At 35.6% G+C, this 72,089-nt stretch overlaps 2 long non-coding RNA genes across 2 annotated transcripts; one reads left to right on the forward strand and one right to left on the reverse strand.

Annotated features, from left to right (window-relative positions):
• Positions 1 to 23,240: 23,240 nt before the first annotated feature.
• On the reverse strand, positions 23,241 to 29,916 carry LOC150034835 (uncharacterized). Its single transcript, XR_016530564.1, has 2 exons — positions 24,669 to 29,916; positions 23,241 to 24,451 (listed from the first exon to the last, which is right to left on the reverse strand). It is a non-coding gene; the product is annotated as an uncharacterized LOC150034835 (long non-coding RNA).
• A 1,310-nt stretch (positions 29,917 to 31,226) lies between these two features.
• On the forward strand, positions 31,227 to 35,093 carry LOC150034836 (uncharacterized). Its single transcript, XR_016530563.1, has 3 exons — positions 31,227 to 33,680; positions 33,773 to 33,859; positions 33,945 to 35,093. It is a non-coding gene; the product is annotated as an uncharacterized LOC150034836 (long non-coding RNA).
• Positions 35,094 to 72,089: the final 36,996 nt, after the last annotated feature.

A 72,089-nucleotide genomic window follows, 5' to 3' on the forward strand; every position in this document is an offset into this window, starting at 1 on the left:
AACCCCTTTTCTGAAGAATGCACTTGATATTTATAGAGCATCCATGGTAAAAGGCAGCTTCTCTGTCCGGATTGTACAGATGGGACAGCTTTAATTCCTGATTGATGCGCCGGATAATTGTCACCGATAAAGCTGAATGTATTTTGTGACCGTTATCGGCTTTCAACTTAATTTGGATCTGTCTGTCATTAGCTTTCTGTCCCATCGCTCTTAATTATCCTTTCACTCGGATGCGTTCACCATGTTGCGCTGACCAAGTTGTGGCAATCCTTCTCGGGTGAATGTTTGCGAGCATGATCAACGCAAAGCCTTGCGGTGAAGTTGCGCTCGACCAATGAATTCCTATGATCGCAATCTTTGCATTGCGTTAACACATAATCTGCACAAAAATATAAAGATCAACTGTTCTAATGCGTTGGACGCATGCGACCGCAATATTATAGAATTTATGCTTAATGAACGCAATTTAACATATTTCATTAACGCAATCCAACATTGTTTAAGAACTTAGCACTATGATAACGTGCATTTCTACCCGTTATCACATACTATCTCCATAGTCCCTGTGTTCGACCCTGGGCTATCAGGAAACCTAGTAGGATTTATACTTGGATCTTGCTAGGAAAACTTGCATGCACAATGCATACACCACTAACGCAATATACACCATTATGTCATCATATTAACAACGCATCATTAACACACACCCTTCACTCAATTAGTATGAACTACTTCTCCTATTCATCTTGTTATTGACCCATGCAAACACTCTCCGAAGGGAGGTTGCCGCTAATAGCAACTCAAATACAAGCATGGATCTGGTGGTGTGAACTTTTAGGGACGTGAGAGCTAGAAATAATATATCTCATATACTATTAATATCCCACTGAAGTGTTCTATTTTATAAAAGATTGGGTATTTACTTGGTTATTAACTGGCTAATTTTAAATAACCAAAGTCTAGGTGATTTTTCCTAGTATAACTCTTATAACAGGATTAACTTATGATGTCTAGGTGATAAACAAATTTTATGACCTTACATTACTCATGCATGCTCATAAAACTAAGGTTATTGACATAGACGACAGTTTGATCTCCAGGTAGGAGGTGTTCTGTAAACCGTCAACTTAAGTACCCTTAACATTAGAGAAGATCTCCCTGGGTAAGTAAACAACTCTTATTTTACAAGTAATCAACCTATTCTAAATCTTAAAAAAGGTGATTGAATTGCATCGGTTAACCCTAGGTGAGCATGCATCTTATCTTTGTTATAGATTTTAAAAGCCTAGGTTATTTTATAATAATTATAAAATAAATTATAACATTTATAACCCTAGAATATTCATCTATAACATGGTTCCTCAAACAAACATGTTTTAATATAATGCTTATATTAAAACTAAGCATACATACTATATACATTATAACACTTATAATATATATCAAATGCATGCCACATGCTTATCCTATGGTGAGGTTGTAAAAAAAAAAACTATATGGCATAATTTATGCACACATAATAAAGTAATATCATACATCACATGTATAATAAATAAATAACACTAAAGTGGACTAGTTTTGGCATTAAAAACAAACAAACAACTAATTTATTACAAAAATCAACAAGAAGCTCCCTTGATCCAGCTTCAAACTCTTTAAACCAACAAGAATCGGTCAAAAGCCATTCGAATCGGCTCAGAAACTCCAAAAACTAGGTTGATTCGATCAAACTTGCTCAACCAAGTCAACTAGACTGGTCCAAACCATCTGAATCGACTGAGTCAATGCGTGTAGGCGGGGTCAACAGGCGGAGCAGCCAGGCATGCTTGTGAGAAGGTGGGTCGGACGCGCGTATGAAGCGATATCGAACCAGGTCGGACGCGAGTCGGGTTGAAGGATCCGAACCGGGTCTAGAGTTGCTACACGCGTCACGCCACGTCTCGCAGGTCTGGCGCCACTCCAAGTCGGGTCTTCGAGTCTGGGAGTAACTTTCGACTCTGTGAGCTTTTCTCCATAAAAAATGAAGTTGTCCTCTTTCCCAAAAACGAGCAACTATAGCCTAAGAACAACTCTAATGACTCTAGAAAATTTACAGACCCTTTCCACATATTAAAGCTCATATACATGTGAGCAATTACAAATTTCAACAAGAAATTAAAAGAAAACTAATGCCAAAACCGTAATTTATCCACTTTAACTCACAATTCAATCAATAAATGAAAAAACACCCACCAATATGCAATAGAACGTTATAAGCATGCTCTAATACCAATTATTGGAATATAAAAAACATAGGCAATAGCAAAAATGAAGATCGATAACGTTCTAGTTAAATTAAAACAAGAATAAGCAGGCATAAAGGGTTAGAAATTACAACTTTTATGGAATCTACCGCAATCTTCCTCTCCCGAGCTCGATCAACACCACCAATGGTAAATCCTCAATATTCTCCAATTGAAGAACACGATGGTTGGACCTTTTTGTTAGTGAACTATAGGAAAATTCATTTTTAGAAAGATGGAGAGTATTAGGAGATTTTGTGGAAAAATTTAGGTCAAAGGTCAGATAAGCATTAGTTCTTACAAAATTAAAAAACCAAACTATTTATAGACAAATTACATGTAGAATCCTATCTTGCATGTCTTCCACCTCAAACTCTACTAGCATGTAATCTTTAGGTGTCAAGTTTTGGAAGTGCCACCTCAAAGTCCACCTAGTTAGTGGGAAAATCCAACAATTGTATTTTTTCACTAACTAATTTAAAAAGAATAAATAAATCAATTTTATGAAAAAAAACTTTTTTATAATTTAGAAAATATTAAAACAAATTTAATATCACATATTAAATTATTTTTGACACCTAATTTTGATTAATCATATTAATCAAGTTGAAAAAAAAAACTTTCATGCTAATGTTCAAGAATACTCTAAAAAAATAAATAGTTAAGAAATTAATTATTTAATTGTAAATTATATCTCATATAAAATACAATTTTTCCTAAAGCCCGAATTTGAACATTTCAAATTCTTACTTCATCTAGTTCTTCAATTTTGTCAGTAGTGTGCTAGAAAGGAGACCCGATGAACCTACAGATCATGGGCTCCAACGATAGGAGACTAATCGGTCAAACTCTTTAATCTAGTTAATCAACATTTGTTAGCCTGCAGTTGCAGTTCCCTCACTATAGATATATTATGTGTCCATTTAATATAACTGTCATCAACCTCAGCTTGGTAAATTACCGTTTTACCCCTAAGTTACATCTTTTCTCCTTAAGTACCACTATCCCTCTAATGAACAATTGATTTAGGATCTTAATCACTAAATCCATTCCCTCTCAGACGAACGTGAGGATGGGGCCTCTTGTTCAAGACCTGGGATCCATCCTTAAGGGAACAACCTTTCTACTATCCATAAAATGGGTAAGTGTAAATTCCATCTTGCAAATTCTATGTCCTCAGCTATCTACCCGTTTTTATCCTTGAAATGGGAGGCATATTGAGCAGTGTTGTTGAGCTTACCCTCGCCTATGCAAATCAAGGGACAATCGCAAATAAACAGGAGTTCATAAACAACTTAGGATTTAAATCAAATTATCTAGGTCATCAAAAAGTGAAAAGAATCAATGTTAATAGTAAACGATGTTAATATGTAACAGTGTTTATTTCGTGGTCTGTTACACAATCTCATCGTATAGAACACCCCCGCTCACATGTCTTTACATGAACAAACTAACCACATCGTTTATGACACTTTACAACATTCAATCATAAAGTGGGCCATATTCAATAGTATCTCCAGAAATAGGTACCCAACCTAATCCAAGTACTATAGACTGTTTAGGCTATTTTACTCGAACTTGATCTATTTTATGTCTCCACATAAAGTCCAAGTATTCATGACAATAGCCAAGGGTTTATAGTTTATTGGATTTAGAGTTATTAAACAATCAACAACACTTGTCTGAATAAACTTCATATATTTTTACTATTTATATAACTACGAGTTTTAGGACATACAACCCAACAAACTCGTACTTAGACTAAAATTCCTAATGGGTTACAACAAAGTTAAGTACTATGAGAGAAAACTAAATACAATAAACTAGGGCATCCCATACCCACACTCCGATTTTTGCCCCATCTTTTCCAGAATTCGTCCGGAACAACCATGACCAACTCAATTTAGATCAAATACAGACTCTAAAATGATAATTATGCCGAAAAAACGGGACCTTTACAAATCAAATTTGCAATTTTAGGGCTATAAAGACCAGATACCAATCCCAAAAACATCAAATAATCACAATCAGTACCATTCGTAAACATTCATCATATGAACATACAAAATGCTAAAATCCTACCGTTAAACTGTAAAATTAACTCTGAAAATTTGGAAAATTTTGGGTAAAAATCCTGGCTCTGATACCAATTGAAGGAACCATTGAAGGTCCTTGAATGGAAACAGGGATCGGTCCCAAATCCCCATTTTTATAGAATTAAGAATTACATAGAATCCAATAGAACATTATGCATTTAAAATAAAATTACAACATGCTATTTGGGAAATAAAAACGAAAGAAGAAGAATTAGGGTTTCAAGAAAACCCTTACCCTTGAAAAACCCTTTTTCAAAAAATCCTTCTCCAAAAATGTCACGAACAGAATGATCTCCAAATGACCATAACCACTAAGAACCTCTTGTATTCTCCAGGATGAGAATCCAAGGAGTTTGTGGCCTCTTGATTTTTGGAAGAAAAGGAGAATTGAGATTGGGAAGAGAGATCTCAGAACAGTTCTATGTATATTCTCCTTTGTAAAAATCGAATGAAGAAGATGAAGATCGAAATCTTCCAACCACCCACACAGTACATGAGTTGAGAGAGAATAGGGGAGAGAAGTTATAGCTCTCCCTCAATTTCAAAAAATAAAAAATAAATAAATTTAATTTTAATTAATATTATATATGTGTGTGTGAGTGTGTGTGTGTATATAATAACCAACTTATTATATGTATATATATGTGTGTGTATATATATATATGTATATATGTATATATGTATGTATATAACTATATGTTATATCATATATAACATAGAACCTATGATTTAATATTGTATCACATACAATATAATCTATAGTTTCAATTCTCTCAACAACGATATTTAATATAAATCACATTTATATTAAATTTAATTATTTGAATCGAATTTACATATTTAATATTTGAATCATATTCAAATATTTATTTAATAAACTTTATATTATAATGTATTAAATACATTATAGTAATTATATCATATATAATCAAATTAAATTAATTATATCAAATATAATTAATTCTCTCAATTAATTTGAACAATTCAAATTAATCCAAAATTGATTCTCATTTAATGTTTGTTGAGCTACAGAGGGGACCTCATGGACCTATAGATTGAAGGTCCAATGGTACTTGAATAATTAATTAAACTCCTTTAATTAAATTACACAACATCCATTAACCGCCAGACACATCACTAAAGACCGACAGTTGCACTCTTCGTACTATAGATATATTTTCGTGTCCATTGGATATAATCAGTCAACAGTGCGATGACCCTTTGTAAATGCTCATAAGGACAGTTAGGCCAAAATTACCATTTTGCCTCTATAGTTAGATCTAACTCCTTAACTATCACTGATCCCTTTAATGAATAATAAATCATAGTTCGTCTATGACTAAACCCCTCACGGGCCAAGAGAGGGTGTGGCACCACATAGTTCAAGCCCCGAAATCAGCCATTAAGGGAGCAATTTATCTACTTTCCCCTACCTCAGGGAACAGCTCCCCAATCATACGAATCCATAAAATGGTAAGCTTGTTGAGTAGGAGATCTGGCCACACTCACCCATACAAATCAAAGGATTGCCCTCATAGGCAAGAGTTCACAACTCATTCAAGATTAAAGTTATGTCACCTATGGTCATTCTAGTGAAATGTAAGTCCTATAATGAATGACATTATATAATGGAACTAGTCATTTTGTGGTTCGGTCTAATACAAACTCCTTTGTATAGAATACACCCGCTCACATGTCTCCACATGAATGATCAGGATCGGATCATTTATAGCACTTTACAATAAGTGTAACATCTACAAAGCTTTGTACTCGTAGTGTCACCAGGATAAGGTATCCAGCCTTATCCATCTACTAAAGACTATTTAGGTTACCACTTAAACATGATCCACCTGTATGTCTCTACATACATGTTTAAGCTATAGATGATAACCCTGGATGTTAGTTTATTGGTTTCTGGGTTTAATGATACTAAATTTCAAATAAAACATCTTTTATTTTATTAAATAAATAAAATATTTGTACAATACATTTATAAACTACAGATCCCTACGAGATTTAGGGCATCAATCTCAACAGATAAAATTGGCACGAACATACAAAAGGCGAACCTCTTCCACGTTGTAATGGAAGAGAAACGTCTACGATACTGCCCACGCCTACTTGCTCGGACCCACTAGACTGACCACCTAATATTTCAACCCAAAAACATATATTATGTGAATTTCTTTTTTGGAATGGCCACATGTTTGGTCGTTCGATATAATTTTTGTGATGTTCAGAACAATGTAACTGTACTACATTATCACATTCTCACCATCATTATGAAATGGAAGGTAATTATTCTATGTGCAATTTCAGTTCCACATATACGATCCATATTATATAAATATAAACTGTTAAGTTATCCAATTATTCAACGTTTATGTGTACAATATGTTAAATAATAATGTTATGTTAGCAATATTCAATATGCATACATACAATATACCAATTCATAGGTAATTGAGCAATAATATTATCAAAGGGTATTTTAGATGCCCTAGTTTATTGTATTTTTCTCTCTTTATTTATCAACATTGTAAACATTATATTTTTATATGTTTATCTCACAGGAGTTTTAGTCCAAGTGGAAGATTGTTGGGAATGGCCTAAACTCGCAGTTCGTCAATGTTGTTAACATATTCTATTTATCAATAAAATGTTGTTGAGTTTTTTATTCAATAAATTACTGTTGATATTGCATCCTTCTATGAAAATCTTATAAATGAATCCATGGCTATATCATGAATACTTTAACTATTATGTGGTGACATAAAAATGGATCAAGTTTTAGTATGTAGCCAAAATGGTCTATAAGTATACGGATGAGATTGGGTACCTCATCCTGGTGACACTATCGAATGCAGTCCATTTTGTGTACTAATACATATGATGTGATCCAAAACTCATTCATGTAGAGACATGGGAGTGAGGGCATCTGCAATGAGTTTGCATAAGACTAGACCTCGAAATAGTCACTTTTCTTTATAACAACTGTTACTGTTAAAATCGACTATCTCAAACTCAGTGACCCATGGTAACTCGATCTTAATCCTGAGCTAACTATGAACTCCTGTTTATTCGGGATTATCCTTTGATCTGCATAGGTGAGAGTAGTCCAACAACACTGCTCAATAAGTGTAAAACTCGTACCTTGATTTCTCCTTTTCGATTACGCTCATTGTTTAAGTTAAGCAATATGTTGGGTTAAATATTTAAGTTAGATTGGATTTATGTTTTTTGAAGTAAAGGACGAGTTTAAAGAAGGAAAATGTTTAAGTATGGGAACTTGACTCTCGGTTACTTATTAATCTGGCCTTACAATGAGAATTTTTGGCTAAGTGTGATCGTGCTGAGGAGTAATTGAGCATTGAATGAGCACAAGGCAAGCATCGAGTAAATGTTGTCAAGTGTCAAGTATAAGAGATCGAGGAAGGGTCGAGCATCAAGTAAATGCTGTCGAGCGTCAAGTATAAGTGATTGAGGAAGGGTCGAGCATCAAGTATAAGTGATCCAAGAAGGGTCGAGCGTCGAAGGTAAGCGAGAAAGGGTCGCATGTCGAGTACGAGCAATCAAGTAAGGAGCGTGCATTAAGCGAGCGCCCAACACCGAGTTTTCCATCGAGTATCGAGTCCTTCCATCGAGTATTTAACAGAGAGCTATGGAATCTTTCATCGAGTAAGGACTTTCCTCCATTGAGTTTTCCTAGCGAGGATCGAGTTGCTCGAAACGCTCAATTTTAAACTTCTCTTTTCCTTACCCGGACAGATGGCTTAATCTTGACCCTTAATCTCCACTAATGTGTGAGGTGGCTTAAGGAGATTTCACGCAAAGAGTTGGACGGTAGTATAAAAAAGGGAGGAGACCTTTTAGGGCTCGTTTTGGGACGATTTGATCAAGCAAACCAGTCGAACTTGGTACCATTAGAAAGCTCTATGAGTCTAGTTTCTGAAATCAAGCCTTTGGAAAGGAGTCCTCTTCAGAGAGAAGGCCAGAGTAGGAGTCAAAGGTTCATTTTCCAGGCATTTTCGGGCACTCAATGAAGAAACATAGATCTAGACTAAACCACATTAAGTTTCAAGCTAAAAATTTAAGATAATATTTTTATCACTGTTATGAGTATGTTTGTAGAATAAACTTTTTTAGGATAAGGTCTCGGGTTTGATTAACATATTTTGGAAGCTAAACCTAGAAAATGTTGAACAAGTAGGCAACTTCGCGGTCTAGGGTCACTAGGGAAGATTTAATGCTCCAGATAAAACCACGAAGAGTATTACATTGAAATTTTGAGGTAACATTACTAAGACAATTCTGAGCATGTTTGAAGAAGGAATTTTCTTAAAATGAGTTTTGGATTTCGAGTTATTGACATTAAAAGCTGAATCTGGAATATGTTGGGCGAATAGGCAACTACCTTCTAAACGTGGGCTTGGCAGCCCAAAAACCCTGCTAAGTACTAGGTGTGGGCATAAAAAAGGAGGCGACCAGCTGAAGTTGAAGCCCTTTTAAGTTTGACTTAGTACCCTATTCCCTATGATAAGTTACGAGGAATGGGAAGCGAAAGGAATAATTGTGAGCTTAATTCTGAAAGCGAATCTAAAAAGGGAACCCATGGCTAGTAACTAAAGTATTTTGATATGTTCACAGGGTTGACATTAGTAGGAGAAGCTCATCAATCTTAAAAGGAGTTCCAAGGACTGTGAGTGACTCTAATGTTTACAAATGTTTATGAATGATTTAGCAAGTCATGCTTTAATGAAAGTTACTTATTGATAGCCAGCCTCAAACATAACCTAGCTATTTACTTTGTTGATGTTTATGTATGCTTGATAGATTAATGGCTTACAGAGTATGGATAGGTTTGGTTCAGGCATGATGTTCTTAAGTAATTAGTCTAGTGTTTATGAAATATGTTACACTAGACAAAATCTGAATGGTTAGCATATGGTAGTAGGGAAAACTAGGTCTATATGACAAGCTAAGTGTGAGGTTTATGTGAAGGACTCTTAGTAAAGTATGTTTAGCTCAATACCTCAAAGTGGTAACCGAACTGAGATATGTTTGATGATAGAATCCTAGCTACGTACACGTAGGGTTAGTATGACTGGGATGGTGATGGACAAAGGATCCACATCCCAAGAGATGAATTAAAATTCCAGTAAAACTTGTTAGTTAAGGATGCTATGCATTGAGTTGGTTCCGTATTAGCAAGACATATAAAGAACGGTAAACTATGTTATACCAATGATAATTGTTGGTAAGTTTATATGGTTTTTAAGCAATGAAGCCTCGTGAGATTGCTTAGCATTTTCCTCAAGTATGTACTTGTTTGATCGCATGCCAAGCTAATATAATAGCCTTATTTCATATAAAGCATTCGATGTTGAAGCATGCGTTCTAAAGACTGTAGCTAAGTTTCCACAAATGCTAAGATTAAAGCTACTTCGGAAAGATTCATAATATTTATGATGTAAAGCATGATGTGTTTAGTAGGTCGGATACTGAAAGCATGGAAGGTGTCCAGGAAGGATGATGTGTTGACGGTACTTAGTACCCCATGTGCACGTAGAAAGTTTTGAAGAAAAGGCCGAAGTATGGGCCTCTTAGGCCATATTTGAGAGGCCAAAGTATGGGTCTCTTGGCATAATACAGACGTTGGGAGCTTGAGCGATGAGTGCTCTTTCTCAATTAAGATTCAGGAAGTATTCATAGAACGTTATTATGTTTTATGCTTCAAGTGTTATGAAGTTGTTCATTGAGTTACAGTTAAAGACATAAGTAATGGTCAAAAGTGACACACCTCGACTAAGGTTATAGTGGATGTTGGGTCGAAGAGTCACTCCCCCAACCAAGCATGGTTCAGTAAGGTTATACCAAAGAGTAGACCAGAGGAGTCGCTCTCTTGTAAAGATATTTAATGTGGAAGCTGAGGCATAAGGGCCTCTCAAAGTCGATGTCTATGAGGCCTATGTTATGTTTAAATCCTAATAGAGAAGTTTTATGTCATACTTGCTTGACCAATTTCTCAGTTTTTAGCTATGCTTTTCAGTTCATGATCTCTTGTTAAGCATGATTGATTTGTATGTTTTTTACGTTCAAAGGTTAGTCACTCACTGGGCTTCTAACTCACTCTGTTTAAATGTTTTTTCCACAAGTAGCGGTCACTCCCCAGAAGACGACTATGTTGTTGCTCTACCACTCACAACCAAAATGTTAGAAAGTCTAAGCATGGGTTATGTATAAAGTAGTACACATGCATTATGTCATGTATGGACTAGTTGAGTCTGTTGGACTTATTGCTTATGTAAAGTGTATAAGATGTATTATCGAATAGTAATGTAGAACTCTGTTAATAATTTTCATTTGGTTTAAGTTGATGATTGAGTATTTATATTCATTTTAAGGTTCTAACTCAGGTTAAGCAGGTTAGTAGACAGTAAGTACCAATAAGGGGGTTGGTAATTGCTATGGTCATATCTCCTTTCAGGTTTAATAGGTAACTGGGAGAGGGGGGTGTGACAATAAGCCTCCCATTTTGGGGATAAGATCGGATAGATAGCTGGGGATATAGCTTTACAATATGGAATTGACTTCTACCCAGTTTAGGGTTAACAAATGGATTGTTCTCTTAAGCGATGATGCCTTGTCTTGAACAATGGGACCCCGCCCTCTCATGGAAGAGAGGGTTATGATTTATAAGTTGAACTATAAATCAATTGTTAAATGGAGGATCAATGGGAGCTTAAGAAGAAAGATGTGTTTATAGGGGTAAAACAGTAATTTTTTACCTAGGATTGACTTACCGAGTATGGTTAAATTAGACAGAAATATATACACAGAGAGGATAGTGCAACTATCGAGCTATAGTGGAATGTCTTTGTAGTTAACGAATAATGGTTTAAAGAGTTTAACCAATTAATTACAAGTAATTGGAGCTCATGATCTATAGGTCCATATGGTCCATCAAGTAGCTCATAATTTGGATTAGTAAATTGAGTAATCTTAGATTCAAAATTAGGGTTTAGAATTTGAAATGTTCAAATTCAATTAGGATTTATATTTATTGTATTCGATGCAATTAAAATGTTTGATTTTATCAAAATTAAAAGAAATTGAAGAAATGATTAATGTTTAAAATAGGATTTAATATTAATTGAATAATATTAATTTTATTATTAATTTAATATTTATATATTAAATTAACAAAATTAATTAAAATGTTTAATTAATTAGTTTTGTTTAAAAATTAATTAATAGAATTAATTTTTATAAAACAAATAAATGAAATTAAATAAATTAATATATAATTATTCTTATAAAATAATAAATGAAATCATTTTTTGGAAAAATGTTTGGAAAAACTTTTTTCAAAGTGGAGATTTCCAAAATGTGGGAAATCTCCACTATGTATTGAACTTCCTTGTTCATAACTTCATTTTCTCCATGAAGTATGAGCTACCTTTCATGCAAGCCATGAATTTGCATGGAGAAAGCTCTATCAATTGAAGTGCTGAAATGCATAATGATTCATGCTTACAAGAACTTCAAAAGGAACTTTGCAGAAATCATTGAACGCTCTTGAAATCACATATACTTCCAGCTCAATTTAGTGTTTCCACCACACAATCCTAGCAAGAGAATAGTAGAGAAGATCTTGATGGTTGTCTAGTTAATGATTGAAGCTCTTTCACGTGGAACTTAGCTAGACTTGAAGAGGATACTTCAAAGGTATTGTGTTCAGTAAACCCTCTTCTATAAAAGTTACTTTAAAACATGTTTTAAACTCAAATTAAATATGATTAGAGTACTTATTGATTCTGTTTTTCCTACACTACACGTTAATATACTCTAACAAATCTGACATGTATTTTGGCAGTATGTTTTACAGATTGAATAGAATTAGATTTTTACAGTTTTTGAAAATAATATGTTGAAAAGAATCTGTTATGTTTTACAAATTGAGAAAAAAATTGAGATTTTCCAATTTATGACATAAAAGAGTTGGGAAAATAGGTGTATAGTTGAAAAAAATCAACAACAGCAAAGAAAAAAAAAAGTTAAAAAAAAAAAAAGAAAAAAAGGAACTAATCTCATTTACAAAAACTGCATGAAATATCCAAACTCAACTTAACTCCACCCAAACACAGACTTTCATACTCAATCAACTCAACTTTGCACAACAAACACAGACAATTTAACTCTCTAGATAATAATTACCCACTCAATCCAACTCCATTCTCTACTTTTATCACGCACCAAACATCCCCTTAAAGGTTTGAATAACAAATCTTCAAATATCAACTTTTTCTCTTGTTATACAAAAGTGAAAATAACTTCATTCAATTACAGAATTAGTTACAAATCAAGCTACCTTTAAATACTAGCATAACTAATTTGTACAGTGAGGAAGAGCAATTATAATTGAGTGACTACACTTATCTTGAAGCAATCTTGAATAAAAAACTCTGTCATCTTCTCCGTGGACGTAGGCCTCTCTTGGCTGAACCACGTAACCGATAGTGTTCTTCTTCTTCTTATCGTCTTCCTCTATTGTATGCCCCTGATCCACCGATCATGTAGCTTTAGCAAATGATCATCTAGCTTTTACCCGACGATCGTTTACTTCTGCAAGCCTCATCGTGTAGACGATAATCGTTTAGACGACCTCGTCTAGATGATCTTCAATAAAGTCTTCATCATCTAGACAACTCATGCCTTATCATCTAGATGACCCCAGCTTTACCTTCCATTGCCTAGACGATTGAAGACTCATTGCCTCTACGAATTCTGGCAGCCTCCTAACATTCCTTTCTTTTCTTTTCTCTCGTTCTTTCTCTACAAAAAGAAAAGAAAAGATTAGTCATTCGAAGGGTTTTTCCAACAAAAGTTTGAAGTTCTAATCTCAACCATCAAAGTGTAGGGCCGAGATCATTCATCCCGCGGATTGTACTTTTAGTGTGTGTTTTTGTGTTTGTGTGAAGCAACAATGTGGTATCTGATAGTCGTTTAAGGGCCATCGTTTACTCAAGGCCCAAAGTATAACTATTTTAGTCATCTTTTCGGTTTGTTTTTTTCGCATCTTAAGCCCAACAAGTGGTATCAGAGTCTACAAGAAATCTTCAAGATTAGTCAAGATTCAAAGAAGCAATAATCTTGAAGTCTTTCAGTCGAATTTCAATTCAAAAATGGCAGTTTTAAGGTATGACATCGAGAAATTTGATGGAAAAGGCGACTTTGGTTTGTGGAAGGCCAAAATGAAGGCTATCTTGGGACAGCAGAGGGCACACAAGGCTCTAGATGATCCAACAAAGCTACCAAGTACAGTAACAGAAGAAGAAAAATAAAATATGGAGCTAACTGCTCATGGAACACTCATTTTGAACTTGTCTGATAATGTCCTACGACAAGTAATTGATCAGGAGACAACTTACAAGATGTGGAACAAATTAAATGAGCTATATGAGACAAGGAACATGCCTAATTAACTTTTCCTAAGGGAAAGGTTCTTTACATTTAAAATGAATGCATCAAAGTCATTAACAGATAACCTAGATAATTTCAAGAGAATTACTATTGAGTTTAAGACTCAAGGAGAAGAAATTGGGGCAAACAATGAAGCATTGTGCTTCTTAACTCATTGCCAGAATCCTATAAAGAAGTGAAGACAACCCTAAAATATGGGAGAGATTCCATTATGACTGATATCATTATTTCTGCTCTTAAAATCAGAGAAATGGAGCTCATTACAAGCAAAGAAGACAAGCCTAGTGCAGAAGGCTTGTTTGTTAAAGGGAAGTCAAAACAGAATAACAAAGAGAAAGGCAAACATAGCTCAAATGATGAAGGAGGAAAAGAGAAGTACAAGGTCAGATGCAAATATTGTAAAAAAACTTGGACATTTAATCAAAAATTGCAGAACACTGAAGTGAAAAAATGAGTAGAAAAATAAGCAATCTCAGCCACAACCCAAAGTCCAACCAAATCAGTCAGGTGAAGCCTCAGTTTGTAAGGATTCTTACTTTTATTCTGATGCTTTGGCTACATCTACTTGCAAGGCGGAAGAAGAAGCAAATAAGAACCTAGATTGGGTTCTAGATTCAGGATGTTCATTCCACATGACACCTTACAAGGGCTGGTTTAGTACCTACAGAGAATTAGATGGAGGTTCAGTCTACATGGGAACCAATAACTCATGTCCTGTGGTTGGGATTGGTTCAGTCTCATTGAAACTAGAAGATGGAACAGTCAAGCTCTTATGAAATGTCAGACATGTGCCTAAGCTGAAGAGAAATCTAATTTCACTAGGCATGCTTAATTCTATTGGCTGTGAATATCGAGGAAAGGAAGGTTACTGTGAAGCGTTGAAGAACAGTAAGCCTATCCTTAGAGGGGTGAAGATAAATGGACTGTATATAGTGCAAGGTGTTCATCAAGTACACTCTGCTTTGATTGTGACTCATAATCAACCTACTGAATGAGACCTATGGCACAAGAGACTCTCACACATTAGTGCCAAAGGTCTACAAGCACTAGCCAACCAAGGTTTTCTACCTAAAGGAGTACATCAGAGCCTATCCTTTTGTGAACATTGTGTAATAGGGAAGGCTACTAGGTAGAGCTTTATGGAAGCTCAGCACATAACCAAGTCTATCCTTAAATATGTGCATTCAGACCTATGGGGTCCTTCACCTTTTCAATCATTGAGTGGTGCCAGGTATTTCTTAACTTTTGTTGATGATTACTCAAGAAAGAGCTGGATCTATTTTCTTAAATCTAAGGATTTAGTTTTTGAAAAGTTTAAAGAATGGAAAGTTGTGATTGAAAAAATGTCTAACTGTCAGATTAAGTGTCTTAGAACAGATAATGGGCTTGAATATTGTGTAGAAGAGTTCAATTTTATTGCAGACAGCAAGGCATATTTAGATACAAGACAGTTAGGTATACACCAAAAAAAAAATGGGGTAGCTGAGAGGTTGAACAGAACAATAATGGAGAGGGTGAGAAGCCTACTATCTGATGCAATACTACATGAGAAGTTTTGGGCAAAGGCAGCCTCATATATAGTCTATACACTGAATAGATGCCCTCATGCATCTCTTAACCTTCTAATCCCTGAAGAAAGATGGACCAAACAGCCACCTAACCTGAATAACCTAAGGGTGTTTGGCTGCACTGGCTTTGTTCATCACAGTAAAGGGAAACTAGCTGCTAGAGCTGTAAAATGTATGTTTTTGGGCTTCATAGAAGGTGTTAAGGGGTTTAGAATGTGACACCCTATTGAGAAAAGATTCATAACTAGTAAAGATGTGATTTTCAAGGAAGAAGAGATGTATATGCAGAAAACTAACCCTAATGTTTCAGTACCTCAAGAGAAGAGTGATACAATTGAGGTGAAGCAAGTTCTAGTTCCTACTCCTGATCCTTCAAGCTCTGAATCACACTTTGATCAACTACCTCATCAAGAAGAAGTAGTAGAAAATGCATTATTGATACTGAGCATGAAGAACCAGAATCGAGAAGTTACTGCCTAGCGAGAGATAGGCAGAGAGGAAACATTGTCCCACCATCAAGTTATAAAGACTACTTAGCTTTGAATACTACTGATTTGTCTAATGATGCAGAACCCTCAACCTTTGAGGAAGCAGTGAGTTGTCTAAAGCTAAGATGTAGATAGAAGCTATGAATGAAGAGATTGATTCACTGGTGAGAAATAAAACATGGGAGTTAACATCCTTGCCAAAATGATGAAAACCAATTGCATCCAAATGGGTGTACAAGTTGAAGGAAGGGTTTTTTAATGATCAAGGACCTAGATTTAAAGCTAGGTTGGTTACTAAGGGCTTTACACAGAGGCCATGTGTTGATTTTAATGAGATTTTTTCTCCAGTGGTAAAACAGACTTCTATCAGATTATTATTGTAGATTGTGACTCAAAACAACCTAGAGTTGGAGCAACTAGATGTCAAAACAACTTTTCAACATGGCTTCCTAGAGAAAGTAATCTACATGAGCCAACCGAAGGGGTATGAGGTCAAAGGGAAGGAAGATTATGTGTGCCTACTGAAAAAATCTATCTATGGCCTCAAATAGTCCCCAAGATGCTGGAACAGAAGGTTTATTGACTTTGTTCAGAAGAATGGTTTCTATAGAAGCTCCTATGATAGCTATATTTATATAAATACAGATACTCATCCTGATACTCATCCTATCTACTTGCTATTATATGTGGATGATATGCTTCTAGCAGGAGCGATAATGAAAGAGCTGAATAAAGTAAAAGATCTACTGAAATCAGAGTTCGAAATAAAAGACATGGGAAATTTAACAAGAATACTTGGCATTGACATTATTAGAAATAGAAAAACAAGTATTCTAAGCATTGATCAGTCACAATACTATAGTAAATTGCTAAAGAGGTATCAGATGACAGAGGCAAAAGCAGTGTCTACCCTATTGCCAACCATTTCAAACTTTCAACAGAGAATTCACCTAAAGATTCAGACATTAAGCATCAGCAAATCATGTCAACAGTTCCTTATTCCCAAGTTGTGGGAAGTTTGATGTATTTAATGTCTAAAGACCTGACATTGCCTATGTTATTAGCCTAGTGAGTAGATACATGGCTAATCTAGGTAAGAGGCACTGGGAGGCTACGAAGTGGATTATGAGGTACCTAAAGGGTACTACTAATGCTAAACTGAAGTACCAACAGCTATCAAACAGTGAACTAGAGCTGGTTGGTTATGTAGACTCAGATTATGCAGGAGATCTAGACAAAAGGAGGTCATTATCGGGGTATATCTTCCTATTTGGAAGGTTTGTCCTAAGTTGGAAGGCTACCTTACAATTAGTAATAGCTCTTTCTACTACTGAAGCAGAGTTCATAGCATTACAGAAGCAGTTAAGGAAGGCCTATGGCTAAAGGGTCTGCTATGTGATTTCAGAATTAAACAAGACACAGTGAAGATCTTTAGTGATAATCAGAGTATAATTCATTTGTCAAAGCATCCACAGTACCATAACAGAACAAAACATATCGATGTGAAATATCATTTCATAGACAGCAGATAGAAGCTAAACAGATTGATGTTCTGAAAGTTCATACCTCAGAAAATGCCTCCGACATGTTGACAAAAACAGTCACTCAGCTCAAACTCTAGAAGTGCTTTGATATAATAGGGTTCGAGCTGAGAGACAAAGGTTAAAGCAGAGAGAAAGTCAGATCAGAGGAGCTGAAGAAAGCATGAAGTTCATTTCAAGGTGGAGATTGTTATATAGAAGTGAAAATAACTTTATTCAGTTACAGAATTAGTTACAAATCAAGCTACCTTTAAATACTAGCATAACTAATTTGTACAGTGAGGGAGACCAATTGTAATTGAGTGACTACACTTATCTTGAAGCAATCTTGAATCAAAAACTCCATCAGCTTCTCCATGGACATAGGCCTTCCTTGGTCGAACCACGTAAACAATCGTGTTCTTCTTCTTCTTATCGTCTTCCTCTATCGTATGCCCCTGACCCACCAATCGTGTAGCTTTAGCAAATGATTGTCTAGCTTTTAGCCAACGATCGTTTAGATTTTAGCCAATGATCATTTACTTCTGCAAGCCTCATCATGTAGATAACCATCGTTTAGATGACCTCGTCTAGACGATCTTCAGTAAAGTCTTCATCGTCTAGATGACTCGTTTCTTATCGTCTAGACGACCCCAACTTTACCTTCCATCACTTAGACGATCGAAGAGTCCTCGCCTCTGCGAATTCCGGCAGCCTCCCGACGTTCCTCTCTTTTCTTTTCTCTCGTTCTTTCGCTGCAAAAAGAAAAGAAAAGATTAGTCATTCGAAGGAGTTTTCCAGCAAAAGTTTGAAGTTCTAATCTCAGCCATCAAAGTGTAAAATCGAGATCGTTCATCACACGGATTGTACTTTCAGTACGTGTTTTTGTGTTTGTGTGAAGCAACATGGTGGTATCTGATAGTCGTTTAAGGGTCATCGTTTACTCAAGGCCCAAAGTGTAACCATTTCAATTGGCTTTTCGGTCTGTTTGTTCAGCATCTCAAGCCCAATAGCTCTCTAAAACTCTTGAAGTCAGAAACTCTAGATGCGGTCCAAAGCAAAAGTTAGAGACTTTAGAAGAAATTCTAGAGATAATAGAAAACATCAAAGAATGATTTATTAGAGAGTTTACTCATTATATTATACTAAAATCAATACAAATTCAAAGTTCATTCCAAACAAATTAAAATTTTCTAGAAATCTCATCGAATAGTATGACCTAAAATAACTTGCAAGGCATTAAAAGTCTAAATTAATAGATTGAACCAAAAAGAGTATGTGTAATTTTTAAATAAAAAATATAATTTTCTTGTACATAACAAATATTACTTTGCAAAAAAAGTAAACCGTAGTTTGTATTCGTAGAGAGAGAGAGAAAAAAAGGCCAAAGTAAAGAACTTTCGATTGTATGTCCAAAAAGTAAAACAGAGAGGGGAAAAACAATTTAATTCATTTGGAAGTGAAAACAAAAGCAATAAGAAACCCCAAAGTAGGGAACAATAATATTATGTTATAAAGTGCTTCTTTGAACCATTCCTTACTTGTTTCCCCACTTTCAACTCAATCTTATTCACCTATTCTTTTTTCTCCAACGTTTTAAAATTTTGTATACTAGGAGAAAACGGTTGTATCAATTTCAACTTAATAATTATATTAATTTAAACTATCGACTTTTATAAATATATGTATTTATATCTTCTATTACATTTGATTCGAAAAAAAATTGTTATAAAACTTATAATTGTATCAATTAAATTCCTAAACTTTTATGAATAAATCAATTTAGACTTTTAGTCAAAATATTCTTTAAGAATCTTCTATAAATACACTATGATTGCTATTTTGTAAACTCCAATATTTGAGAACTAATGCTTGGATGATTTTCAGAGATAATCATACTGAAGATTCTAAATTGATTGATTTATGAAACTTCATGAGTGTATTGACTCAAAATTTATGATTCAAGAACCCACAAAGCACTGCTGACGATCAACGTACAACTTCGATGACATACTTCAACGACCATCTTTAGTGGTCAACTTCGCTGATCACCTCTGACGTCCAACTCTAGGAATAACCATCACCATGCGACTACAATCGCGTCACTTCAATGATATCCTCAAATGACCATATTCAGTGCCCAAACTTTTACGACAACTACCTCCCTTGAATATTCTTTCTGACAATCATCTCTAGTGACCAACTCCGAGGTCTAACATTGCACGACTACCGTCTCTGATAGCGAACTTTGACGATCACCTCCAATGACCAACTCCATTATTTGTCTCCAAGAACTAACTCTATCGGCCAACTTAGCTGATTATATATTTAAAAAATAAAATAAATAAAAATTTGGCAGGTAAATGTGTTTAACGAGATAATTAATATTATTAGTTTATAGTGTTTACTAATTGTATTAAATAGTAATTTAACACTAATAGCATCTTTTTAAGCATATAGCCAAAACATACAAACTTGTGTATAAGTAAATTTACGAGAAAATGTAATCTAACACATTTTTATTTTTATTATAAATAGATTTTATAAAAAGTATTTTAATTCAAATAAATTTTTGAAAAACATTTTTCAAGTAATCCAAACAGATTTTTAGTTGTCTTATCCTTGTATATTAATGATTATCCCTTATCTAACTAATGTAAAACTTTGATCGCATTCCCGGCACCAATATATATGCATAATAAACCATAGCATACAATTTGATATAAGATGTCATACAAATAACCCTAAACTCCTTGATAGCCTAATTTTTTATTTTTCTTTTTTTGAATTTTTGCAAATTACACTCATAAAATTTTAATAATGTGAAAGAATATTGTAATTTTGTTATTTGTATGAAACAAAAATATTTTATCTACCTCAAGTATAATGGTTACATGTAAAATATTGTAAAATATATATGAAGGTTTTAAATTGACATCTCAATTAAGTTTTAAAATTTTGAAAAATTTACGTGCAATTGAAGGGTTAAACAAAAAGTTAAAGCAAACAAAAATAACGCAAAAAAATCTTACATTTTAGATGACAAAAACCTACACCATAAACCGCAACTTAGTAACTGAACTCTACACCCTCAAATATAGACTTTCTAACTTCAAACTAAACAACACCCCTTATACAAACTTTTTAACTCCACGAACACATTAATTCTAGATTGCATAACTCAATTCATAACGGTAAACCACACGAAATTTCGGTTTTACCTTTAATCATTTTTTTAACAAATTAAAATTACTTTACCAAGAAGCTTAAACAATTTAATTTGAAATTTTATGGTATTAAAAATTAAACTGAAATAGTTACATATCTGTTTTTTTTTTCAAACAGAAATAACTACATATGTTAGATTTATTTTATAATGTATCCTAAATAATTAATAGTTCATGTTAACTGTTACGCCTAAAATCAGACATCATTATTTAAAAATAAAATTCTAGATGTTGGTCTGTCATTAAGAATAAAACAATTAAATAAAAATCATAATTTTAAATGCTTGGCTTTTGGTAATATTGTGGGGTGCCATAAATATCCTATTTGGATTCTTTCATTTGTCTCCTTTCCTTTCTTCTCATATGCTACAAACTCCAACTTAATTAAGAAAGCGACCACTTTTTTTTCTCCCTTAAAAAAAGGACCACCTACATTATTATTATTATTATTATTATTATTATTATTATTATTATTAGTAATAGTAGTAGAAGGAAAGTTTTTACCGATAAAAAAAATGTCAATCTATTTATAAAAATAATAATAAAAAAATATAGATACCGATAGACTTCTATCCGCGTCTATCATATAGTATCAATGATAGATTTCCATTAGCATCTATTACATATTATTATTAATAGACTTCTATCAGTTTCTATCATTAATAGACACTGATACAATTCTATCAACCTCTATGAGTTTGTATAAAAGAAGATTAAATTTTGCTATTTTGGATAGATAGTCTCCTTATTTTTCTATTTAGAAAATTCTCTTTTTTTGTATTATTATTATTTTAATGTTTAGCAATTAGGACCACCTACTTTGACTCTTTAGATTATTACAGGTTAAACAACACGAGTTGTCAACCAGAAAAATTAAGACAAAAATGCATAATATTTGGATTTTGTTTGGTAATGCTAATAAACTTTTTAATTGTAAAAATATAATTTAGTTTCGTTTTGCCAAATTTAAATTCCAAAACGGATATGCGTTAATTTTTTACCCAATCCTCAAATTTGAATCTCAAAATCCATAGTTTCCTATATATCGAATTTCTTTATCTTTATTTTTTCAAATTTTCATATATTCTTATACCTTTTCTTATTTTTTCAAAATTTCATATATTTTCTCGTATTTAGATCTACTTGTTTAAGAAAATATAACATTTTATCAGTAATTTTTCAATTTAAGTAATATATTTGTTATAATAATATTGATATATACATTTTAAAAAATCACGAGATCTAACCAATAACACTTTTTTGGCTCTTAATAATTTCAGGGTACTATTCTCTTACGACACTTCAACAAGTAAGACTTTTGTTTGATGGTAGATAGGATGAAAATTCTCATTAATTCGTCATTTCAACCATTTGTGGATTCCATTTCAAATAAAGTGTTTTTCCTCCACCAATCACATTCTTTCTTATTTGACCATATACCGATATGCCTCCAATAAATCCAACATCATTAAGATTGTCGAAGACAAATGTATATTATGACTGATGTTGATTATTTCAGATTCTCTGTAATGATTTATATGTTGTAGTTGATCATGTTCCATCCAATCCCTTATTTTATGAGAATAGTATATACAAGGGTGCGAATAATCGTTTTGTATAACAAATACATTCTAATTGTTCACACATACAACTATAGGTAATTGTTAGTCTGTTTGTTCTTTTAGATGATTTTCTTCCAAGCTTCATGAAAAAAGAAAATATGGTTTCTTAAACAAAATTGTATTTTTGGGGATAAATCATTTATCTGTCTTACGAGGGTATTTTGTTATTTGTCAATTTTGAATAGAGTTTTCAATTGATCAAAATCCAACGTTAAATTTGTAATTGCTCTAGTTTGTCCTTTAATTTTCATTTTGTCTCTAAACTTTAAAATATATTATATATTTATCTTTTTAGTTTTCTTCTCGTTTGGTCTTTAAATTTTAATATTTTATATTTTTATCTCGACTTTTTATATATGTTCACTTTTAGTATTTGAAAATAATTTTAAATTGTTTAATTTAAAATAACTATTATATAGAGTTTTTAAATGAATTTTAGTTGGGAAAGTAAATTAGTGAAAATTAATTTAATACATTCTATTTTATTATTTTAAGTTAATTTATGGAAACTAACAAGGAAAATAATTATTTAGTGAAATAAGTTTAAAGGTAAAAGTGTAAATACTAAAATCTAGAAATAGATGGAAATAAAACTTAAAATGGGACCAAATATAAATTAGACCTAAAACCACATTATCATTTACAGGCTAATTGTTATGGATAATTTTGGACATAAGAGAAAGCCTAAGAGAGGAAGTCAAATTAAAGTCAAAGTCATGAAACTAATTTGTCATGAAAGGAGTAAGCCTTCTCTCTTATTAAGATTATGAGATCTCTTGATTTTCCCAATGTGGGATCTTCAACATGTCCCCTCGAGATGGTGTTTCTTTGGGTTCATCATTCTTTGATTGAAACCCAACTTTTGTTTTTTTAGATCAAATGACCGTTTGGTTTCACATGCTTTGATAGAACATAATAAAAGAACAAAGATAATAATGGAAAAAGACAATGAAATAGTAAGAGAACACCCTATATTTTTCATGTATACCAGATTGAAGGTAATACAATATATATTGAAGACTTGAAGATAAAAACTCCTAAGTCCTTATTTCAAAAGAAAGACCAAAGGAGGAAAAGGGCCACCGTTGTGATTGAAGATGACGACTAGCTATCTTGGATAGGAAAGAGAGGCTTGATCGGTAATCACAAATTTAAAGATCTTTCTCTACTATCTTTGAATTTATGAGCGTCTGCCAAACAGTTAGCTTGAAAATTCTGATAGTGATCTTACTCCTGCCAAAGACTTCGCAGTTCAACAAAATAGGCCGACAAACTTCTATTTTCCTGTTTTGTCTCATGCACCTTCTTCCAACTCTAAAAGACACTTAGGCCAACTTACCCATCTTTGAATAGGTATGAGAGGCCACATTCCATGTTGATTAGGGGTTCGTTACCCATATGTCACATGAGTTGGATTGTTTGCTTTTGATTTTGGTTTAATTGACTAGTAATGGTAGAAAAAAACTATAGGACCCGAGGCATCTTCTTACCATCTGAGAGAGTTCCCTAAATCAATGAAAGCCCTTACTCTTTACGTACTTACTTTCCAAAACCAATGAGTCAAGAGAGGCCATGAACCTGGTGGAGTTACCACTATTGCTAGCGGTGATGCCTGGACTTTTATTACACTTGAGGGCCAATCTCTGTTTGGCCCAAGGAAACCTTTTCACGCCTTCATTATCTTTTGGGAGGCCTATGTCCCATAGAAACTATCTACTTGAGATTGTCCCTTAGTTTGTAGGTTCTGACACAAGGTTAGAGTTCTAGATCTTCTAGAGTGGTATTTAACTGATGGCTCGGGCCCCCTCTGGAAGGGGACCTTCTTCACCTTCCACCAAAGTTGTGCAGGAAAGGCCCAAAGCCAATCCCAGGAATAGTGAAGCTTCATAGGGTCTTTCTGTCTAGGTGTAGGTAGTCCACATCTTCACACACATGTCTATTTTAGCGAGCCTCTCTTCGAGACACTGCCCAGATTGTTACACTTTTCGTGCGAGTCGAAACTTACCCGACAAGGAATTTTGCTACCTTAGGACCGTTATAGTTATGGCCGCCGTTCACCGAGGCTTCAGTCGTTTACTCCACTATCATCAAGTCACCAACTTCCTTGAATTTCTAGCACTAGATAGGCATCAGCCCCATACATGGTCTTACGACTTTGCAAAGACCTGTGTTTTTGGTATATAATCACCCAAGCTGGAATTACTGATATTTGACATCCTTAGAAAACCATATTTAATTTCTAAAAATATTCCTATAATACTTGGATAACAATGTTGACGGTATTTATTTTAATTATAAAATGAAAATAAAGAAGAGAATATATATATATATATATATACCTTGCATGTTGATAGAATGGTTAAAAAATTAAAATGGCTATACCTTCAACACAGGAATCCTGAAAACCCATGTTCCAGGAGGACATTCAAAACTCTTGAGATGTCCTCTGTAAGGGCATCTTAGGATACTCGAAAATTTTCAAATGTTTGAAATCTTACATTATCTCAAAACAAAGACATCGAACTAGATGTCCACTCTATTGGAATATTGGATTCCTACGTAAAAAACGACTCTTAATAGGCTATCTTCACAGTTGCCTCATCCCAAAAAAAAATTGAGATGGGTAGGAAATAAGCTCAAAAGAGATGCCATGAAGAATGAGCGAAGCAAAGAATAGAGGGCTATAGCTCAATTGGCCCTCCTCGTCCTTGGAGGTCGAGTTCACGGTCAAGTTGTCTCGTTATTTGGAATTTATGCTTGACAGGCCCCTATTTGGGGTCCTATGTGTCCTCATCCAACCATCGGGAGTCCTATTCTTAAAAGGATAAAATAAATTTAAATCCTTGTACTAAAGAGGTGGAAGAAACCACTTTTGCTCATTGTCGTTACTATATAGTGAACTCCATTGTTTTGGTTTGTTTTGGTTTGTTTTGTTTTCTTTATTTATTATTATTTTTTAATATAAAATCAAATCTAATAAATACTATAAATCTAGAGAATTAGAATATATATTTGAAGCTTATATTGCATTCCTCCCTCCATGGTCTCGTCAACCCTTGATACATATATTCGAAAATTTACTGGTCAATCAATAGATAGATAACGTATAGTAACATTCAATACTAAAATAATTAGTTAAAGTAAATATGAACATAGTTCAACTCACATCAAGTTTATAATATCAATTTTGAAGAATTTTGATCCTTTCATCACCCATTTTATATAAAAGAAAATAAAAAATATTTATATTGTAATATCGAAATTATTGTTTTCAAATATCGAAATGATTGTTTTCATATATAGAAAAATGAGCCAATTTATTTATAAATATAACTAAATGATCATTGTAAACTTTAGATGTCTCTATCAGTATTACTGTCTATCACTAACACTGATAGATGTCTCTATCAGTGTCTATCATTGATAGAGAATGGCATCTTACTATATTTGACATTGATAGATGTTGATCTTTGAATATATAAGTTTTTCTATGTGTCTCTATCAATGTCTATCAGTGATATTTTGTTATATTTGAAAATATTGTCAATAGTTTTGCCATTTAAAACAATTACCCATATCGAAAATCATACCTAAAATAAACTTATATATTGAAATATTTCAATTTAAAACCAAAATCTAACCCAAGCATCACATTTTGCATAAGTCCTAAATGATCATTGTAAACATATTCAAAGTTAGAACAACCTAATGACCGTTCAAATTGTGCATTGTAATTTCTCTAGATTACCTGTCGCATTGTTCCAATCCCTTATTCATTTTTTCCACGACGTTTGACATCATTTATTTATTCTCAAATCTCGAGGTCGATAGTATGAACACTATGTCAGTTGAGCTACGTTTTAGTTAGCTACATTTTGATGTATGCTATTTGAGCATTATTGTTATCTTTCACACACACGTAACTTCTTTAGTTTCTTGTTTTTGGCATTAATATCAACAGTATATCAATTCCTTCCAAAGAAAAAAAGGAAAAAAGGAAAGAAAAAAAAATCTATAGCTGAACATGCATTAAATTATGGCCCAAAGAAAACAGATTTTTCTTTGAATGTAACAGCACATGCTATAAAAAAGTAACCTTGGCCAACAAATTAAAATTAGTCAATGAATGATTGCTTTCTCTCGTCATGTATGTTTCTTTCTTTGTCATTTTCAAATCTCTGTCTCTGTTTGTTTCTTACTATTAGATGGTGTCAGAATGTAAACAAAAGAAAAGATTCAATGAATCTTAGCTCTAATTTAAAGCAAGAGGGTGAATAATTTCTGAGATGTTGATGTATGAGAAAATATATAATAATTTCAACCACTCCTATTAATTTTTGAAAGAGTTTTTTGGCATCACCGAAAGTACTTGTGCCATGAAAGAAGTTACTTTTTCTCATTCAAACTCATTACGTTTGGGAGTAACATAAAAGTGCTTTTAAAAAAAAAACGTGTGCATGTAACGTTTGATCCGACAACACCAAGGAGGAGGGCCGATCTACCAGGGAAATGACCCCTAAGGTTAACCGACCTTGGCTCGCTCAACCGTTGAGTTCAATCTCACGAGTTTGACTTCACCGATGACATATCAGCTTAATCTTTTGAGTCAATCGATGATTTAAGATGGTATTAGATCAGGAGTCGGTCCAAGGAGATCATGTTGTCAAACCTCTACAATGTTATTTCTTCCTCAACCTTTTGGGTCAATTAGTATTTTAAGACCAACAAAATTATTTTTCAGAGTAGGTGATCCAGGTAGGTTATTCTGTATTCAAGCCCTGCATTGTTGTTTGCTCCCTAATTAATATTGATTTCCACTTGTTAAGTCTTCTTCATATTTCAGACCCACAAGAGGTGTTAGTAGATGATATATAATTAAATTTACCTTCACCTACAAGCTTAAGCTTTTGGGTCAATAGATGATTTAAGATGGTATCAGATGTTGGTTCAAGATGTCCTAGGTTCAAATTCCTCCATTATTGTTTCTTCCCCAATTAATATTTATTTCCACTTGTTGGGTCTTCTCCATATTTCAAGTCCACAAGTGAAGAGGAGTGTTAGATGATATATAATTAAATATACATTTACTAACCTTTACCAATTAGCTTAAGCTTTCAAGCCCCTGCATTGTCCACTTGTCGGGTCTTCTTCATAATTCAAGCTCACAAGTGAAGGAGAGTGTTAGATGATATACAATTAAATTTAGCTTTACCCACAAACTTAAACTTTTGGGTCAATCGATGATTTAAGAATTTTGACTATATAAAAAAGACAACCAAACTCCGAGTTTGGATTGAGATCCATACAAATGATATAAAACTATTTTGACAACCCACTACATAACAGTTCAATTTGTCACCAACGTTTCAATTAATGACCTAATAAACTCTTGACACATTTGTTGGGAAAATATTCTCATTCGGAAATAATATTTCTATATAGGGAACATAGTACATACACTCAAGGTAAGTTCAAAATATACACTGTTCTACTTTAATAAACACATCCACTAAATTAATTAGTATATGAGGGTTGGAGTTGTTGGGAACAACCTCCAACTTCTATAGCAAGGGAAACGAAAAAAAAATATCAGAGAAATTAAAAGAAAGCAATAAAATAAGAAATATTAGAATTTACGAAATCTATTATGTGAAAAATTGTTACAATCTCAAAGAACAATTCTCTCTCGATCCCAATTACAAAATACTCTCGTGAAGCTTTTATACTACTCACACCCTTTTTCCACTCTCAAACTAGAGAATATATAAAGGGAGTTTAAATAGAGTTAGCACACTCAAGCTTAAAGTGTTTTTCACTGGAACAACTTGAAACTACATGTGTATGCCTCTTTTATAAGTTTGGAGTCCATCTCCATTCATCAATTTAACTGATGTGGGACAAACTGCACTTTTAGTATTTTGCTGAAGCCCAACAAATTCCACCTTGGCAAGATATTTTAAGAATCCACGGATTCTGCAACATCCATTGTCTTCATCAACAATCATAATTCTCATGTCATAGAATTATAACCTATTTCACCATAAAAAGTAGACCACTTGAAATACAACCTTTTAAGATTTTTCATTTTCATCACATGTCGATAAACTCTGCTGAAATTTATGGTGCAACTTCCATCTACTTGGCACACCGGGAAATCCATCAGCTATCGACATAGCCTCCACCACACACCTTGCATATCCGCCAAGTCAATGTTGTGTGCAAACTTGTGGAATCACTAACATCACATCCTCTATCATGGTAAAGTGGAAATATTATGAGGATGAATTCTGTCTTCTTCATAGGAAGTCACCATCTCCCCTGACGAGAAAGACACCGTTCACATTCGATCCAGAGCCATTTGACGAACCTGCTCTGTTTTTCATGCACCCAGCCTGTCTGCATCCCCAATAGCCTATCTTCTTCTCAAAGACTCCTTCTTTGAACCTTTTGCTGGAATCACTTCGGATTTGCACTAGAATACCATCATCATATAACTTTTACTTGTGTAACTCATTTTTATATCAACACATCCTTGACTTGCACTTGCCACAAGCCAAAGTTGATCCTTCTAATAAATTTCTCCACATCAAACTTTATTAGACTCGTAAGTTTGACACACATCTACTTTAATCCTAGCAAATTAGCAAATAGTGAACAACTCACACTATTAAAAAACATCGCATCTATTTCAAGAATTCTTTTTGGATGTGGAAGCTCAGACAAAGCTGCAATCACGGAGCATACTCAAACATTCAAGAAACTACAAACCTCATGCTCTGATACTACTTGTTGAGAAGAACCTCTCACTTCTATTACAAAAAAAGGAAAAGAAAATATCAGAGAAATTAAGAAAAAGCAATAAAATAAGAAACACAAAAATTTATGTGGAAAAATCCCAACTCAAAAAAAAAATCCATGACTCACCAGAAATAAATCCACTATGTGAAGAATTATTACAATCACACAGAACAATTCTCTCTTCCGATCCCAATTACAAAACATTCTCTCAAAGTTTATACTACTCATACTATTTTCCCACTATAAAACTGATGGAACACAAGACATACGCAACGGAATAAGGATTTAATTACACTCTAAGTGCTTTTAATCAAAAGGAATTTAGCATGCAAAATGAAGAAAAATCAGTAAATTAACTTACCTTTAAAGCTCCCGAAAACCGAGAGAGAGAAAGACATGGAAAAAGAAATGGATCTTTGGGTTGGGTTATGAATTTTTCTCAAAGAAAAGAGTTTTTTTTTTAGCCCAAATTTGAAAAAAAAAAAAAATGGCAAAATGGACAAAGTTTTTCAACCAAATTGAAAAGCCCAATTTATAGAAAAAATTGTGATCGAGCCACTGGGACTAGTTTTATGCTTCCGCTCATGAGATTTAGATTTCTTTTCATGTTTTTCTTAACTTTCAGTTTTGAAGTTTGAAACTTACTATTAAGAATTGTTTTTAGACTTATTTATTATAATTTATGGTTTATGGGTACCTTATTGTTGTTTTTAATATTTGAATTTAATGAAAGCCTTTTGCACTTATCTTATTTATTTAGCATTTATTTCACCATAAAAGAGTGTCGTTTTAAGTTCCATGCATGCATATATTTAGTAATGGCCTAACTTAATTCCTAGGGGGTCGGGTCGTTACAGTTGGTATCAGAGCCTAAGTTTTAGGTTCTGTAGACTGACTTACGATGTAAGTCTTGGTTGTGTGTCCCTTATGGCTATTCACGGATCCTTCGTCCTCGCCAGGTATGTTCTTTCATTAAATGTTTTATGGAAGATGTGTTTAAAAGCCTTCATGTCTAAGCTTTATGTATTGACTGATTATTATTGCTAGTTTAATGACCTGAAAGAAGTTAGTATGAGATGGTTATTTTGTTTTGGTATTATAGAAAGAAAGAAGAATCATAATAAGGCCATTTTATGTTAGTTTAATTCATGGAAGGACTGTTAGAAACGGATATATATTTCTGTTCAAGGATATTGAAACCTGATAGAACTATGAACTGTTATGCACTTATGACATGAAAGAAAAAAAATGGATGTATTTGGTTAAGCTATAAAATAAGGTAGGTGAATTGGAAATTCACTGGGAAATAATATTAAGTTTTTCATTACGTGAATAAAACTAGTGGTGCTACAAGGAACTTTATCACAAGGCACACGTTCATAATTACGAAATTAAAGTTTCTTTATAAGATAATAAAGAGGTGAGGAAGAGACTATAAATTTTATTAAGGATTACTAAATATTAAAGTCAAAATGTTCCAAGAAAAAATTGAAAGGATTAATAGGTCATGATCACTTTCATGGTATCGAAGTTGGTGGAGCGAGTAATGTATGGTGTTTTGGTTCTTTATGTAACGTGCCTAAAAGGAAGAAGAATTATTAGATGGAGCATAAAGCGATAGTATGAGAAACTCTTTTCAAGACCTAAGTAAGATGAATTGGTCAAGGAATGCCAAGATGATTGAATTTATAGTTGCCTTTAGATGGGAGAAAACGAGTTATTGGATTAAAAATTCTTAAGGTGCTTGGGTTTGAACTATGTGTTTATTGCAATGAAAAGGTTTAAGTTTAATTAACCATACCAAGAGGAAGGATAAACGTTTTGAAGTTTAAGAACAATGTGATCTTGTGGGGATACTCTACTATGGTTCCAAGTTTGGAATGGAATTTTAGTTTTATGGAAAAGGGTATAAAAGGTCATATGTCTTGGTTTAGGGATTATGTTTCACTCTGGAAGTGAAAAGTGCACCTTCAAGTTGTTGGGTTAAGCAAGGATAAATATGAAGAAAAATAAAAGTATTTAAGGAAAGGTTTTATTTATTTGGGAAGATAAATAGAAATTAATGTGTTCAAGACTCCCAAATAGTTAAGTATGGTTTGGATTTTAAAACATGATATGGGTGGATATAAGGCGTTGGTTTTATATATATATATATATATATATATACATATACATATACATATCTATATACATATACATATCTATATACATATACATATATATATACATATACATACATATATATATATATATAGCTTGCTTAGGTTGTTAGATTGTAGACTGTGAAAAGGGATTCAAATAGTCACATGTTTTGGTACAAATATATTTCACTAGGAAAGTGAAATAGAGCATCTTGGATTTATTGGTCTTGGAAAAGATAAGGGAAGATGAAAGGATTTGAGAAATATTTTGTTGTTTTGAGAAGGTAAGGGGAATTGCTGTTTTGAGATTAAGAACAAAGGTTTGGTTTGGTGTCCAAGATAGGAAATATGTGTTTACGAACCTTTAGAGTTCGTATGAACGATCTCATTACTATTTGGAACTATAGATCTTAGTATTTGTTGGTTGAATAGATATCATGCCTAGCTACTAGTCATAGAACTCAATTTTAGCATGAGAATTTGATTAAGCTAGACTATCACGTGTTGGAAGAGTGCTTAGCAATCTTCTTCAAATATAGAGGAATTGGAGGAAATAATGTTTTAGGAAAGGATATTTAGTAGCAATAGTTGCTAGAAACTATGGAAATGGAAGGGGCAAGGCCTCGTTAAAGAGGGGAAGACTTTGAAAGGTATTAGCAAGGTCTAGAGGTTTTGATGGTGGACACGAATATTTATAACAAGGAATTAATGAAGCCATCAATTTTATTTGAAGGTGAAAGTAATCTAGCTGCAAGTAAGAAACAAGCTATATGAGTATTAAGGTTGAGTAAATTTGATCTCCTAGAATGACCCCTAGCACTAAAGATGAACTTGAGTTGAGAGCAACTCCTATCCTTAAGGCTCCTCATAGAAGGACTCTGGCAGAGTTGGAATAGTCTAAGTCACTTATACAAGAACCATTTAGCAAAGTGTTTCATATGTGCCTTAATATTTTTCCTTTAAGCACACCAGCTTTGTTTATTAGGAAAGAAAGATGATTCGCACTTATCAACTATTACGAATTGAATATGATAGCGTATCTCGGTTGCGGTGGATTGTCAGGGCAATTAGGTGCCAAATCCGAATTCTGAATCCTGGACTTGAGATGCCACAAGAGATATATTTTCTGTTGCATGGACAGTAAGGTGACCCACTCTATGGAGTGTGAACATTCTCAATATAGATGTATGCAATCATGAAGGTCTTTATCTTAGAAACTGAGATTAGGTAATAGTTACAGCTATTATGAGGTTATGGTGATTTATTTTTATGGGGACTTCAAGAGTCTCATTTAAGTGAGATTTTCAGACTCGTGCATAGGAGGGTCTAAATGGTGTTATGTGTTTATTTTAAGATTAAAGAGTAACATGATATTATCTCAGATAAGTTATACAATTCATGGTAGGAGTTGAAGACTTTTTGAAATGTGGAGTTAATGCTAATTAAAAGTTCTTTAGTAGAATTATCGGTCTGAAGAAGCAATTTGGAAACAATGGGATGAGATAAGAACTAAGTATCACGCGCCTTTAAGGACTTGAACTTTCGAAGGTGAAAGTTTCTTAAGGAGGGAAGAATGTAACATCTCGAATTTCAAGAAAATTTAAGTTAATTATCTAAAATTATTGAGTTTAAATTTCTCTTTCATTTGGAAAATTAGGGTTAAATTGAAATAATTGAAAAACTTTTATTGGTTAAATTGAATTTAATTGATTAGATATTCGAACTGATTACCTTGAAAATATTGAATTTTGCTTCCCTTTGATTTTGGATTTTAGGGTCATCTTAAAAAAAATAACAATAATAAAATAGATAATTAATTTCATGTGGTTTTGAATTGATTTAAATATTTGGAAGGATTTAATTTGTATCAAATTGATGGATCCTATGCCCTTTAATTTGGGTTTTTGAAGCCTAAATTAAGATAATTTAAAAAGTTAATTGATGTCTAAATTTAACCGAATCTTTGAAGATTTTGGAGATATTGTGATAAAATATTTTATTTATCTTTTCAAAATTTGGAAAAAATAAAATAATTGAGATTTTTTCGAAATTAAATGAGAGTGAAAAGAGGTCAAAAATTGGGGAGAAAGTAATTCGGTTTATCAGCGATAGCTTCTATAAGATTATCGATTTTCAGAGTTTGAACCGTTGGATCGAGCTCAAATTTGGTCAGTCTGTTTGAGACATGTAGGGTTTTATTTTGAACGGTTGGATAATTGTTTGAAGCTCTAGTTTGTTCGTAATTGCTACTGAATAAAATTTATAAACTAGAAATTCCCCTTCTCTCCCACTCTCGCAAACCCTCCTCATGCATGACCCTCACTACCAGCTACTAGCCTAAACAATTTATGCCATCCAACAGCAACACATGTTTTCTATCTATAGCAGCCACAAGTCAACGCGTCGTCGACCGCCATTACCCCGATCTTTGTCGGAATTTTGAGGAAAACCTTGGGTAAGACTTATTTTTCTTTATAATTTATGAGGTGAAGTTCACCCTTTTGATTTTGGGTTAAATTAGTAACCTCTCTTTGGTTTGAAACTTAGATTCAAGGTTTGGAAGTTTTGAGGCATTGACCATCAAGCTAGATACCATTTTGTTTCGCAGAAAATTGGTGAAGATTGATAAGTTTTGTAAGTTGTTGGATGGTTATTCTTTTGGATTGAGAATAATAGTGGGAAAATTAAGTTATTGATTTTGGATTTAATTCATGATCAGATTGGCTAATTAAATCGAGTATTGGAATTTTTCTTGGACCAAGCCACACCTTTAGGTTGATTCAACCGTGCTAAAGAAGATCTAAGGAGATTTTGTTTTACGTTTTTTACCAAGTTGAGGTAAGTGATCTTACTACTGGAACTGCCCTAGTGCCTGACAATGATAATTATGATTTATTGGGAATTATTAAGCATGATATTTATGTCTGCCTTTATTGCCGAGGTTTGAAATGACTAGAGTCAAGAATTGACAAATATGATTTACTGAGGATATATTGATAGTTTGATGTTTATGTATGCCTTGCTGATATGATAGTTTAAAAGACTAGTTCACATAGAGATGTTTGAATACTAGTATGATTTGAGTATATTATTTTTATTGAAGATCTTGCTGAATCTGAGGAGGATGAGATGCATACATATGTTGTAAAGCTATGATGAAGAAATTTATATGTATATTGTAGAATCATGATGATGAGATGTATACGTATGTTATAGAACCATGTCGAGATTGTGATGTCAAGATTGTGATAGTCATTTTATTGATTAGTTAGAATGCCCACCAGTTTGTGTTTTCTTCGGGACTCACCAGTTTGTATTTCCTTCGAGATTCACCAGATATTGTGTTTCCTTCAGGATTCACCAGTTTGTGTTTCCTTCAGGATTCACCAGTTTGTGTTTCCTTTGGGATTCACCAGGTTGTGTTTCCTTCAGGATTTACCAGATTGTGTTTCCTTTGGGATTCACCAGAGGTAGTGGGCATATTTAACTAAAGTAGAATAGAACTCAGTTTTTTATGTATGTATGTGTCCTATGAGGACTAGGATAGTTTATATGTTCCACAAGAGGTAGGCATCTAGAGGACATAGATGCCTAACCTGACCCCAGTAATGGGGTTACTTACTGAGAATTTTATACTCATTCTTTCTCATGTTGTTGTTTCAGGTAAGGGTAGAGATTCACCGGCGATGGACAAGCGGAATTCGTGATCGAGCCACTGGGACTAGTTTTATGCTTCCGCTCATGAGATTTAGATTTCTTTTCATGTTTTTCTTAATTTTCAATTTTGATGTTTGAAACTTACTATTAAGAATTTTTTTCAGATTTATTTATTATCATTTATGATTTAGGGCACCCTATTGTTGCTTTTAATATTTAAATTTAATGAAAACTTTTTGCACATACCTTATTTATTTAGCATTTATTTCACCATAAAAGAGTGTCGTTTTAAGTTCCATGCATGCATGTATTTAGTAACGGCCTAACTTAAGTCCTAGGGGGTCGAATCGTTAGCGTAAAGGGCTTTAGGCTATGGCATCAAGTTGAAAAGAGGTGTGTGAATAGTAGAGATGTGGTTTTTAGAGAAAATGAGATGTTCATAATGTCAAAACAACCATCTTCTATAGTGACAAAGACTAGTAGCACTAGATTTAAGGTGGAGCTTCAAAATGATCATAGAGTTTCTACTTCCTCTCAAAATCTAGAGTTTGAAGGTGATGAGGCTGCTGAAACCAGTGAGCATATGTCAGTGAGACACATGGAGACTTACACAATTATTCATTGGCAAGAGACAAACGTAAAAGAAAAATTGTGCCACCAACTAGATACCAAGAGTTTGATTTTGCTAGTGTAGCATTGAGTGTTGCCATTTTTTTGAGTAATAATGAACCTATCAGCTTTGAAGAAGCAACAAATAACCCAGATGCTAAACAATGGATTGAGGGAATGAATGATGAAATGAAGTCCCTCAACCAAAATGACACTTGGAGACTAGTACCTTTGTCTAAAGGGTACAAACATATCTCATGCAAATGGATTTACAAATTTAAAGAAGAGATTCCAGGTGTGCAAAAGTCTAGGTTCAAGGCTAGGCTTGTTGCCAAGAGATTCCCTCAAAAGGAAGGTATTGACTACAATGAGGTATTTTCTCCAATTGTAGAGCATTCTTCCATCAGACTACTCAAGGATTTGGAGCTAAACCAGTTGGACATAAAGACAACCTTTCTACATGGCTGTTGAATGAGAAAATTTACATTCGGCAACCTCAAGGCTATGTGAAAAGTGGAGAAGAATACCTAATGTGCTTGTTGAACAAGACCATATATCACCTCAAACATTCACTAAGATGTTGGTATAAGAGGTTTGATGAAGTGATCTCCAAGATGGGGTTCAAAAGGAGCTCATATGATTAGTGTGTCTACACAAACTCTAGTAGCTTCAAGGAACTGGTCTATGTACTTCCTTATGTAGATGATATGTTACTGGCCGGGAGATCCAAAGAAGAATTGAGGCAAGTGAAAATGCTTCGTAAGAGAGAGTTTGATATGAAAGACCTAGGGAAGTCAAGGAGGATCCTAAACATTGAAATTGAAAGAGACATAAAACAGGGCAAATTGCATGTTAACCAATCTGAATATTGTTCCAAGATACTACAGACGTTCAAAATTAAGAGTGCTAAACCAATTGGCACTCCTCTTACACCTCACTTCAAGCTTTCAGCTGCCAATAGTAGAAAGAGCACAGATGAAGAGCATTTAAACCATATGAAGGTTGTCCCTTATTCCCAAGCAATGGGATCTCTTATATATCTTATGAATTCTACAAGATCAGACCTGTCCTATGCAACAAGTATGGTCAGTAGGTACATGGCCAACCCTGGTAGAAGACATTGGGAGGCAGTCAAGTGGATACTCAGGTATCTATATTCATCCAAGAATGCAAGAGCCTTATATAGACAGAATGAGCCATCCCATGATGAAGTTTATGGTTACCTGGATGCATATTATGCAGGAGATTTGGATAGAAGATGTTCCTTATCAGGCTATATTTTCCTATGGGAGAATAATTTCATAAGTTGTTTGACCTTTTCAAATATAGAGGTTGAGTTCATCACATTGTCTGAAGCTGTAAAGGAAGGTTTATGGCTGAAAGGTTTACTAAACAATTTCGGCATAACACAAACAAGAATCTATTGTGATAACCAGAGTAAAATGTACCTATCTAAGAATCAGTCGTTCATAGCAGAACCAAGCACATTGATATTAAATATCATTTCATCAGACAAGAGATTGAGAAAGAGAAAATCGAGGTAGTGAAGATTCATACCTCTGATAATGTAGCTGATATGCTAACCAGAACTATTCCATTAAACAAGCTTGGCAGATGCTTGGACCTGCTCTGGTTCAAGTTACTTGAAAAAGGTCAGCTCAAGTCAGCTCAGTAATGCAAAGAAGGAAGTTACTCTAGATGCTTACAAAGGTGAAGATTGTTACAGAAAAACTCCAAATCAAGAAGAACATCGCCGCTGACAGTTGAACCGTTGTCGACCTCTTTCTGTTATATGTTGTAACCACCAGAGCTTCATCGTTGATTATGTCGCCTATATATATAAAGGAAAACGAATGTGAGATTAATGAAAGAGTAAATAAGAAAACGAGAGAGCAAGGCATTTATTCATTCTGTCAGCGACTTGAGCCACTCTCGCCTATGAAAATCAAAGGACGAGCCCTCATAGACAAGAATTCATAACTCACTCAGGATTAAGATCAGTTACATATGATCATCCTGTGAAATATTAATCTCTTCAGTTAGTGAATTTACGAAAAGAGGTTAATATTTCTCAGTCCAATTTTATACTATATGATATGTAACATCCCGAGCCATTAGATAGACTTAAATTAATTATTTCACATTATTGGATTTTATTTCCATTTAATTTTGGTTTTAGAGCCAAAATTGAGATAATTTGAGAAGATAATTAATTTAAACTAATTTGATAAGAGATTTGGGATTTATGTTTTTAATTGATAAAAGATTTGAAATTCGAAATTTTTTTTTATTTATTGAGTTTCAAATTGAAATTTGAGATTAAAATATTATATATGTACATATTTGAGTGAGTTTATTAAAAGAATGGGAAAAAGTAAATAAAACTTAACAATACTTCTTTTGAAACCAACCAAGCACCCCCAGCCCCCAGCCCCCAGCCCCCCTCTCCAAGTGATCCACCCGTCGTCGGACATCCGCCACTCCTCCGCTGTCCGGTAGAAAGTATTTTCTCTCTATCTCGCGCACGATCTATCATTCACGCTACAATCTGAGGAACCTACGAACGCCGGGACACCTTTGCACCGCTGCTTGCCACCTAGCCGGTCACCATCTGATGGTCATCACAATTGAGTAGCGCCCGCCGTTGCTAGAATTTTGATATTGGATTGGAATTTTAGAAGTTTTCGAGGTGTTGTCTACTAAGGTTAAGGTTGTTCAACATCCTTTTTGGTAAGTTCCGTGGGTTTTGCTTGAAGTTCATAAGTACCCATTGAGTTTTAACATAGATTTAATGATGTTAAGTCATCAGCCAAACATAGCATGATCATCGAATGAACCTTCTCCTCAAGAGTCTGTCACTCTTCGTCATCCACGGCAGCCTTCTTTGACTTACCCGTCAGCGGCGCCCATAGCTCCTGCTGCTTTAGCAGGGGTCGCATCTATATCTACCATAAACCAAAACTGTTCCTCCCAGTAAATTTATTGATCTTTACGTTCACGCCAGATATCTTCGATTGTCTAAACAAATGCGGAATTTTGAAGAAACCCTAACAAGGCTCTGGTACCAGTTTGTTACAAAATTGAAAATTAAAGAATACAAAAAGGAACGTAGAGATAGAGAAGATCGACACACAGATACACGTGGTTCACTAACGGTGGGTTAGCTACGTCCACGGGCAGAGGGAGAACAGTATTATTAGTGAGACCCCCGTACTTGGTTGTTCGAAGTGCCAACAAACAAATTCAAGACATTCCAACATTATGCAAAAATAAAAACACAAACACCTTATTTTATTAAATAATAATAATTAATTTATTTACAAAACTACAAGCTTTAAAGTATAAATCCCAACAGCCTCTCGGAACCATCTTTATGCAAAACAGGTAAAAGTAGTGAAGTTAAAGGTCAAACGGAGAATTCAAACAAAGGAGGGTTATAAAATGGCAAACTTTCCCCTAATGTCCTAGCGCTGTCATGCCATGCAGCGCTAGGCATGGCACTGAATCTAATAATTATGTAACACAATAATGTTGCAACACTGTCTAATGGCACCGTGACACTAGACAATTTTGGAAAATAATTTATGATAGACTAAGATGCCTGAAATTTGTAGCTTCATGGCGATAGTGCATCTTCTATTTATATAGCATGTTTTCTAGGGTTTTAAAGAACGGAGAAGGGGAGAAGGGTTCCTACCTGAGCCATGGAGCCATAGAGCCTATTCTTTTGGTCTTCTTAGTTTTTCTTTAGTTTTTTTTATCATATTCTTTTGATTGTATACTGACTTGATGTCGACGAGTCTTGACTGCTTACTCTCGATATGTATTTTTGGCCAATCATAGTTTAAGTATTTTGAATGAACCCAATGTAACCTTGTAAGGATATTAATCTTGACAATCATTCAATGTCTATGTCTATTGAGCTTGCATTGTTCTCATAATTGTGTTTCTTGTGAACGTCTGACAAATTAAACAAAGTTGTACAATTTACGGCTATAGGTTAACTCTTAATCTCTAATCGTTGAGATCCATAATTGCATGATAACAAAGTTAATTTAATCTTGTGAGGTTGGTTGGCATTCAATCAATAAGCATTGTTTTTTAACTTAATCGAGTATCATGTTTGACTTGTGAGACATTACCTACTTGCCATACATCTTAGCTTTAGCCCTATAATTTAGGGTGGTTGACTGACATGTTTAAGATGCGTTACATCTAGATGTGTTGGTTGATTTATTGTTTTGGACTTCCATTTAGCGTTATTTAATGTGTTGGCTAAGCATAGGCATTATCCTAGAATCAATGTTGCTATTTGAGTGATTCCCCTTTCCTTAACTAAGAGCTTCCAATTGATTCACTTTCCCAAGAATCAATCACTTTTATTTTTATCTCACTAATTTCAATTCTCACAAACCCCCCTCCCCATTTGCCACGTTAACTAAATAATTGACTTTGTTAAACTAAACTTTTTGCTTCCTTTAGGATCAACCTAATCTTGTTACTAATTACTACTCAGTAGTAGAAGTTTGAAAATAGTATTATAAGTTTCTCTAGTTGGCTTGAACCTTCTAGTAGTTCTCATCACTAATTACTCAACTTGCAACATTGGTTTGGAAGAGAGATGAACTAGTGTCGCACCACCCTTCATACATCACTGAAATTCAGAGTCATAAGCTCATCTATATCGATGTGGTAAGAGAACAGTAAATCCTTCGAAATTTAGGTCAGTCGAATCCCATGTAGAAATTGGAGAGTCAATTGGTGCAACCCATTGACCATATTGATGGGATCGAATCCCATGCAGAAGTGTGTGACCGCTTTGCTTCAATATTATTGGAAGGAGTCTATCAGTGATAGACCATATCACTGGTAAAAGTCTATCAACGATAGAAGTCTTCGCTAATAGACTTGATTATATTTCCAATTTTTTTTAAATGATGTTATACACTTGGTTATTATTCCTAAAAATGCTACCAATTGCAATTACCCTTATAATAATTGTATCATATACAATTCACATATATTCTCTTACATGATTTGAACATTTTAAATTTCTCTAAAACTCTTTGATCTTTATTTTACCCGTTTTTTAGCTAGTAGAGACACCTAATGAACCTACAATTATAAGCTCCAATGATCCCAGATTAATTAATGAAACACATTAATTAAATTTATCAACATTCAGTAGCTATAGGGCATTCCACTAAAGATCCATAGATGCACTCTTATGAACTGTAAAATTTTTTGTATCCACTGATCTTCTAATCACCAATCATGTTATGGTTCAACTATAAACTAAGTCCCTTTCGAGCCAATTAGAGGGTGGAGCCTCAACATTCAAGTCATGGAGTCAGCACCTAAGGGAACAACTTGTGAAACCTGAATTTCCATTTTCCCTACTTAAGTAGGTAATTAAAGGAATTAACTAAGTATGAGTTAAATCCTCTGTTAGAGAGAAGAAAATTCTAAATATTTGAATAGATTTTCCTTGAGAAATTTGGAGATAAGCCTTAATTGGTGAAATTTGGCTAAGTGTAAAGTCAAAAAGGAACCATGCATTGAGTGATGAGACATTAATGCATAAGATGGGAAGAAAGGCAACCATGTGTTTGTAAGGTTGGATGCATGTTCCTAAAGTATTGGCAGGAGGCGTTGCAAAGAGTTGCTCATGCATTGAGTTTGTATGAGCAAGAGCGGAGAGAGCGAGATGTTGAGCGCAAGGCGCTAGGCAGACGATTGTGTAGCAAATGAGTAGTGCTACACGATGAGGTAGATGATCGTATAGTAAGTGAGCGGCGCTACACGATGAAGTAGGCGATCATGTAAGCAGGCGATGGACAATCATGTAGCAATGCCGGGAGCTACATGATGAAGTAGGTGACCGTATAGTAAATGCGTGGAGCCAAGCGATGTGATCGTGTAGAGTTTCGTGGCATTAAACGATGAGAAATGACGCTCTAGACGATCGGGCTATATGATAGGCAAAGTACTGCACGATCAGTGTAAGCACTAGACGATAATCGTAGAAGTTGGACAATAGTGCTACACGATAGCACTATACAATAGCGTTAAGCATTAAGCGATGCGTGAGGGCTAAGCGGTGAACTACATGATGGCGCTACACGATGGGCGTGAGCACTAGATGATAGCTGTGTTGCACTAGACGATGAGCAGACGCGCTACACAATAGACGAAAAACTAAGTGATGGGGTGGTGAGCTAAACGATTGGACTGGTTTGATCAGCATTAATCACGGATTGAAATTGCTAGATGTAATTAGCATCGGATTTAACTCTTTGAAAGTTGAAGAGTTAGCCTAGTATCAGAGAAAAGGTTTACGTAAAACCTGGGAGAAGGTTGAGTATAAAGTTTGAGTTGATACCAACTTGGTATCAGAGCATAAGTTTCTGGGAAAGTTGAGGAATTAGTTAATACCAGTTTGCTATCAAAGCATAACTTCTTAGAAACCAAAGGGTTGAATTTAGAAAACCTGAGGTTTGAGTTCAGTAAAAATCAGTGGGAAGTGTAGTATAGTAAAGGTTTAAAGAGAAACCTAAGAATTAGTCAAAGTGAGACCAAGAGAAATAGTGGAAGTGGCATGACCTAGCAGGCAACTGAAGCTGGAACTCACAATGCTACCTGAAGATCTACCAAGGAAGGTAAGTATGAATTTAAGTTATTCTCATTTAGAGTTTGAGATTGAAAACCGATTTTAGATAGTTTCGTTCAACAACTAGCTAAAAGATGGCTAGGTGAGGTAACGTTAGACAAACTCAGAAAGGTAATATCAGAGTAGCGTAGTGGAAGCGTGGTAATAGACAAGGTTATAAGAGTTTGCAACACAGAAGTTGTGAAATCTTAAACCAGAGTTAGTTCGAGTAAATTTCGTGAAGGGGGAAGTAAATGTGAAACCCAAATTTCCATTTTTCCTATTTAAGCAGGTAATTAAAGGAATTAACTAAGTATGAGTTAAATCCTATGTTAGAGAGAAGGAAATTCTGAGTGTTTGAATAGATTTTCCTTGAGAAATTTGGAGATAAGCCTTAATTGGTAAAATTTGGCTAAGTGTAAAGTAAAAAAGGAACCATGTGTTGAGTGAGAAGACATTAACACATAAGATGAGAACAAAGGCAACCATGCATTTGTAAGGTTGGACGCATGTTAGCTGAAGTATTGGCAAGAGGCGTTGCCAAGAGTTGCTCATAATTTGAGTTTGTATGAAAAAGAGCGGAGAGAGCGAGATGTTGAGAGCAAGGCAATGGGGTGACGATCGTGTAGCAAATGAGCAATGCTACACGATGAGGTAGACGATCGTATAGTAAGTGAGTGGCGCTACACGATGAAGTAGGCGATCGTGTACGCGGCTGTTAGACAATCATGAAGTAATACAGGGAGCTACACGATGAGGTAGGCGATCGTATAGTAAATGCACGGAGCCAAACAATGCGATCGTGTAGAGTTGCATGGCGTTAAATGATGAGAAATGACGCGCGAGATGATCGAGCTATATGATTGGCAATGTACTGCATGATCAGTGCAAGCGCTAGACAATAAGCGTAGAAGCTGGATGATAGTGATAAATGATAGCACTATACAATAACGTTAAGCTGATAATGGGTAGAAATACAAGTTATTACAGCTCAAATAAGTAAAACAATGAGAGAATGCAACGGTAAAATAAGCAACATCATGTTCGAAAGTGCTAAACTAAAAGGAATTGCGATCACATACGGCCATCGCATAAAAGTAGTTAATTTTCTTACTTTATGCAGGAAAAATGTGATGGCGCAAGTAAAATTACGATCCAAAGGAACAAGGTGTCAACGCGCTTGAAGATTGCAATCACAAGTCATGCAATCATATGTGATATTGAGAAGCTTCTTAAAAAGGTTGCCACATAAAGACTATGCATCAAGGTGACAATATAATAAATCACGATAGGATGAAAAGCTAATAACGGTCGAATCCGAATTTAGTTGACAAGCCGTTAAAGCCACACTCAATCAAGTACACTCAACTTTCGGTGATCATTAATCGGCGCATCAGAGCAAGGGAATTAATGACCGCCCATTATTGCAATCATTAGAGAGAAAGGTTGCTTCACCTTGAGCTCTATAAATACCGAAGGCCACCAGTGTAAAAAAGGGGAACAAGTTTTAGAACAAGTTAGAGAGTTAGTAGTCCGTTCACACACATACTCGTAGTTAAACTTAGAAGATGGAGACAAACAAGGAAACGAGGAAGCCAAGAGATCATTCCCGGACAAATCGAGAGAATGCCAAAAAGCGTTACAAAGGAGAGAGGGCCAACACTTGCAAGAGCAAGAATACAAATCAAGAATAGAGTTGGCGTGAAAAAGAATAGTGTAAAAGGCCACGGGAAGCAAGACATTGCTTACCGGACTTCTTATCTCTTAATTCCATTTGTTATTATGTATTCAATATTTTATTTGTAGAAAATGGAAATCTCATTTTAATTTATGTTCAATCTCTCCATACATCACATGAGTAGCTAAATTTCTGAATGGGTTAAGAAGTATTTAGCTAGCATGATTTAAGATTTACATTTTATGCGACCATCTTGTCTTATGTATGCGTCATCATCCTTTAGAGATACTTAAGAGAATAGTCTAAATATAGAATCTAGACCTTAGAGAGTCAGATTAGAACCGCATAAGCAAGAAATAGAAACATAGACATAAGTTCTCTTCTATCTACACATCGCATGCACCCTAGAAATAGGTATGACTGTATGCGGTCACTTTGTTTTATGTGTGCATTACTCATCATTTCTTAAAAAAGAATAAAGGTTTAAACATAAGTCCTATTGACTTTATCGTATACTCATCACATGTGTCCTGGAAATAAGAGTTATGGCATTCTGCATTGAGAGACGACGTGTTGTTATTTGTGTGTAGCATGATCGCATAACTTGTGCACAATCTTAGGAAATGTTAGCTAAATTCCTTCTCAACCCCTTCGTAGCATATTCATTGTAACTCTACGCTTTTATCAACTCTGCGTTCAACTCCGTCGCATAGGAAAAATTCTTAATCAAAACACCATCCAACTCATTTGTTTTTACTACCGCAAGAGACTCAAAGTAACTATCGCATATTTACTTAGTAGTCCCTGTGTTCGACCCTAGACTTACTAGGAAACCTAACAGGGCTTATACTTGGGTCTTATTAGGAAAACATGCATAATCACCGCATAACACACATCACCACAAAATCACATTTCAATTTACACGCATCAAGTTTTTTAGCATTAAGCGATGGACTACACGATGGAGCTACACGATGGGCATGGGCGCTAGACGATTGCTGTGTTGCACTAGATGATGAGTAGACACACTAGACGATAGATGGAATACTAAGCGATGGTCGTTGGCCGATAGACGCAAGCGCTGGGCGATGACACTAAGCGATGAGCAGATGCGTTAGACAATAAGGCGTCAACACTAAACGATGGAGGTAAACGATGGGCGCAGTAGCTAAGCGATAGGCTATATGTGAGACGTTGAGAGCAAGATCGTTGAGAACGAGATCGTCTACTAAATGATTGAGCTACACGATAGGCCACTGAAGCTAAGTGATAGATGCAGGAACTAAACAATGGAGCGGTGCTGAGGCCTGCATTACACAAGATTGGATAGCTCATCCGGACAAATGTCTATACCGAGAGATGGGTAGACTTGTCACACCCCGTCCTAGATTACTCTATGAGCCTAGGAAAGTTATCAACCCTTTTGTTGACACTTACTGCCTAATAACTCTAGCGAAAATCTCTGATACCAACATGTAATTCATACACAGCGGATGCCTCTTAGGAAAAATTCATTAAGTTTAAAAACACAACATATTTAAAGTGATTACATTACTAGTTTCACAAGTCCCAATGCCCAAAACCTTAATCCCTATAAGAACAACTGTAACATGTGTACAATATTTTAGTAACCACCTAACAAACGGGTTACAATATCTTTGTTCCTTAGTGGCAGAGCACTGAGTGACTTAAGAAAAAAAAAATTGATTCTCATGCAAAAGTCTCAATAAAGAGATTAAACTGAAATATAAATTTCTACAGTAACCTTGTACTGCAGTATAAACATTTTCAAGCATAAAGCACACAAAGTTGTTTTTGTCATAAAACATTAAAATTGTTCCTTAGTTGAGAATAACCCTGATGTGGTTAAATTCCAACGTCAACTGCTAGTCAAGAGAGAACCCTTTTACTCAATCTCTGACTTTAAGTACCAACGTGCACGTGGCCATACTAAGTACCGTCATACCTTAGGTACATTTCCTCAGATACCTTCTCAAAACTTGCCCTTTAGTATAGAGCTAGTTGGATACTTTCTCCAATATCCTTCGGTATCGAGTTGTAAGTAAAACATTTCATAAAATGACTCTCTATAAAGCATGTAAAGCATAACACATAGAAAACATGTCTTTAAAGACACTAAAGCATGTTTGGTGTATTTAACACACATAAATAGTTTTTCAATAAACAATCATACATGGCATGCGTTTAAAATATAACTCATGTTTTTCTTGGAAATTACTTTGTAAAACTAACTAGCCTGAGAATAACCTTTCTTTAAAACATGGTTTCTTTAAAACATTGTAAATATTTAGTCAAATATTTAGTTACTCACCTTGGTCGTTTAGGAACCTTTCTCTCCAGAAGTTCCTTGGTTACCTTGGGCTCCCTTTTGAACCCTAAGATCCAGATTCAATTTAAAGCTCAGCCTTATCTTGAGATAATTCCTTCTGTAAACATGCTCTACAATGTCTCAGGAAGCTTACCTTAAAATCTTAGCTTAGAACACCTCGTGGTTTGGCTGAAATCATTAAATCCTCTAGACTGTCCCAAGCTTACCTGACAGCTTGACCCTTCTGACTTTTCCTCACTTTCCATCCCGATTCCTTGAAGCTTCTTATCTGACAGTCCTACCCTGAAAACTAGACTCGAGGTGCTTTCATGTGGCTTTAAAATCACTCCAAACGCACGAGTATGCTGGGAGATATCCTCGTCCCAAGTTGATGTTATTTTCAGACTTCACTGTCCGACAACGTCTCCTCCTCGTGAAACCTTATGACCGACGCATGGTTTTTCTACCAACACATGCATTCTTTCATCAACGCATAGTTTCCTCACAATCAGCCTATACACTCTTCTTAATGTCCTTTGAAGAGAATTTGTGTTATGATTTGAAGAGAAGTCCTTGGCCCTTTTTATAGGCGTCCAAAATCTCTCCAAGGCCGACACCTCTTACTTGGCCGCATGTCCAAGTGCCCTTTCCCTACACTTTTAACACAATCTTTACGCCATCACAATCCAAGGTGTCTTCCTCTTCCTTAGCCAACACATAATGCTTAAATTTGCATGTCTTCTTTTGCATCCACCTCATTTGCTTAATGCCCAATATTTCTCCCCAACAAGCCATATGTCCGGATGACGACCTTGAATGCGTCCATCCAACAACAAAATGCGTTTATTCAACCTCATATGCGTTCATCCAACATCAAAATGTGTTCATTAGATCTTACCTTGTGCACCCAATTGACACAACTTGGTCACATATGCTAGATGCTCGCAAGGCTCATCTTTGGCCGCATATTCTTTCTCTCCCGCATGGCTTACCTTTCGCCTATGTACTCAACTAGGATTATGACCAACACTTTTCCAACGCATACTATTAGCCTTGTCCTATGCACCCACATGCCCTCAGATGTCCAACGCATATAGCAGGTCGTATAGTTCACACCATGCGTTCAACGCCAACGCATAGTATTAGCCTTGCCCTATGCCCCCACATGCCCTCGGATGTCCTCGGCACATAGCACATCACCAATGCATAACAACCTTATGTACCGCAAGCCTTAGCAATGCAAGATGTTTCACCATGCGTCCACCATGGCTTGTCTCATCGCCTAGCTCATCGTCTAGTACTGCTGCCGCATAGCACCATCGCATAGTGTTTGTGCCTATCGTATAGCACATAGTCTACCGCACAGCTCTTGCTCATCGTGTAGCGTTGATGCCCATTGTCTAGTGAAGCAAGGCTATACATTTGTTAACGCAATTTTCATTCCAACACATGACCAACGACACATGGCTATCAATGCATATTTTAGGAACATGTATCGCATAATACATCACGGGATTAGTTGTCGAGTAAAATTGACTTCCAATTTCCGCGCACCAAGTTTTTGGCGCCGTTGTCAAGGAGTTGGCAACTAAATATTTGTTAAGTTTTGTGTCTCTGCGAGCAAACTTTTTATCTTGGGTGTATTGCAGCTTGTGCAACAAGGTTGCAAACAATATTGAAGTATAGGCGATGCGCCGAAAGTCAATGTTACCCCCAAGATAGAAGGGCAATTAGTCGCAAAAGCGCTGAAGGTAATTCTAAGCACATGACGGGCGCATGCCGAACAATTGCCGGAAGTTCCAATGGTCAAGGCAACTTGACCCAAGCAGTTGAGAGTCATCTCCTGCACGGAAGACTCCTTGTGGTGACAACACTCTTATTTTTTCAGGGACATCTTCTACTCTATCTTTACTTTGCTTTCTTAGTATAGGTTAATTTTATTTTATTCTATTATTATTTTTGGATATATGGCTGCTTCCTTGGCTTTGGGTACGTTTGCTCTTATAGGTGCAACAATAAGTCTCCTCGGTTTATAATTCATCGGAACAATTCCTTTCACCCTTCAACGCAAGGCTTCAATCACGTGGATTCCAACGCATGAGCGCATGCGTTGTTCCACCTCAGGTCTTTTCTTGTCATCCTGTATACCTTATCATTTTGAAATTCTTTTTTTCTTGATTGCTTTGTTTTGCGATGTTTCTATGATGGTACATATAATTCATCGCATTTTCTAACTAATCAATGCAAGGCATTCTTTACTTTTATTAGCTTCTTCAAATTTTGAAAGTCTTAAGTTTTATTTTGCGCAAATATATGTTCAAACATTTATTATCGCATTCTTGTAATTTTGTTTTTAGCTTTGCGGTGAGAACGCTGCCAACCTTTAAGTTTGGGGGTGGCAGCGGTCTCAGAGAATGGCGTTCATTATATAGAAAAAAAAAAAGTTGAAGTGAGATTTTGGGAATAATAACTCCACTGTCAACGCAATGGGGAAACCCATGTTGATAAGAGTTAAGTTGTGAAAGGCACTTGTTCATAGTTGGATGTCTGCATGACACACGTGGGGGCAAGCCAAAACGAAGCCAAGTCGCCAGGATCAGTGCATTAGTGCAACTCCTCTGTCCAATGGAAACCAAATCAAAAGAGACAAGAGTTGAGTTGAATATGGAACGCAACCAAAGTTGGATGCCCGCATGACACACGTGGGGGTAAGCCAAAACAAAGGGCGTAACCAAGTTCAATGCCGCATTTGAATAAGTCATCGCAAAGTTTTGAAGTACTTTTTTTTAATGAACGCAATCTCAAAAGCTAAACATAAAGTTGCGATGAATAAATAAAATTTTTTTAACAAAGGCTTGCCGGATTTAACTTAGACAAGATCTTTTTGAAGAAGCAGCCAAAGTGGAGGAGAGCATTGCGGTGATAGTGAAAGGTGTGTGTGAATTATATTTTGAGAAGCTGGTCATTGCAAAGGAAAGCATGAAGGTGAGTTAGAATTTCTTGAGTATAGCGCATGCTTGAGGACAAGCATGATTTTAAGTTTGGGGGTGTGATGACATGCAGAAATGCATGCTATCTTAGTCTTTTTACTTAGAATTATGAAAGTTGTTAGGCAGAAATTACGTCGATCGTGCTAGGAATTCATGAGAAAAAGAGCTTGCGTCGATCAGCATGGTGAATCTCAGCTAACCCATTACTTTGCGTTAATTGTGTGTTCAATGTTCTATTTTTGTAGCCAATGCAGGAAATGAACGCAAACGCGAAAACCAGACCATCGCATAGATGACCGCATGCGGAGAAACACTCCATTGCAAGGCAAACGCATGGATGTTGCGGTAATCAGCCGTATGTGTCCATCGCATGGGAGTTGCGCTCGTCAAGCAATTGCGGTCATCATGTAGAGTTGCGGTGTTAAGCGAATGCAGCCATTAAATGATTGCGACTACGCGACAATGCATTCTAATGGGATCAATGCAAGGTAGGTGGAATGAACGCATCAACGCATCTTCCTTGAGAAAATCCAAAGTTGATGTTGACATTTCACCTACCATGCCGTTGGTGGCAGAGGTTCAGAAAGGATGAACGCACCGAACGTCAAACTCAGAGCAGCCTAATTAATGTTGTCGGTGGCCAAGCTCTATAAATAGAAGCCGATGAGCAAAATTCCAAAGGATCGGAAGATTGTCCCTCAACCGGGGATTTTTCCCGCGATCCAGACAAAATGTGTGAGACGACGCCTGAGAGTTCTTCACCTCCTTCATCCATTCTGAGTGACAACCGGAGCCATCGAAGTTAGATCTCGAGAGAGTCAGCTCCTCTACCCATCCATGGCACCACCGGCAGCCTTGACGCACATCCGCTGGAAGTAAAGTTTTGCTTCCAACTGGTCATTTCTTTTTCCTTTCTTTCTCTATATTGTATTGTATGATATTTTGAATTAAGAAAATAATACAATGTGTTTTTCAATACACTTCTCTATTCCTTCGACTCCATCTCCATCTTCTTGCTTAGCATCTTTACTTTCATTGCAACACTTAGTGAGATTGCTTGGGTATCTCATACTTAGTCATGTGGATTAGGGATATGAAGCATGTAGAAACCCACCGAGAGGTGTGCATTGTGCAAGTATGTAAGTAATCATATTTTCTTAGTGTGAAGCTGCTGCAACGCCTGTTTATGGGCTAACGTATTGCTTGTCTGTGAATGAAGTCAGCAACAATCAACTGCCCGAGAGGGTAAGTGGTTGGATGCATTAAGCAAGATATGTGTTGTTCACTAGGATAGTAACAACCATAGGTCCGCAAAGTTTATGCGATTGTCTTGTATTATGTATGCTTCATTCATCCATTAGGGATACTTAGGAGGGTAGTCTAAGGACAAGATCTAGGCTTGGGAAGGTCAGGTCAGAATCTAGGCTTGGAAGAGCCAGATTAGAACATATAATACCAAAGATAGGCGCTTAGGAATGAGCACTATTTGTTATTAACGCATCGCATGCATCCTAGAGATAGAATACGATTGAATGTGGTCACCTTGGTTTCATGCATTTTGCATCATCGCATAGGACAAGAGTAGAGACTTAGGAATAAGCTCTATGGACACTTTGCGTTCAACACATGTGTCCTAGAATTAGGAGCACCACATTTCCATTGGAAAATGATTTGTCGTGTATGGTTGTAACATGATTGCATGGATTGCGTTGACTAGGGTTGCCCTTGCGATCACTCTTAAGTTTTGCAATGAAAACATCTCCGCATTTTATCTACTTTCCTATACATTTATTTCATGTCAAGCTTTGTCGCATCTCTACCTTTCATGCATATTCTCATTGTGTTGTCTGTTAGATAAAAATAGGAGTAAGATTAATTTAACAACCTCTCCATTCTTTTATTTATACCGTCGCATGCACATCACCGCAAACATATAGTTACAAGTCCCTGTGTTCGACCTCGGATTACCTGAAAAACTTGCGTTCATGTTATGCTTTGCGTGAACACAAAAAAACTTGTGGCAAGACGCATGGTCATCGCATACATTCGTTAACGCAATTTTCATTCCAACGCATGACCATCAACGCATGACTATCAATGCATATTTTAGGAACATGCATCGCATAATGCATCCACAGGATTGGTTGTTGAATAAAATTGACTTCCAATTTCTGCGCACCTTCAACGCCCAGCGCCCATGTCCGTGCAACTTGATGTTGTCGCATGTTTTGCTAATCCCTCAAGACAGTAGCTACCGCATGCGTTTCTCTTGGCCACACTTTGGCTTCCTTCAACGTCTAAAATGAGTAAGGCCAATGCATGGAACAACACTTAGCCAATTTTCTAGCTTCCAACGCATGGGTTACACTTAGCCAATTTTTCCAAGCTTTACCCAAGAGTCAAGCTTTCAAATTCACACTTTTCTTCTAATTTTTCACCCTTTTCTCTACAATTACACATTAATTTCCACATCAACCTACTCACCACACTGGTCTCAATAGGGAACATAGTCAAGTAGAGAAATTAGGGCTCAGGGTTCACAAGACTTGAGTTAGTAGGAGCTGGACGAATTAAGTTTCATGCAAAGTCTTATGCATGAAGAGGACAACTCAAGTAGGTGTGTGGCATAAGAGTAGGTGAATGCCAAGGAAGTAGGTGGTGGCAAAACATGATGCAAACACCCCAAAGTAGGAGGTGTCATGCGTTGTAAGCTTGGCAAAGATGATAAGGATCATTTCCTTTGGCCTATAAATACCACCACAAGATGTCTCTTCCATTCATAAGCTAAATCCTCTTCAAATAACATAAGAAAGAGTGTTAGAGGATGGATTTGGAGGAGACCATGCATTAATCATGAAGGCCATGTGTTAGGAGTGTGATCATGCATCAGTCATGAAGTTCCAAGAGGAGGAGATGTTGTCGGACAGTGAAGTCTTAAAGTAGCATCAAATTGGGACGAGGATATCTCCCAGAATGATCATGCGTTTGGAGTGATTCCAAAGCCACCTGAGAGTCTAGCTTTCAGGGTAGGGCTACCAGAGCAGAAGCTCCAAGGAATCGAGCTGGAAAGTGAGGAAAAGATAGAAGGGTCGAGCTGTCAGGTAAGCTTGGGCCAGTCTTGATGTTTTGAGGATTACTGCCAAACCACGAGAAGTTCTAAGCTAATATTTTGAGGTAAGCTTCTGAGACATTTTAGAGCATGTTTGTAGAAGGAAGTATCTCGAGATAAGACTTAGAATTATGAGTAGTCGAAGCTTTAAATTCAATTTGGATCTTAGGGTTCAAAAAGGAGCCCGAGAAGATCAAGGAACTTCTAAGAGAAAGGTTCCTAAACGACCAAGGTGAGTGACTAAATATTTGACTAAATATTTACAATGTTTTTAAAAAACCATGTTCTAAAGAAAGATATTTAAGATAAAGATATGTTTTCTATGTTTTTTAAAGAAAGTCAATGTATGACTAATTTTGCTTGAAACTCGATACCGAAGGACATTTGAGAAGGTATTCGAGCAGCTCAATACTGAAGGACATTTTGAGAAGGTATCTGAGCAAAAGTACCGAAGGCATGACGTTACTTCTTTTACATAAGAATCAATTTTCTTGTCACTCCCTAGGCTAGCAAGCTCACCCCATTTTCAAATGTTTTTCTTCCCAGGTAGCGAAAGGTGAGGAGTTCCAGGGTGCTGTTAAGGTCAAGGTCTACCACAAGCCACAATTACACATCCGGGGTTTTACAGTTATTGTCGTAAACTTTGTTTTTAAGTCTTGAAGTTGTATAAACATTACATTTAAGTAATAAATGGGCCTACTTAATCAGTTGTTGTTTATCTCCTTGACTTAAAGTGTACTGAGAGTAAAGAGGTTTAGTTGGATAGTAGGTACCAATCACAAAAAGGGTGGTATCTGTAGTCCCTCATGCCTCTCCTCGGGCTCAAGAATGCGGGCTCAGGGTGGGGTGTGACACAACTTATCTACTTCTTCTAAAGGTAGGAAGAAGTAAATTCCATCTTGTGTAGTTGTGTTCCCAATTCCCCACTCAGTCTCGTTCCCAAAATGGGAATAGTAGGAATTTTCAGCCGATGACTCAAGCCACTCTCACCCATAACAAAGGACGACCTCACAGAAGCAAGAGTCCATAACTCACGCATGATTGAGATCAAGTTACATTTGGTCATCGTTTGAAATATTAATCTCTTCAGTTAACGGTGTTACAAAGAGATATTAAATATTTTATGGTATAGTCTTATACAAACTCTTTGTATAGGATACATCCACTCACATATCTTTACATGAACAATTTGGATCAAATCGTTAGTACTATTTACAAAGTGGGTCGTATCCATAATGTTACCAGGATAAGGTACCCAATCTTATCAATATACTATAGACCTTTTAGGTTATTACTTGAACATGATCCACATGTATGTCAACCACATAATGTTCTACATTAAGTAACATTGGATCTTCGTTTATTGGATTTGAGTTATGCAAGGCTAAATGCCAAAATAAATAACACTTTATTTTTTAAATAAAATATTTGTTTACAAAGTACAAACTACAATTTTAGGACATAAACCCCAACACATACTACTCTGGTCGAGTTCCTTGAGGAATGTTATCCCTTAGGGTGTTTTTAGCTCAAGGAATTGGGAAGTAGGAATTTAAATATAATGAAATCCAAGCGATAGAGTTAGAACTTGAAAAATCTAGCCCTGTTCTACCCTATGGCATTTTGTATATCTTTGAGTATTATTCCTTTTCTTCTCACAAGGCAGTTGAATCCTGTACTTCTTTAGATTCGTTTGAGTCCCTTGAGTCCTTTTATATAGAAAAATCAAAATTCGATCTGTCGAGCACCCTTTAAAAGTATATATAACTTCAAGCAAGAAGGGACCGAAGAAATATAAGCATTTCTTTGTACCCTGACGGGATAGGTCATGTTGAGCAACCAACATTAAAAGTTTGCACTTCCTTAAGGCAACCAAGTGAAAAAGGATTTTAATTGTTTTGCTTTCTTTTTTTTTTTTTTTTTAATTTTAGGTTAGTTTAGATTATTTAGTTTTGCCTTAAGTTAAAAACTAAAAATAAAAAATGCATAGTTGCCGTGAAAAATTTGAATAATGTGTATAACATTTAGTAAGGTAAGTTGACATGCCAGAAAGTATTAATAAATCAATCAATTAACGAAAAGCATTAAGCGCGGTCATGCAAGAAAGAATTAATGTAAATTGACATTCAAGATCCACAAAAGTGTTTATCAATAAACTAAAGAATTCATCTAGCCCTAGAACAATTAAAAATCAACCTGACATGACTTCCATAAATTGAACAAATATTAGATGCAAAAGTACAAAGAACAATCAAAGATACAAAAAAAAAAAAAAAAAAAGGCATTATCCAACGTTTTCGTTTCGTATCCGAGGTGGAATCTAAACTCTAACATTCTCCAATCGACTCTGACACCTAAGACCCTCTATAATCTACTCCGAGATCTTTCTCCTTGCCTTAAAAACTCTAAAACTCAATGCCAAAAATGGTAGGAAAACCCTAGACTATAGAGGGGAAATTTCCAAAAATGAACTAGCATTAAGTACCATAAAGTAGTATTGTGGCACTGTCGAATAAATAACCTGACGAAAATCAGACATGAGGATTTTCATAAGCAGTGGAATGATCGTTCCAAATTCCATTCGAAATTGAACACAATTACAGTCAAGAAATGGAAACTAACAGGTCATGCAACAACTAGAAATTACAGCATGCTGACAAGATAATCAAGGGATAGAATATACATACCTTTGAAGAATCATTCTTCAAACTCCCTCGATTGAACTCGAAGGGTCGAAGACAACACAGCCCTCAAACGCAATGACCGGTGCAACATGAACACCAGCACGAACACAACGAACACAATGACCACAAACCCAACGAACGGCCTCCAGAACCTTGATGTCAATCGAGTTGTATGAGGAAACCACCATAATGGTTACCTTGGTATTCTCATTGTAAGAATCCAAGAGTTCTGGGCTCTGTATGGACTTGGTTAGAGGACGATACTGGAGGAACAACAATCATGTAGACGATTGAACAAGTGGGAGATAGAAAGTGTCTATCATATAGGTGAACACTCAATCATGTAGAAGATTGCAGCCTATCATATAGACAAAGCCACGCGATCATTTAGCTATGACCAGCTAAATGACTATCGCATAGTCAATGCTCCACGGTCGATTAGTCTCTTTACGAGCTATCATTTAGTGAAACAATTTCCCTTGATAGTTTCTCCGTCAGTTTCTTTTCGAATCAAAGTAACTTTTATTTTAGGAAAACATTTTTCGTTTATCTCACGGTTACCATTAAAACCACCAATAACCTTCCACTCAATTGGTTATTAGAGAAAAAGAGATAATTATTAAATAATTGATATTATTACAGCCAACTTACCATATAATATTTATAACCTATAGTTTTAATATTTCATCTCATGAAACATATAAACCATAGTTCTTTTTCTATTTTATTGTACTTAATGTAAATCATATTTATATTAATCCTCCACTTGATGTATCTCATACATCACACCAATTATATCATATATAATTGAATTTCCACTTGTCAATTTGAACATTTCAAATCAACCCCAAGAACTGATTCTCAACTTGAATCCATTCAGCTACGAAGGGGACTTTACGGACCTGTAGCTTGAAGCTCCAATGGTACGTGAATAACTGACTAGACTCTTTAGTCAGAGATCCACCATCCATTAACTGTCAGACACTCCACTAAAGATCGACAGTTGCACTCTTCTCACTACAGATATATTTTGTGTCCATTCAACCAATTAATAGTGCGATAACCCTTCACTGATCGCTCGTAAGTACAGCTGGGCCAATTTGCCATTTTTCCCCTTTAGTTACATCTAACTCCTTAAGTACCACTGATCCCTCACTATGTATTTGGCAAGGGGTGTGTTGGGTGGTTTGAAGAGGCAACTAAAATTTAGTGTAATTTTTAGAACTATTGGCAAGAAGAAAGCTATGTATAAGGTTAGGCCTTAGAGTGAAGGAAATACTCTAAGTATGGCATTTGAGGCCCTTGAGTGAAATGGAAACCCTTGACAGAAGAGAATAGAAGAGCTTAAGAATTAAGCCTTTGCCATACCATGTGTCCAAGGACTCAAAAGTGGGAAAATTGGCTAAACTGTAGGATGTGTTGAAGTTCATGTAGAGGTTACTTATGGCTATCGAGTGAGGCATTAAACATGGTTGTCAAGGAGGTAGGCATTAGCCCCAAAAGAGGTTGGTGAAGGCCAAGGGGGCAGTATGCATGTGGTCAAGCTTGCCTAGGTGAGCGCACAAGGTGCGTAAAAACAAGGGACTGGGTGGGCTGCGAGGTGTACGTTGGTTGAGAGGATTCGAGGTTAGAATATGGCGTTGCCAAAGGCTTGAGCATTAGCATGAGTGTGCGGTGTCACCTAGGAAGGGCGCTGGAGGGTGAGGGTGAGCAGAAGGCTGATGGAGAGTGCCCAAGACAAGACAATGGGGCATTGGCTTGGAGTAGGCATTGGCCGAGAGATCACTAAGTAATTTCCCAATGCATGTTTAATCAAAATAGTTTGATGTGTTGATGCATAGTCCCTTTTCTTTAAAAAGGTCGAGTTAAATGTTAAATGAAGCATTCCTTTGAGTTTTGCTAAGAATTCTAAGTATGCTTTTTTGGCTTTCAAAGCAAGCCTTTAAACATAGGCATGATGAACTTTAAAAAGAGTTTTATGAACCATACTTGAGTTTTATTGATTGAACCATGTGTCAGCTAGCATTCCTTGAATTAAGCTATTTCTCATGATTTCTACTCATATAATATTTTCCCAATGGAATGCTTTATGCTTAGAATATCGAGTTTTAACTTAAACTATGCCTTACGATGTTTTTATTGAGAAAACCCAATATTGAAAGGATGAAGGTATCTGGGTCCCCTAATACCTATGGAATGACAATATCCAGGATATGAGTATATGAGTAGCCTTTTAGGCTTGTCCACATGCATGTAGAAGCTTTATTACGAACATTGATTGTATTGAGATTACTTTACATCAGCTAAGGAATTCGACATTGAGTGATCGAGCAAAAGGGCTCTCCCTCAACTAAGGCTAGAGGATGATTAGTTTTCAAACAAGTTGAATGATATTTGAGTTTCCAAGGTTTTGAAAATGATTACAAAGATGTACATACCTAATGTTTTATAACTATTTCCTAACCTTGAGGCTTAGAAATGCATGTTTATTCAGTAACTATGGTTTATATCATTCTTTTCACATATGCACGTTTTAAAGAAAGTCATTTACTGGGCATAATTAGCTCACCTTTCTAAATGTTTTCTTTCCTCATCAGGTAGCAATCAATTCCCCATAGCCTAGTTGATATGCCAGTCTACCACATACTCAAATATTCCAGAGAAGTTAAAGAAGTTTAGGTGGCCCATCATACTTTGATCAAGTGTTAAACCATTATGTACATATTAGGGGTAGGGTAGAACCCTGGATGGAACCACAATTGTATAAACTTATGTAAATTGTTATGGCTTATATTTAGGTGTGTGCATTTGTGTTAGTTGCTTTGGTATATTGGAAAATTTTGATGAATGTATGTATATTAACTATATATCAGTTACAACAGAAGTCGTGAAGACATTTCTCGGAGTGAGGTAGGGTAGTGGGTGTCATAAGAGGGTTGACATCTACTGTCTTTAAACTTCTTCCTAGGTTAATATGGATATCTGGGAGGGGATGTGATAAGTTGGTATCAGAGCATAAGATTTTGGGAAATAGGCTCATATATTAGATTAGGAGTATGTAAATGATGTAAAGTCCCTAATAACTATGCATAGGGAGGATGCTTATAAGAAGTGGCATACTGAGTAACAGACAACAGACAAGGATCGTGACCCTACCGGAGACCTCGTAGTTCAAGGGGATTGGGACCCTGTTAGAGAACCCGAGGTACATAGAGATTGTGACCTAAAAAAGGAACCAATAATGCAAGAGACCACTTTAAAGGGAGAGTCTAGTACCCATCCAGATAGAGTTGATCCCCATATGAAGGATAGAGTTTTTTATAGGATAGCACAGAGGTTAGCTGCTAGTGTGGAATTAGTAAGAACGTATCTAGAGAAGAAGTATGGCATAGAGAGGCTAAAGGCACTAGGTTCCACGACATTTTATGGTATAATATACCTGACAGATGCTAAGGTTGGCTTGATCTAATTGAGAAATGCTTTAGTGTGATGAGGTGTCTCGGCAATGTAAAGGTCAGTTAGTTGTATTCTTGCTCCAGAAGATACAAGAGAAGTGGTGGAAAGTTCTGAATCTAGGAGAAGAGGATCTGAGGTGATGACCTGGAAGAGTTCAAGAGAGCTTTCGAAGATAAATACTATCCTAGTTCTTTCAAAGACGCAAAGAGGAATGAGTTTTTGAAGCTTGTTTAGGGCTTAATGTCTGTAGCAGAATATGAGCAGAAATATCCTGAGCTATCTTAGTATGCCTCTACTATTAGTGCTAAAGAGAAGGACAGGCATAAGCGATTTGAGAATGGCCTGAGGAAAGAGATTCATACACCAGTAACTTCCACAACTAACTGGACAGACTATTCCTAGTGAGTTGAGATGATGTTGAGAATTGAGACGAGTTTAACAGAGGAAGAGTAGGGACAGAGAGACAGAGAGGAATGACAGAGATTTACTCCTAGAGTGTCAGCAATGAGGAACTTTAAGCCCCGTTATAGTGGGCAGTAGACTTCTAGAGGTAGTGGAGTTGGGAGTCAGCAGAGACAAAGTAGGAGGAGGTCCTCAGCCATCTGTTTCACCTGAAGGATCCAGGTCAGAACGTGTCGGTGAGTCTACTACTAGTTTGACTAGGAAACCCCTTGTTCGAATTCTAGTAAGAGCCACTTAGGGCCATGTTACAATGGAAGGAATTTCTGCTACCAGTGTGGGCAAATCTGTCATTCCAAGAGGGAATGCTCTTAGTTAGTTCAGGAGGCTCAAGCTGAGCAGAGAGTGACCTCTCAGATTGTAAATCAACCTAGAGTAGTTGACGCGGGTGGTGAGGGTACCAGTGGAGCTAAGCAAAAAGGAGTAGATGGACAACCACGATAGCAAGGTAAGTTTATGTTGTAACACACTAGAAGGCTAAGAAGGCACCAGATGTTGTGACTAGTATGATAATTCTTTGTAAACAACCTACATATTTATTGTCAGATCCAAGTGCCCTTCATTCATTTGTCTCTAGTATGTTTGCAATGAACATTGATAGGATGCTAGAGGATATTCTTAATGAACTATTTATTTCTATTATTGTTGGTGAGGTATTAGTAGTAAAAGAATTTTATAAAGACTATGAGGTCATAACTGAGGGTCAAAGCATGTTGGCTGATTTAATTCCTTTAGATTTACTTGAGTTTGATGCTATACTAAGAATGGATTTTCTATTTAAATATCATGCCTCTGTTGACTGTTATAAAAAGTAAGTAGTGTTCAAAAGACCTAGAGAAGTTAAGATAGTATTTACAGGTAACAAGAGAATTCTTCCTAGTAGTCTGATTTTGGTAATTAAAGATATGAAGTCGTTAAGTAAGGGATGTACAACCTACTTAGCCCATGAGACTGTTCCACAGGCAAAGAAGCTGGAACCAGAGGATGTTCCAGTGATGCAGGAGTTTACTGATGTATTTCCCGAGGAGTTGTCCGGATTAGCATCTGACGGAGAAGTAAAGTTTACAATTGATTTAACTCTAGGAACAACGCATATTTCTCAGGCATCCTATAAAATGACGCTTGTTGAGCTTAAGGAGTTAAAGGTCCATTTGCAGGAACTAGTGGACAAGGTCTATATTAGGCATCGTGTGTCACCATGGGTAGCGCCAGTCCTTTTTGTGATGAAGAAGGACGACATTCTAAGGTTGTGCATTGATTATAGACAGTTGAACAATGTGACGATATGGAAAAGTATCAGTTATCTGGCATAGATGATTCGTTTGATCAACTAAAGGGAGACTCAATGTTCTCTAAGATAGACTTAGGTTATCACCAGTTGAAGGTTAGAGAGGTAGATGATCCAAAAACAACTGTTAGAAATAGGTACGAGCATTATGAGTTCTTAATTATGCCATTTGGTTTAACAAATGCTCTAGCAGTATTTATGGATTTGATGAATAGGATATTCCCATATTTAGATCAGTTTTTGATTGTTTTCCTGGATGGTATCTTGGTTTACTCAATTAACAGGGAGAAGCATGTGAAGCATCTGAGGATTGTATTACAGACACTACGTGAGAAGCAGTTGTATGCTAAATTCAGTAAGTGCGAGTTTTGGCTCGATCAGGTGGTATTCTTGGGACACGTAGTATCAGCCGTAGGAGTAAGTGTAGATCCTCAGAAAACGAAGGCCATTGTTAAGTGGGAACGAATTTTCTCAGTGACAGAGGTATGTATTTTTCTTGGGCTAGCAGGTTATTATAGGAGATTTGTGGAAGGCTTCTCAAACATAGCTCTTATGTTGACCAATTTAACCAGAAAGGTGATGGAATATAAAAGCATTCAATGGAAGCAAGAAAAATTAATAAGCACTCTAATTACATTTATTTTGAGTTCAAAAAACATGCTTTAAACAAAAATTTAAGAAGAGGGTCTCTTAACAACATACCTTTGATGAATTCTCCGAACTTCAAGTTGCTCTTCACGTGATTCCACCTCCAATTCAGTAGTGAACCACCAAGTGATCTTCTTTACTATTCTCAACCTTGAATTTGAGTGGTGGAACTCCAATTAGAGTTAATTTGTGAAGGGTGTTTATGTGGGTTTTTGGTGAAGATGAATTTCTACAGCAGTCTTCTAAACAACTCAGGAATTCTTCTTTCCAATCTCAGTTTTTATAGAAAAAGTGCATACAAGCACTCAAACTTAGCTTAATGCCAGCAGCAACTTTATGAAGAAGTGGGATTTGTGTGTAAATTTTGGAGAAACACCTCCTACTTAGTGTAAAATGTGGGAAAAACCCACTCAAACAAAGTTTTGATTTCTCAATTTCAAATTTTAATCAATTATAAAATTAACTAAAATTTGATTTAATTCATTCCTAATTAATTAAACCAAAATTCAATTTCTTAAATTGAATGAAATCGAAAATTAATTTTATTTTTAATTAATTAATTAATTAATTTAATATCAAATATTAAATTAATCACACCCCAGTTTTTATCATGAATCTTATTCATATAATTAATATTTAAATCTTTATTTAAATATTATAAACTCTCCAATTTCATTTAATTTCAAAAAATTAAACGTAAATTATATCAAATATAATTATACAAACCCTAATTTTGAATTTGAAGTTATTCAAAATTAAACCATAATTTCAATTTGAATATTTTCAAATTGAAATTGGATTTGAACAATTCAAATTGATATCATTCCAAATTCACTCAATTTATTAATTCACAAAATTCATTCAATTTACGAGCTAGTAGAGGGACCTTATGAACCTACAGATCATGAGCTCCAACGATTTAAGATTAACTAGCTAAAACTCTTTAGACCAAGTTAATAGTATTCGTTAACTATCAAGTCACATCACTATAGCTTGATATCTGCATTATCCTCACTGTAGATATATTTCTATCCACTTGATTTAACAATAATTAGTAAGTCGTCCCTTCACAAGTTGTTTGTAATAATGGTTGGGTTAATATGCTGTTTTTGCCCTCAATATTACATCTTGCTTCTTAAGTTCCACTGATCCTCTAATGAACAATTGGTTTGTGATATAATTATTAAACCGGATACTTCTTGGGCCAATGAGAGGGTGGGGCCCCTTATTCAAGACCTAGATTCAGTACTTAAGAGAACAACCTTTCTTCTATCCTTGAGTCGAGTAGGCATGAATTCCTTATTAGACCCTATATCTTCACCTATCTACCCGATCTTACCCTTGAAATGGGAGGCTTATTGAGTCGGTGCTGTTGAGCCAACCCTCACTTATGCAAATCTAAGGATAATATCGAATAAACAGTAGTTCATAGTTAGCTCAGGATTATTATCGAGTTACCTAGGTCATCTAAACAAATTAGTTAGTCTTAAATAGTAAACAACATTAAAAGCAAGAGTGACTTATTTCTTGGTTCGATCTTATGCAAACTCATTGCATAGGATGCTCACAGTCCTCATGTCAATACATGGACCAATTAGGATCACTTTGTTTGTAGTACCTTTACAACAAATTGTAACAACTATAGAGTAGGCCGCATCCGATAGTGTTACCAGAAAAAGACACCCAACCTTATTCATATACTAAAGACCATTTTGGCTATTTATTCAAACTTGATCCATCTTTATGTCTCTACATAAAGTTCAAGTATTCATATAATAGTCATGGATCTTAGTTTATTGGATTTAGACTTTACAAATGAAATTTATAAATTCAATAACAACTTTATTGAAGAAATATTGAATATCATCTTTATTGATAATAGAATATGTTTAACTTTACAAACTGTGATTTTAGGACAGACAACCCAGAAAAAGGATTGCTAAGTTTGAATGGACAAAGAAGTGCAAGTGGAGTTTCCAAGAGTTGAAGTGAAGATTGGTATCTACACCAATTCTAACTCTTCCAATGTCGGATAAAAAGTTTGAGATTTATTATGATATCTTGGTTTAGGATGTGTGCTAATGCACAAAGGAAAAGAGGTTGTTAGCTCTCAAAAAGAGCTAAATTTATCGCCTTAACTTTCCTATATTTGGGTCATCTTTGTGCTTTATTTGTCTTATTTTGTAGGAGAATTGATCCAATGGAGCAAGTACGTTACAAGGATGAAGAATCGAGAGAAAATAGAGGAAAAACTGGGAGTTGAATGCTTCAAATCAAGCTTAGATGCCAAAGGACAACTCTGCCCTGTTCTAGCGTTGCAATACTCTTCACAAGCCTAAGTTCAATGTTCATTCGACGTTGAAAGGAAGTAGCATCAAGTGCAGGGCAGTGACTATTTCACCTAGATGACCTTGCTAACTCGATCTTAATCCTGAGATAACTATGAACTTCTGTTTATTCGAGATTATCTTTAGATTTGCATAAGTGAGGGTTGGCTCAACAGCGCCGGCTCAATAAGACTCTCATTTCAGGGGTAAGACCGAATACATAGCTGGAGACATAGGGTGCAAGATGGAGTTCACGCCTACCCGATTTAAGGATAGGAGAAAGGTTGTTCTCTCGAGTACTAAATCCAGGTCATGAACAAGCGGCCCCACCCTCTCACTGGGCTGAGAGAGTTTGGTTTAGTGATTGGATCACAAACCAATTATTTATTAGAGATCAGTAGGAAATTGAGGAATAAGACATAATCTCGAGAGTAAAACAAATATTTGACTCGGCTGTTATTACGAACACTCTGTGAAGGGTCGACTTGCTGATTATGATTAAATCATGTGGACATAATATATCTACGGTGAGGGGAGTGCAACTATGGACTTTAGTGGAGTGACCCATTAGTTAACGAATGGGGATTAATTTGGTCTAATGAGTTTATCCAATTAATCTCGGATCGTTGGAGCCCATGATCTATAGGTCCGCGAGGTCCCTCTTCTAGCTCATAATGGACTAACTCTAGAATAGCGTGATAAGTTAATTTGAAACGTTCAAATTAGAATTAAGGAAATTAGTAATTATATGGGATATAATTACGTGTTTAATTTGAGAATTAAAAGAAATAGGAGAATTTATATTTAAATATGAATTAAATATATAAAGATGGATGTGTGTAAAAATTAATTTAATATTTGATATTAAATTAATTAATTTTTTAAAAAAATTAATTTATGAAATTAATTTTATTTTTCAGTTTTTAAAATCAAAATGAATTTTGGAAATCAAGTTTTGATTTTGTGATAAAATTGGAAAATTGGAAAATTGAAAAAACAAAATACAAATGGAAAAACATGGTTTTCCATTATCCATCTTTTACTTGCTCACACAAAAGTCATCACTATTGCCTTGTGTTACTACAAGCATGAGTTGCAACTCATGCAACTCTCTTCCTTGCATGATGGTCGGCAATATATTGAAGAGCTTGGAGTGAATTTCAGGCAGGCAATCAAGAGAGAATTTTAGTGAAAATTCGGGCTAAAGAAAGTATTCTTCAACCAAATTGTTGTTGTGAACAATTCTCCTTAATCCATTGATTCAAGCTTGTTTTGAGTCCCATAACTCAGCCTAGAGCACCAAGAGAATAGTTGGGAAGATCTTGAGGTGGTCTACAACAAGATTTGGAGAAGATTGCAGCTAGAGATCGAGCTTTGAAGAGGTTCTGCAAAGGTATGTCATGAAACTCACTTGTTTTCCGCAAGAGCATGCTTTATATTTTGCCAAAATTAATGAATTAGAGTGCTTAAATGATTCTTGTTGCTTCCGCTGTTGCTGATACATTCCTACAAAGTCCTGGGGAGTCGGGTTGTAACAGTACTTCCAAAATGAGAGTCTTGCTTTGGATGTTCTTTTCTAAGAGAGGTTCACTACACAACCTTCAGACTTCCAAAACACATGCATTAGAGATTTTAAGAAAGATCGAAGTACACCAAATCTATTAAGTAGCCGAGAAGCCATGATAGTTGTTATTCTAATCCTATCTACCATTGAACAAAATCCTTAATCGTTGAATAGTTAAAACAAGAGGAGTAATTAAGAACAATGAAATAATAAAAGAGTTAAAGACAGGGAATTATGAACTAAACCCTATATTTCAAGTCTAAAATGAAATTATAATAAAGAAAATGATAAAGACATATTTAAAAGTAATAAGAGTATGTCAGAAATGAGATGTAACTATATATTTAATGTTAAAAACAAAATTATAATGAAGATAATGATTAAAAAAATTGAAATTTCATATTTAAAAAGGTTAAAATACCATTTTAGTCTCTATATTTTGAAATTTGTTTAATTTTAGTCCCTATACTTTCAATTGTCTAATTTTAGTCCCTGAATTTTCAATAAATCTTAAATTTAGACCCCAACATTAGTTATTGTTTAGTTTTATATTAAAAAATATTTTTTATTTGTTAACATTTTTACTATACATTTTGAAAATAGCACATATTATATTTCTTTGCCTGAAAATTATTATTATTAGTATTAAACCAGTTTTGGTTAACTTTGAGAAACTAGATTTAATTTTTATTGAAAGTACAGGGTCTAAAATTGAACAAACATCAAAGTATAAAGACCAAAATGGTAATTAAATCTTAAAAATAAGAAGAATATGTCAGAAACGAGATGTATTTATACATTTCATGTATAAAACAAGATCGTAATAAATAAAATGATAAAAAAAAATTAAAAATCGTATCATTTAGCTAGGATTAATAGAAAATAAAAATAAATATAAATGGTCATATTCAAGACAAGTATCATAATATGAGGTGTGAAAATCCAAATCAACATTTGAAGATATTCAAGATTCCTTAGATACAAACTTAGAGATCTAATTTTCAAATTAAGAACCAAGATTTATGTCAAAATATCCTCATAGAAAGAGGAAGTTAATTCACGTTGAATATCTCAATAGAAATCGATAAAGTCGGAGTTATGAATTTGATGAATTAATTACAGTGCAATCAAGCTGTTGGATTAATTAAAGTGTAATTAAATGAGCTATTAATATAAAACCCGCACCTTACTTTCTCCTTTTTAATAAATGTTTATTGTTTAAGTTAAGCAAAATGTTGGGTTAAATATTTAAGTTAGATTAGATTTGTGTTTTTGAGGTAAAGGATGAGTTTGAAGAAGGAAAATATTTAAGTTTGAAAATTTAGCTCTCAGTTACTTATTAATCTGACTTTATAAAGAGAATTTTTGGCTAAATGTTGATTGTGCTGAAGGGTGTTTAAGCATGAAATGAGCGCAAGGAAAGCATTGAGTAAATACTGTCGAGCGTCGAGTATAAGTAATCGAAGAAGGGTCGAGCATCAAGTAAATGTTGCCGAGTGTCAAGTATAGGTGATCGAGGAAGGGGTCAAGCATCAAGGGTAAATGAGGAAGGGTCGCGCATCGAGTATGAGCGATCGAGTAAGAAGCGTGCATCAAGCGAGCTCTCAGCGCCGAGTTTCCCCATTGAGTATCGAGTCCTTCCATCGAGTATTTAACAAAGAGTCACAGAATTTTCCATCGAGTAAGGACCTTTCTCCATCGTGTTTTCCTAGCAAGGATCGAATTGCTCAAAACACTCAGTTTTAAACATCTCTTTCAGACACCCGAACAGATGGCTTAATCTCGACCCTTAATCTCTATTAGTGGATGAAGTGGCTTAAGGAGATTTCATGCAAAGGGCTAGACAGTAGTATAAAAAGGAAGAGAACTTCAAGGGATCGTTTTGGCAAACCAAGCGAACTTAGTACCATTGGAAAGCACTGTGAGTCTGTTTCTGAAAATGGGCCTTTGTAAGGGAGTTCTCGTCAGAAAGAGGGCCGAAGAAGGAAGAAAGGGACAAAGTAACATTTTCGGTCGTTTTCGGCCACTTGACGAAGAAACGTAGATCTAGACCGAACCACTTGGATTTTCAAGCCGAAACTTTAAGGTATTTTTGTGAACACCATTTTAAGTAAGTTTGTAGAAAGAACCTTGGCAAGAAAAGGTCTGGGATTCGAGTTACATATTTTGGAAGTTAAACCTAGAACCTTTGCTCAAGCAGGGAGTTGCGGTTAGGGCTTTCGGGAAAAATTTGAAGGCCTATGTTAGACTATAAAGAGTTTCATGCTGAAACTTTTAGGTAACATTGTTAACAAAATTTTGAATATGCTTGGAGAAGGAACCTTCTTAAAATGAGTTCTAGTTTTCAGGTTATTTACGTTAGAAATTGAATCTTGAAATGCTGGACAAATAGGCAACCCCTTGCTAAGTATGAGCTTGGTTAAAAGAGTAGTCTCAAAGGGGAGGCCAAAGTAACAACTAAACTCTTATTCTTTTATGTGTAGGAGCTACGTCCATTGGGGAGGCCTACAAAGCTTAGGAAGAACCAAGCCCAAAGATCCATGAGTGACTAAATGTTTTCAAATGTGTTCACGAAAATGGACATGAGTTCCAAATGAATTTCATGCTAACGTTCATGGGTTTTCCAAGCAACTAAAGTTTATACTTATATTTTAAAGAGCTCATGGCATTTCCTAAGCATGTCATTTCAAGTTATTTAAATGAGTTTTACTAATCCTAACGTATGTTAAGAATGTATGAAAGAGTATTGCAACTACATGTTTATAATTGTGAAGTATGCATGTTGAATGGTAATAATTCTCTTAAGGCGAAAGCTAAGTAAATGCTAAGCCTAAAGCTTATGATTCTCGAATTTTGTATGAATGTTGTGTTTCTAATATACCGGGTACCAGAGGTATAGAAGGTATCCGAGAAAGTACCAAAGTGAAGAAAATTAGACATGAGGATTTCCATAAGCAGCGGAATGAACGTTCCAAATTCCATTCGTATTTGAACATACACAATTACAGTCAAGAAACTGAAACTAACTGGTCATGCAACATACGAAATTACAGCATGCTTTCAAAGATCAAGGGAAATATTATCATACCTTTGAAGACTCTTCTTCAAACTCCCTCGATCACGAACGCTCATTCAATCTCCAAGACTGCAACATGCGAACGCTCGAAAACAGCGACCATAACACAACACGATCACAGCGACTGCAACACATCACGATCACAACGACCACCACACGAACACCGCGAACTCAATGAACAACCTCCAAAAAACCTCGACTTAGTTGAGTTGAGTAAGACACCACCACAATGGCTACCTTGGTATTCTCGGTCTGAGAATCTAGAAGTGTGGGCTCTGTGTGGACTTAGTTAGAGGACGAGACCGGAGGAACAACAATCGCGTAAATGATTGAGCAAGTGGGAGATGCCAAAGGTCTATCATATAGACGATGCCCAATCATTTAGAAAAAGCTTCGCGATCATTTAGCTAATGGCCAGCTGAGTGAACTATCGTGTAGTGTCACTCCACGATCGTTTAGTCTCTCTTCAGTTATCGTTTAGTGAATCATATTCACTTGACAGCAATTTCGTGAGTTATTCCGAGAATGGAAAAACTCAAATCTCAGTCATTCTAAATTTAGGAAAACATTTTTCCTTTTATCTCACGGTTACCATGAAACCACCAATAACCATTCATTCAATTGGTTATTAAAGAAAAAGATATAATTATCCAATAATTAATATTATTATAAATATATATATGATAACCAAGATACCATACTATATTTATAACCTATAGTTTTAATATTTCATCTCATGAAACATATAAATCATAGTTATTTTTCTATTTTATGGTCCTTAATGTAAATCTCATTTATATTAATCCTCCACTTGATGTATCTTATACATCATATCGATCATATCATATATAATCAAATTTCCTCTTGTTAATTTGAACATTTTAAATCAACACGAAGAGCTGATTCTCAACTTGAATCCATTGAGCTACCAAGGGACCTTCCGTTAACTACCAACCATAGCTTGAAGCTCCAACAGTACGTGAATAACTAACTAAACTCTTTAGTCACAGGATCCACCATCCGTTAACTGCCAGGCACTCTACTAAAGACCAACAACTGCACTCTCCTTACTACAGATATATTATTGTTGGGGTTGATGCCCTAAAGTCTCGAGTTCTATAGTTTGTACAAACGCTTGTGATGTATAATATATGATATTTACTTCACATCTTGATTTTGCTCAGTTCAATGTTTTATTTGCTTTACCACAAACCAATAAACCTAAAATCCCTAGTTATCTGGATGTAACTTAAGCATGTATGTGGTGACATACAAGTCTATCACATCTTAAGTAATAATCAAAATTGTCTAAGTATATAGATATAGGAGGGAAACCTTATCCTGGTAACGCTACAGATGCGGCCCGCTTTGTGGAATGGTCACAAATCTTGTGACTTGTCACAATGGTCTGATCCTGATCATTCGTGTAGGGGACATACAAGCGCGGATGTCCTATACAAAGAGTTTGTATAAGACCTGATCACGAAATGTTAACGTCTCGTTATATAACACCGTTCATGACAGAGACTTCACTTCACTAAGATGTCCATAGGTAACATGACCTCAATCCTGAGTAAGTTGAGAACTCTTACCATTGAAGGCGATCCTTTTATGTGCATGGGTGCGAGTGGCCAGGTTGCCAATTCAAACCTACCACTTTAGGGATTTGTCTAATTTGGGAGCTGGGAACTCAGCTACACAAGATGAAATTTACTCCTTCCCCGAAATAGGGGTAAGTATATAGATAGCTCCCTTAAGGGTTGATTCCAGGGCTTGAACGATGTGGCACCACAAACCTTTTCTTGGCTCGAGAGGTGTTCACTCATATTTGAACTATGTTATATTGTTCATTAGAGGGATCAATGGTACTTAAGGACTGAGATGTAACTATTGGGGCAAAATGGTAAATTGGCCCAACTATACTTACAAGCATCTGTGAAGGGCAATCGTACTCATGATTGGTTAAATCTGATGGACACAGAAATATATCTGTGGTAAGAATAGTTTAGTTGTTGGTCTTTAGTGGAATGTCTGGCACTTAACGGATGGTGGATCTCGTGGCTAAAGAGTTTAGTCAACTATTCACGTACCGTTGGAGCTTCGAGCCACAGGTTCATAAGGTGTGAACCCCGAATCCCAATTTTACACTTAAGTGTGTTTTCTTATTTAAATTGACTTAATTTTTCACTTAATTGTGTGTCCCTATTTAAATTTGTATAAATAAGTTGAGTAGGTTGATGAGAAAGTTAATGTGGAATGGAGAAGAAAGAATGGGATTTGAAAAGAAAAATATGGAATTGAGTTGGGAAAGTTGGGGAAAAATAATAAGTAGGTTGAGCTAGTGTGGAATAATATGGAAATTAAGTTTGGAAAATTTGGGGAAATTTTGGCTAAGTATAGAGAAGTTATGTAAAATGCGTTATGAATGAAGAAAGGATTGAAGAACTGAGAAAAATATGGGAAATTATTTTAGGGAAAATCTGGAAAAAACATGTAGAAGTTGCACGGAGACAAACAATTCGCAGTAGCTAAGAGCGAGATCGTTGAGAGTGAGATCAGCGAGATCGTTGAGAGCGAAATCATTGAGATCGAGACCAATGAGATCATTGAGAGCAAGAAAGATTGGAGAGAACAGTTGGAGAGAAAGATTGGAGAGAAAAGTTGGAGAGAAAGATGAAGAGAGCGAGATTGGAGAGAAAGATAGTTGGAGAGAGCGAGATTGGAGAGAAAGTTTAGAGAGAAAGTTGGAGGGAAAGATGGAAAGAGTGAGAGTAGAGAGAGCGAGATTTTGTGCAAGAAAGTTAGAGAGAGAGAGAGTAGAGAGAGCAAGATTTTAAGCCAGAAAGTTGGAGAGAATGAGAGTGGAGAGAGCGAGACCAGCGAGAAAGCTAGAGAGAGCGAGAGTGGAGAGAAAAAGAGAGAGCGAGAGAGAGCAAGAGAGAGAGCGAGATTGGAGAGAGCAAGATCAACAAGATTGCTGGAGAGAGCGAGAGTGAAGAGAGCGAGATTTTGAGCGAGAAAGGGGGAGAGAGCGAGACCAGTGAGAAAATGGGAGATAGCGACACTGCGGAGAGTGGAGAGAGCGACACTGCCGAGAGCGGAAAGAGTGAGAGCGCCTATGTGTTAGCCTTGCTTTGTCCGATTCGAACGTCATGCCCATGCCTCGCCTATGCATTGAACGGCCGAGCAAGCTTCTAGGCGATGTATTTGGACGCGTTGTGGTAAATTATGCATTTAAAAACCCTAATTTGATTACAAACAAAGCTTGAAGACGTAAGGGAAAACGTCAATTAAAATCTAGGTGTCCGATTAAGAGAAATTCTTAAAACCTAAGAAATTGTGCTGGATGTGTTTAGGAAGAACACATTGAACCAAGGTGAAGTCAGCTTACGTTGATAAAAAGAGAATTAAACATTTGGCCATGCAGCCAAGTAGGTGTTGTCAATCCCATGAGCAATTTGAACGTCTACAAATAGGTAGTTGGGATTTCATTTTCAAATCACACAAAAATCATAAATTTCGTAGAGAAAGTAAAGGGCAGTGAAGGTTCAGAGGAATGTGTCAAATTTGGACGAGGAGTTCTTCCAATCTACTCGTTCGTTTAAAGTAATTTCAAATCCATCTGAAAGCTCTAGAAGTCTAGTTTTTAGAGTAGGGCTGCCGGAGGAAAAGGCTCAAAGGAACTGGGCTGGAGGTTGAGAAGAAGACAGAAGGGTCAGACTATCGAATCAGTCTGGGCCAGTCTTGAAGATTTTGAAATTCCGGCCAAACCACGAGAAATTCTGAGCTGAAGGTTTAGGGTAAGATTCCTAAGGTATTTTAGAATAAGTTTGTAGAAGGAAGTATTTCCAAATAAGGTCCGGAACTATGAGTAATCTAAGTTGTAAGTTGAATCTATATTCTAGGGGTGAAAAAGGGACCCGAGGAGCTACTAGAGTGAAAAGTTCCTAAGAATTCGAGGTGAGTGGCTAAAATGTTTTCAAACTAAAATGTTTTTAAACTGTTTTGATTACAAACGTTTTACAGAAAGCATGTTTGCAGAAATAATTCTCATGCCTACTAGTTTTAGAAAGTGGTTTCCAAGCATGATCTGAATTGTGTTGTGAACGCATGCCTATTGTTGAAAAACTATTTACATATGTTGATTTTATCCAGCATGCGTTACCATCTTTAAAGCCATGTTGTATATGTGTTATATTGTACATGCTTTAAAGAGAAAAGTTGTTTATAAATAGTTTTGGTAAAAGCGATGCCGAAGTACAAGAAGGGGGCATCCACCCAACTAGATACTGAAGTACAAGGAGAAGGTATCTATTGGTACTGAAGTACGTTTGAGAAAGT

Source organism: Benincasa hispida, chromosome 7, assembly GCF_027475165.1.
Source record: "Benincasa hispida cultivar pf3 chromosome 7, pf3_genome.v1.1, whole genome shotgun sequence".
NCBI lineage: Eukaryota > Viridiplantae > Streptophyta > Magnoliopsida > Cucurbitales > Cucurbitaceae > Benincasa > Benincasa hispida.